General features: G+C 45.8%; 5 non-coding genes across 5 annotated transcripts; 3 read left to right on the forward strand and 2 right to left on the reverse strand.

Annotated features, from left to right (window-relative positions):
- Window positions 1-26,442: 26,442 nt before the first annotated feature.
- On the forward strand, window positions 26,443-26,524 carry trnas-uga (transfer RNA serine (anticodon UGA)). Its single transcript has one exon. It is a non-coding gene; the product is annotated as a tRNA-Ser (tRNA).
- Window positions 26,525-30,148: 3,624 nt separating this feature from the next.
- Window positions 30,149-30,230, forward strand: trnas-uga (transfer RNA serine (anticodon UGA)). The gene has a single exon. It is a non-coding gene; the product is annotated as a tRNA-Ser (tRNA).
- A 10,240-nt stretch (window positions 30,231-40,470) lies between these two features.
- Window positions 40,471-40,542, reverse strand: trnae-cuc (transfer RNA glutamic acid (anticodon CUC)). Its single transcript has one exon. It is a non-coding gene; the product is annotated as a tRNA-Glu (tRNA).
- Window positions 40,543-43,148: 2,606 nt separating this feature from the next.
- On the reverse strand, window positions 43,149-43,241 carry trnar-ucg (transfer RNA arginine (anticodon UCG)). Its single transcript has 2 exons — window positions 43,205-43,241; window positions 43,149-43,184 (listed from the first exon to the last, which is right to left on the reverse strand). It is a non-coding gene; the product is annotated as a tRNA-Arg (tRNA).
- Window positions 43,242-44,115: 874 nt separating this feature from the next.
- Window positions 44,116-44,197, forward strand: trnas-gcu (transfer RNA serine (anticodon GCU)). Its single transcript has one exon. It is a non-coding gene; the product is annotated as a tRNA-Ser (tRNA).
- The last annotated feature ends 27,892 nt before the right edge of the window (window positions 44,198-72,089 follow it).

The following is a 72,089-nucleotide window of genomic DNA, read 5'->3' on the forward strand; positions in this document are numbered from 1 at the left end:
GGTAAGTCCCTGTGGATACCGCTTCGCACGAAACGAAGGTCTGAACAGGCAGGGAAGGAGAATTAAAAATCCCCGTGAAGACCGCCTTAAGAAGTGTAAGGGTCTGCATAGGCGAGGTGCAAATTAAAAATCCTCGTGAATACCGCCTCAAGAAGTGTAAGGGTCTGCATAGGCGAGGTGTACAAGGTTCTGTGGATACCGCCCTAAGTAGGGGTCTGCACGGGCAGGACGTTGTAAGAGACAAAGATAGTTTGATAGAGAATTCAGACGCTGGTGAGATAAACCATAAGGCTAGGCATAGAAATAGAGTTAGAAAAATAGTACTATTAAGTAGGCAAGTAGTGAGATGCTAAAAATAGAATAGAACCATAATAGAAAAAGGAAAAAGAGAGCAACATGACAGAGAAAGGAACAGCAGTAGAAATATTGAGCAGAAAATTCCCGGTGTGTCAAGGTAAGATCGTGGAAATTTCAGAAAAATGGGAAAAACTAACTAAAAATCTAGTCACGAAATGGCCAAGAGAAGGAACGTTTGATGTAAGCTTATGCGAGGAAATGGAAGCGCTAATTAAAAATCACAAACCCAAAGATAAATCTAAGAAAAGAGAAGGAAAAAAGGGAACAAGAAATGGAAGTGTTAAAACGCTTTAGGATGGAGAGAGAAAGGTTGAGAAAGACGGGAAGTATATTAATAGTAAGTAAAAAAGACACTGAGAAACGAAACGAGCAGTCTGATAAGGAGAAGGAGAAACATAACAGGGAGCCGGCTTCGGCTCTATACCCAGACCTGAAAGAAGTAGAGAAACCTCCTCCCTATTATGAGAAAGAAACACTTAAGCAGTGTCCGGTGATAACAGGAAGAGTGGATCTAAATGGAGAAATTAAAGTCTGGGATACCGAGGAGGAAAGAATCACGAAAAGGAGCGGGAAGAACTACGGAAGGTAATAGAGGAAGACAGGGCAAAGATAGAGCAGGAGAGACGGGAAATAGTAGAAGAGATCAAAGGGTTACAGGAATCAAAAGCGAAAAGGGATGAAGAGAAATCTTTGTTATATGGGCACGGAACTGAACAGGCCAGAGCAGAAGGTAACTTGTCGGGAGAGCAAGAGTTAAGTAGCGAAAGAGAGGGTGCCGGAGAATGTAGGCAGAGGATAGGAGACAGGAGCCTTGAAGGGGAAAAAGAGAGAGTGAAAAGGCAGATATTAGGAACAGAGGGAGAGATTAGGGAATTACAGCGCAGACTGAATTTCCAACGAGAGTTTGAGGATTTTGCATGGGCCAAAGCAAATGTTAGCTCAAGGAGAAAGAAAGAACTCCACGAGGAGGCCAAGGGAGAAAGGAAACCCCGGAAAGAATCATGTGGCAGCCAGTAAAAACGTGCTCAGAAACAGATGGGGAGTCAGGCGAGGAGGAAAGTCAGGAGATGTGGGAAAGGAAAGGGAGAATGATGCCGTTGTTAATAAAAGGGTTGGGACAAGTACAGTATATTCCTTGGGGATCCCAGGACCTGGAAGGGCTGAAAAACACCCTGCCCAGCCTACATGAGGGTGCAGGGAAGTGGATTAGGACCTTTGAGGAAGAAACCACGGGACGAATGTTGGCTATGGGAGATTTGAAGGCGCTGCTGATAAGGCTGATGGGAACCTCCAAACTACAAGAGCTGATGGAAGCGGCTGGCATACAGAATGCGGATAGCACACTGATTGACGGGGCCAGATAACACACAGTGAGGCAGAGGGTATGGCGGGGGGGGGGGGGGGGGGGGCTCAGGGAGCTCTATCCAGCCAAAATGGACCCCAAAGCCATGAAAGGGGATCCACTGGTAGACACTGAAAATCCAGCAGCCTATATAGAAAATCAGTTGAAAAGGTGGAGACTGGAAACTGAACAAGAGGTGGAAGGCAACCCGTTTATGACTTGGATGTTCCGAAATGCTGTTTTGGATGTGATGCCTTCCCAAGTTAAGTCTAAACTTGAGGAAGTGGCCGGACTGATGTCAATGACCCCACAGGAATTCAGGGACCACACAGTCCATGCGGTCGAAAAATATCGGAAAGACAAACGAAAGTTGACTGAGCAGCAAGACGAAGTGCAAAGAAAGCTGATACAAATGCAGCTTGAAGAACTTAAAAAGAAGGAAAAAGAAAAAAGGCAAGAAGATGCTGCCAGCAATGACCGATCTAAGCACAGCCGTTGAAATGAATGAAATGCCATTATATGGAGGGACCGGTCGTGCCGTAAGACAGAGCCCAGAAAACCCCATGTCAATAATGAACGTCTTTGGGGGTGCTTTTCCACAAATGCCTTATCAGGGACAGGATCAATTTAAACAGCAGCCCAGATAGGACTGGAAATCCCAAGGAGCGGGGCAGAGAGGTTATGGGCAGGAAGCACCGGTAAGGAAACAGCGGGGAAGAGAGATACAGAGACTGTGTTCGGGATGTAACCAGCCAGGACACATAAGAAGGGACTGCCCACTTAGGCCATGGGCCGTCACGTACCAGCGGGAGCCAATGAGATGGGAACCACAGTCTAGCCAAGGGCCAGACCCCACAGGGCCGAATGGACCCGTGAACCCCTATGCAAGACATTAGGGGTGCCCAGAGAACCCAGGTGGGAAGGGACACTACCCGGTGATAACAAGGGAGGCAGAGGAAGAACCCATTGTTCAGGTTGTGTTAGAAGGGCAGCTGACACCAATGATGATAGATACTGGGGCCACGTATACTTGTGTACAACCGCAGTATGCCCCTTACCTTCCCATGTCAGGAAAATTTATTAAGACTGTAGGGTTCTCGGGAAAAACACAGTTGACACAGTGTACAGCTCCAGTGAGATTAAGGATGGGCAGCAAAGGAATAGTTTTGCCGATATTAGTGTCCAAAGGAACTCCGGTGAATTTGCTAGGCAGAGATGCCCTATTAAAACTAGAATTAAAATTAGAATGTACCAGAAGTGGGTTGAGTGTGGAAAGAGTAAATGCTGAATTACTAGTGCGGGAAGTCAAGAAAGCTAATGTCTTTTGGATAGGAAACATAGAAGATCAGATCTGGGAAACCTGGGAATAATGGAAAAAGGGACTGTAGGCTATATTGCCCCAGGCTGTAGCGCCCAAATCCGAGTTACATTGCACAGTGATTTTTGACGAAACTCAGAACAGAGAGTTAGAGGAGAGATGGTACAGGGAGGCAGGTAACCGGCAGCACCTAAGAGGAGAAGCTGTAATAATTGGGAGACAAGAGGCAGCCCTGCAAGTCAGGTGGAATACCTTCTTGGAGAAATGGTACAGGATACTGGAAGCTGAGCCCCACATAACGCTGCTGGTAAATGAGGAACATCAGTCCAAAGACCGAGGACACTTAGTAAAGCACGCTGGAACCGCAGCAGTGTGGAGGAAAATTATGCCACAGGTGTGGGTATCGGGAGACAACAACTTCTTTAAAATAGAGGTAGATATAGATATAGTAGGAACAGCAAAGGAGGTCGAAGTAACTCCCCAACTCGACCTGACGTTATTGGGAAAGGAGGAAGGCCAGCAGAGAGATAACAAGCTGTATAGGTTACCATCCATCCTGTGAGCACAACATGACACGGATGTAGGGAGAATAAGAACAACCAGACCGGTAGAAATAAAGCTGAAAAAGGGAGCAGTTCCGCCCAGGAGACCACAATATCCCCTGAAACCAGAGGCAGAAGAGGGAATAGCGCCAACGATACAGGGGCTACTGGAGGCAGGAGTACTCAAAAGGACAGACAGCCCATGTAATACCTCACTGTTACCTGTCCTTAAAGCGGATAAATCTAAATGGAGACTGGTGCATGACTTGCGAGCGGTGAATGAGGTAATGGAAGACTGGTCAGCGGTAGTTCCCAACCCACACACGCTCTTGACTAATGTTCCACCAGAGGCAGACTATTTTTCAGTGATTGACTTGTGTTCGGCTTTTTTCAGCGTTTCCCTGGCAGATCAGTGTCAGTACCTATTTGCATTTACATACAGAAACAACCAGTATACCTACACTAGAATGCCTCAAGGATTTAAACATTCAGCACACGTATTTAATCAAGTGTTAAAGGCGGACCTAGAGGGCATATCGTTGGAAAGTGCATTGATACAGTATGTGGATGATTTGTTGATTTGCTCCGAAAGTGAGGGACAGTGTGAATAGGATACCATAACCCTTTTAGAGAGACTGGCGCATGGAGGGCATAAGGTATCTAGAAAGAAGCTGCAATTTTGCAAGCAACAGGTAGAATACCTAGGTAGAGTGATATCCAAGGGAGCGAAGGCGATAGCGCCGGATCAAATTGAGGCTATAACTAAAGCTCCCAAGCCCCAGACAGTGAGACAGATGATGACGTATCTGGGACTGACAGGATATAGTTCAGATTGGATTGGGAAATATGCTGAAATTGTAACTCCACTAAGGAAAATAATGAAGGAAGCAGGACATACAAGCTTGAGAAATAATCTACAGTGGAATGAGGAGGCGGAATTGGCTTTCAATACTATAAAGCAGGAATTGCAGTCAGCCCCAGCATTAGCATTGCTGACTACGAGAAAGCCTTTCATCTGTACGTATCCAATCGAGAGGAAGGTTATGCCACGGCAGTTCTAATGCAGGACACTGGCACAGGTAAAGCAAAGCAACCGATAGCATACTACAGTGCGAAACTGGATGAGGTGGCTCAGGGGTACCCACCTTGCTACCAGGGATTGGCGGCACTATACTATGCATATGAAAAGGCATCATCCGTAACCATGGGCTATCCTGTGATTCTGTACACACACCACAAGGTAGCAGAATTACTGGAAAGAGGGAAATTCGTGTTGACACCAGCCAGGATAGCAGCATATCAGACGCTACTGACATTTCCAGATATAACTATACAGAGATGCACCACCAGTAACATAGCTGATTATGTCCCTTTAGGGTATGAAGGAGAACCCCATGATAGTGTAGGGAAAGCAATGACATTTGCTAAATTGAGAGCAGATTTACGATCAGAACCATTAGAGGACGAAGATAAAAAGGTCCTGTTCGTAGATCTCTTGTTACAGGGATCACGATGGGAATCACGCAGGGTTCTCAGTAGTGCAACAGGATCAGGCAGACTTCAAGGTCATCAGAATAGAGGCTTGTCCCCAACCGTGCTCCGCCCAGCTAGCGGAAATCAGAGCTTTGACGGCAGCGTGTGAAATGATGGAAGGAGAGAAAGTAGATATCTATACAAATTCAGCATATGCTCATGGAGTGTGTCATTTGTTTGGGGCAGTGTGGAAACAGAGAGGTTTTAAAAAGAGCAGTGGAGATCCCATACAGCACTGTCAGCAGATTTTAGATCTAATAAAAGCGCTGATGAAACCTAAAGCACTGGCTATAGTAAAATGCCAGGCACATAAAAAAGGAAACGATGCAGTAACAAAGGGAAATCAAGCTGCAGATGAAGCAGCCAGGAAAGCGTCTGGGTGTACATCCGCTGTCATCGCACCCCAGGTAGGTCTAGAGCCGGAACCCATAGTAGAGAACCTGATTGAAATACAACGAAAAGCAACTTTGGCAGAACAAACTCTGTGGAGACGAAGGGGGGCCAAGCAGAACCCAGAAGGCCTATGGACCACGAAAGATGGCCTACTGGTAGCTCCCACCCCTTTACTGACTATCCTGATCTCAGAAGCACATGGGATGGATCATTGTGCAAGGGGGGAAGTAATAAGGAAAATAAAAAAGGATGGATTTTGGTCGCCTTATTTACAGGCTTCAGTAGACCATGTGTTGTCACAGTGCGAGGTATGTGTGCAGAATAATGTTCGGAAAGGAATTACAACCCCAATAGGTCATATACCCGTACCTGAAGGGCCATTTAAATACCTAGTGATTGACTATGTAGACATGATAAAAACAGTAAGAGGGAAAAGATATATGTTGGTAGTAATCGACAGATTCAGCAGATGGGTAGGGGCAGTACCCTCGAAAGATCAAGAGGCAGGAACAGTGGTGAAATTCCTGACAAACGAAGTGATCCGAAGGTTTGGGATACCGACAGAAATTAGCTCAGACAATGGTTCAGCTTTCATCCAAAAAGTGGTGACGTTAATACAGCAAGCACTGAGAATAAAGCAAAGATTCGGATGTGTGTATCACCCTCAGTCTCAGGGTATGGTGGAAAGAATTAACGGGACCTTAAAAACCAAACTAAACAAAATCTGTGCAGATAAGAAACTCAACTGGGTCGATGCACTACCGTTAGCATTAATGAGTTACCGCATGCAGACTAATCGGATGACGTGTCTAACACTGCATGAGATGCTAATCGGAAGGCCCATGCCAGTGCCCCGGTGGAGAGGACCATATAAAGGGCCTAGTTTAGAACAACTGGAATTGGAATTAAAACAATACATGCGGCAATTAAATATGATACATAAGTATATTTATGAACAGGGAAAACAGAAAGAGCCAGAAATCGATCAAGGGGAAGGACCAATCAAGCCAGGCGATCAGGTCTACGTGCGAGCGTTTCGAAGAAAGTGGAACGAACCCAGAAGGGAAGGGCCCTTTATAGTAACCAAAGCATCACCCACCGCAGTTCAAGTGGAAGGACGCTCCACCTGGTATCATCTCAATCACTGCACTAGAGCAGTCCCGCAGGTACAGTCAGGTGTGCCAACCGAGGTAAGTGGTGACGAGGAACAAACAGTAGGGGGCAGGCAAGAGCAACAAGAAGCTGACACTGAACCGCAGGAACTTGACCAAGTAATAAGGGAAATTTTTGGTCCTGAGGACAGGCCCGAAGACCCTAAGGATGGGGTTATGGATGGTAGTACTCTTTCAGATAATGGGGATGACTTGGGGGCGACCAGTCTCGCCCCCCGGGATGATACACTCAGATACTCTTGTGCAGATTTGGAGACCATTAATTTGGCAGATGTACCATGGGACTGTTAGAATTCCACCAAACCTGAGAGAAAGGAGTAAGAGGAGCACAACGGTTACCTCCGTACCATGGTACCAGAACATGTGGTACCAATGGGCAAATTATACAGCAGGGATGATGAAGAGACAGAATTGTTATCTATGCTCAAGGGCAAGTCCAGTGCAATACGTAGCCCCCATGCCTTATAACTCTTCCACCTGCACGCAATGGCGAAAGGAGCGGAGGGGGCAGAGTGCGCAGCCGTGTCCAAGTATAGTCAAGACCTGCAGTATGGGAATTTGTAGCGGGATAGATCCTTGTTATCAGAAGTGTGTGGCCAACTCACCAATGTGCCCTTATTGGTGTATGTTATACCAGGCTTTCTCGCAGTTTGATCAAAACAAGCTTGCCTCTAACTGTAATTATAGCGGACCGTTGGCTATAAATAAAAGAAGCCAGACACCCACATTGGGAAAGCTTAAAATGCAGGAACATTTGAGTTATGAATGTTTGACGCGGACGGGTGACCTCTCGGTTGGGCATTTCAGCGGCAACTGTGTTAAGATTTGGGATGTAACCCCAGGTCGAAGATACCAGACAGGTACCCCTCTGCCCCAGGGTGCACTGAACTCCCTGACCATCCCTTAGCACATCCTGGTGGCTGTGTGGACAGGAGGGGGTCTGAGATCCACACTTCCCCTTAATTGGGCGGGTACATGTATGCGTGTTATGTTGATTCAAGAAGTTGTAGTATCCCCTGAAATACAATTTGACACCTCAAGGCAACAGACACTAAAACGGAGGAAGAGAAAATATGAGCCTGACCTGACGGTTCGGATCGACAGTATAGGACAGCTGAGGGGTATACCTAACGAGTTTAAGGCAAAAAATGAGATTGCTGCGGGCTGGGAAGCACCTATACCTATAATAGGGATTAGCAAAAATGTTGAATGGATAAATTATATATATTATAATCAACAGAGATTTGTTAACTACACCGATGATGCACTAGAGGCTTTGGGGCAGCAGCTAGATGCAACCAGTAGAGTGGCGTGGCAAAATAGACAGGTACTAGACTGGCTATTGGCAGAGAAAGGAGGGGTTTGCGTAATGTTTGGGGAACAGTGCTGTACTTTTATACTGAATAATACTAGTCTGGAGGGATCGTTTACCAGAGCAATGAATAAACTGAAAAATCTAAGAAAGGAAGTTAAACAAAATGCAGGGTTTGGACACCAGTTCTTTGACTGGTTAAATAGTAAACTAGAAGGATGGGGAGCATGGCTGACCAAGATTGCAGTAACAATTGGTATTGTATTGCTAAACTGTGCGGTAATTCTGAGCTGTTTTCTTCCACGCCTCAAGTCGCTTGTAGTGCGTACTGCAATGAAACGGTTTCCGATGCTCCTGGAAATTGTTGGGTCGAGCCCTATGGAGAAGGAGACGCCGATGATGTATTCGTACAGTCTACGAGACACACAAGATGAACAGGAGAGAGATGAGATATGTGGGGATTAGGCTGTGAAGAGAACTAGCTCCTGAGTCTTTTTCCCTGTCTCAGATACGAAGGGATGGGTTTTTGACTCAGCGGCCTAGGGAGGTAGAGAGAGAACACTTTGAGTCCTAAGCGCAGGAAACTATAGTATAACCCAAATTTGGGAGTAAATGCGGGGCTTTATTTGAGCTTTTGTGCATAGACTCTCAGTCCTCTCTCTCTATGAGACCCTGTGGGTCTCAAAGGGTGGATCATATTGGAAAATGCAGTGTATTTTCTATGTATTACAGTATTTACTCAACAGTATTTACTCAAATGTACCCATTATATTTTCTATATTTAGTATGTAACCACTGCTAGCTGAATAGAAGGTATTCACTATGTAGCCATTTTGACCTGTTCACTATTAATTCATGAAGAGAACTAGAATGAAACCAAGTAGAAAGATAACGGTGGCGAGTAAGGTAATGAAATATGTGGCAGCATGTCAACGCAAGACTAATTAAGAAATAACTGTGGTTAGGGATAAGAGGACACCTGGTCTAAAATGTAAACTAGGACATAATTAAATTGGGGAGTAAAACAATAGTGGAAAGTCGACAGTGGATATATTGATGATATGTAATCACAGGCCGACTGGATATGATAATGTAGCTAAGATAGGAAATTGCTATAAAAATGCTGTTTACAAGCCTCGATGGGCAGTCAGCTACTAGCTTTCTGATCGTCTCAGCTTTGATTTGCAAATTAAAGTTTAAAACCTCTTGACCAGTTTTCTGTGTCTCCTTGACATTTGTGAGAAACGAGAAACCACGACATGAGCAGCCGCAAGATCTGCAGAATCTGACAGTAAAAGTTCCTCATGAACCTGCAGCGGCCTTCAGTCACCGTGATGGTTAAACATTTAACACAGAGCTGATTTGAACTTCCTCCCTGGTGTGAAGTTGCTGGTGTTACAGCAGCTGGGATGATTGAGTAAAACTCTTTGCTCACTCCGGACAGAAATGTCTCGTCTACTTGTTGTGAACTCACTGGAGCAGCACAAGGTGGGTTCACTGAATGAGTCTCTTTGCACACACTCAATCACATTCACATTCTGCAATATTAAATTTCTATTCACATTCCTCCGGTCTCACTGGACAGTAACACTGAAACATCAAGTGAGAAACAGTAGGAGGAGGCCATTCAGCCCCTCTAACCATCAACAAGATGGCGGCTGCTCTCCCATCTCAGCCACATCTTTCTGCCTGATCCTCATTTCCTCGACCCCTTCGGTCTCCACACATCTGCCGTCCTCTGTTTTATGTGAGGACAATCACTGAGTCTTCACTGCCCTCTGCTGTGTGGATTTACAGACATTCACCACCCTCGAAGCGGAGATGTGTCTTGCTCACAGGCACAACACGCTGACTGGACTGAGGCTCGAACTCACGACCTTCAGATTGCTAGTTCAACAGCTTAACCACTTGGCCATGTGCATATCACAGAAACCATTCTCCCCCCGCTGTACTTCCCAGTCCCTTGGTAAACCAGGCAGTGAAATCAAAGATCCCCATAACCTGGGACATACTCCTTTCTCACCCACCCCAATCGGGGAGAAGACACAACAGCCAGAAAGCTCAAGGACAAATGTGAGGAGCCTCAGGAAGCAAGGCAAGTTGGGGGAAGTTAACGGGACACAGTGGCCAACATCATATTTCCCAATACAATATGGAGGAAGCATCACCACCCATCCGGGGACTTTGGTTGATAGATAGATATACTTTATTGATCCCGAGGGAAATTAGGTTTCATTACAGCCACACCAACCTAGAGCATAAGTATAGCAATACAAAAACCACAAACAATCAAACAACAAAATGCAAACTATGCCAGATGGAAAATAAGTCCAGGACCAGCCTATTGGCTCAGGGTGCTGAGTACACACCACGTGATCTTCCGTCACAAAGCGGAGGGCGGGGTAGATCTGCGGCATACAGCCTCACGTGACCTGTTGGCGGGACTTCCATTTCAATTCTGCGGAAATAGACAGCTTGGGCTCCTGGTTTGGATCGTTCAATGAAGCTTAAGTGAAGTCTACGCATTTCATGACGAGCCCAGATAACTGGAAAATAAACGAGTAATTGGCCCTCAGTTCGGGGCTCACGGCCAGCATCAGATCTCCCCGTTCGGTATTGGTCTCAATACTCACCGATGAGAAAGTGATATTTTCGTCCCTCAGACAGTGATCCCGACTCAGGAGGCGAGGATACCCTACCCGATCCCGCAGACGATCGGCCTCAGCACTGAGCGGAAAGGAAAACACCGCCCACTCGGACACTGTGAGCATGCGCGAAGTGAGTGTTACATCATCTGGAGGGCGGGGCCTTGGAAACAGACGCGCAGATGCTGCCCATCTGTGGTTAAGCGGTGGGGGGGGGGGGGCAAACGCGATCACGTGATCAATGGGGTCTACCACCCAGGCAGGGACTCCAGCTACCAACTACTCTCCTTAAATGTACTCGATACTTTAACCCGAGGGAAAATATATCATCTGTCAACTCTACTTATTCCTCTCGTAATCTTATAAATATCTTCATGAGGAATTTTGCAGATGCTGGAAATTCAAGCAACACACATCAAAGTTGTTGGTGAACGCAGCAGGCCAGGCAGCATCTCTAGGAAGAGGTACAGTCGACATTTCGGGCCGAGACCCTTCGTCAGGACTAACTGAAGGAAGAGCAAGTTAGAGATCTGAAAGTGGGAGGGGGAGGGGAAATCCAAAATGATAGGAGAAGACAGGAAGGGGAGGGATGGAGTCAAGAGCTGGACAGGTGATTGGCAAAGGGGATATGAGAGGATCATGGGACATGTCACACCAGCCTGCGCCGCTCTGGAGAATACAACCCAAGTTTGTCCAACCTCTCGTTATAGCTATGCCCGCTAATCCAGGCAGTATCCTGGTAAACCTCCTCTGCGCCCTCTCCAAAGCTCCGACATCCTTCCGAGAATGTGGGAAACCAGAACTGTATGAAGCACTCCAGATGTGGTCTAACTAGTTTTATAAAGCTGTGATACGAACCGTAACGTATTAGAAACGAACCAGCAGCAACAGAGTTCACACTGGCATCTGGTTTAGATGTTAAAACCACTATCGTTATTAGTATCTACTTATAATGTAGTAACTTATCGAAATAAAGGAAAGTTTACAGTGTTATGTGTATATATGTGTAAATATAACTCCCAAACTTGCCGCTCACATCTCCTCTCACCTTAACTGTATTAGACATTTCAACCCCCAGTAAAAATATATCGTCTATCCACTCTATCTATACCTCTCGTAATCATATAAACGGCGTTTGTTTCTTTTCACAGAGTGGTGGGTAGCTGGAGTCCACGCCTCGGGTAGGAGACTGAGAGAACAAAGCTTAGAGTCTTGAGACGGTAAAGTAGGAAAGTTCAGTAATCCACGGAATAAATGATGGGGGAGAGATATTTGTAATCCAGGGTTAAACGTAGAGAAAACGCCGTTACATCAAAATAACCGTCGTCGAAGTTCTTATCCGTTGAATCCGTCCACATACGAGTTATCAGCGAAAGTGACCTGTCACAGGAATACCGTCTTCCAGGGGTTACCACACAACACACCCAGGTAAGGGTTAACACAAGCGGCCCCCAAGATATTCCAAAATCCACTCCTGTGGATTATACGAAGTGATAGCCACACACATTCGTTGTGGTTCCGTGTACCGATGATCAACTCACTCTTGTGGGCATAGGAGAGTTCCAAGCCTCAGCTGCGACAAACTGAAGCTATCAGCTTTTCCAGTCCCTCTCTCTCTCTCTCTTTAGACTGGCCGACTGCCTGTCTGCAGATCGCTCTCTCTCTCTTATGGTTAAATCCACAGTCAGCGCCGTCAGCCTGTGACTGACGTCATAGTCCCGCCTCCTCACTCCGGCGCTCTTAAAGACACAGTCACAGTCCGACCGCAGGCTCGCAACAGCCGCAACACAACTTCCCGACTTTTGAACTCAATATTTCAACTAATAAAGACAACCACGCCATTTGCCTTCTTAACCACCCGATCAATCTGTGCAGTCTCTTTCAGGGAGCGATGAACGTGGAGTCTAAGATCCCTCTGCTCATCAACACTGTTCAGGGTTTTACATTTAACAGTGTACTGTCTCAGACATTCGACCTACCGAGCTGCCAAGATGATCATCACTAGTCAAATCTCACAGAGCTTTCTCAGCTCCTGTTGAATTTGTTGCCAAGTGCACAAGTACGGGAAGGTACAGGTACAGAGAAACACTGACTTGGGACAGCATCACAGGCAAGTACATTCAGATAACACACGGAACACAAATTATACGATTCTCTGTCAGTAACAATCTAGAAATATGTTTTATGCCATTAACAATATATAAAATACATTGTGTCCTGATCAATATTAAAATATGCATTTTAGATAGATATATAGATAGACATACTTTATTGATCCCGAGGGAAATTGGGTTTCGTTACAGTTGCACCGACCAAGAATAGAGTAGAAATATAGCCATATGAAAACATAAATAATTAAATAAAAACTATGTAAATTATGCCAGATGGAAATAAATCCAGGACCGGCCTATTGGCTCAGGGTGTCTGACACTCCATGGTAGGAGTTGTAAAGTTTGAGTGCCACAGGCAGGAATGACCTCCTATGACGCTCTGTGTTGCATCTCGGTGGAATGAGTCTCTGGCTGAACGTACTCCTGTGCCCAACCAGTACATTATGTAGTGGATGGGAGACTTTGTCCAAGATAGCATGCAATTTGGACAGCATCCTCTTTTGCATGTGAGATTTCCCTTGGCAAATCATATGGCCGGAGTGCAACAGCAAAAAAAAAACTGTTTTATTCTAAGACTTCTCTGAAATGCAATTGGAGTGGGTTTTATCTACACAGATGGCCATTTAACGTAAACACATACTTCATTCCATTCCTCAGCTCTTGTCTGAATTTCCTCTGTGTCAGTGTATAGATACAAGTATTGGTGCACACACTGAGAGTTTGCAACATGAACCCAAACTGCTGTAGTATATATACCGGTGAACTCAAATATCTGTCCAAGTAATAGTAATTTTCCTTTAACCATTTCAGAGAATTAACTGCATAGGGAATCCAAAATGATATGAAATTAGCTGAAATTGCAAACAAAATGTACCACCTCACCTTTCTCCGGGTTGAACTCCATCTGCCACTTCTCAGCTCACTTCTGCATCCTATCAATGTCTCTCTGCAATCTTCTACAATCCTCTACACTATGTGAAACAACACCAACCTTTGTGTCGTCTGCAAAATTGCCAACCCACCCCTCTATCCCCACATCCAGGTCGTTAATAAAAGTCACGAAAGTTGGAGGTCCCAGAACAGATCCTTGTGGGACACCACTAGTCACAGTCCTCCAGTCTGAATGTACTCCCTCCACCACGATCCTCTGCCTTATGCAGGCAAGCCAATTCTGAATCCATCTGGCCAAACTTCCCTGGACCCCATGACTTCTGACTTTCTGAATAAGCCTACCGTATGGAACCTTGTCAAATACCTTACTAAAATCCACGTGGATCACATCCACTGCACTACCCTCATCTATATGCCTGATCCCCTCCTCAAAGAACTCTATCAGACTTGTTAGACACGAACTGCCCTTCACAAACCTATGCTGACAGTCCCTGATCAGACCATGATTCTTTAAATGCCCATAGGTCCTACCTCTAAGAATCTTTTCCAACAGCTTTCCCACCACAGACGTAAGGCTCACTGGTCTATAATTACCCGGACTATCCCTACAACCCTTTTTCGAACAAGGGGACAACATTCGCCTCCCTCCAGTCCTCTGGTATCATTCCCGTGGGCAACGAGGACATAAAGATCCCAGCCAGAGGCTCAGCAATCTCTTCCCTCGCCTCACGGAGCAGCCTGGGAAATATTCCGTCAGGCGCCGGAGACTTATCGGTCCTAATGTATTTTAACAACACCAACACCTCCTCTCCCTGAATATCAACATGCTCCAGAACATCAACCTCACTCATATTGTCCTCACCATCATCAAGTTCCCTCTCATTGGTGAATACCGAAGAGAAGTATTCATTGAAGACCTCGCTTACATCCACAGCCTCCAGGCACATCTTCCCACCTTTATCACTAATCGGTCCTACCTTCACTCCTGTCATCCTTTTGTTCTTTTCATAATTGAAGAACGGCTTGGGGTTTTCCTTTACCCTACTCACCAAGGCCTTCTCATGCCCCCTTCTTGCTCTCCTCAGCCTTTCTTAAGCTCCTTTCTTGCTACCCTATATTCCTCAATAGACCCATCTGACCCTTGCTTCCAAAACTCATGTATGCTTTCTTCTTCCACCTGACTAGATTTTCCACCTCACTTGTCACCCATGGTTCCTTCACCCTACCAATATTTATCTTCCTCACCGGGATAAATTTATCTCTAACATCCTGCAAGAGATCTCTTAACGTCGACCACTGGGGTCTTGTGGCTTGAACTTGGAGACGGGCTGGGGTCTTGAGTCTTGGGCTTGGAGACAGGCTTAGGTCTTGAGTCTTGAGCTTGGAGACAGGCTGGGATCTTGAGGTTTAAGCTTGGAGACAGGCCTGGGGTCTTGAGGCTTGAGCTTGGAGACAGGCTGGGGTCTTGAGCCTTGAGCTTGGAGACAGGCTGGGGTCGAGGCTTGAGCTTGGAGACAGGCTGGGGTCTTGAGCCTTGAGCTTGGAGACAGGCTGGGGTCGAGGCTTGAGCTTGGAGACAGGCTGGGGTCGAGGCTTGAGCCTGGAGACAGGCTTGTGTCTTGAGGCTTGAGTTTGAGACAGGCTGGGGTCTTGAGGCTTGAGCTTGGAGACAGGCTGGGGTTTGAGGCTTGAGCTTGGAGACAGGCTGCTTCTTGAGGTTTAAGCTTGGAGACAGGCTGGGGTCTTGAGGCTTGAGCTTGGAGATAGGCTGGGGTCATGAGGCTTGAGCTTGGAGACAGGCTTGTGTCTTGAGGCTTGAGTTTGAGACAGGCTGGGGTCTTGAGGCTTCAGTTTCAGACAGGCTGGGGTCATGAGGCTTGAGCTTGGAGACAAGCTGCTTCTTGAGGTTTAAGCTTGGAGACATGCTGGGGTCTTCAGGCTTGAGCTTGGAGACAGGCTGCTTCTTGAGGTTTAAGCTTGGAGACAGGCTGGGGTCTTCAGGCTTGAGCTTGGAGACAGGCTGGGGTCTTGAGGCTTGAGCTTGGAGACAGACTTGTGTCTTGAGGCTTGAGTTTGAGACAGGCTGGGGTCTTGAGGCTTCAGTTTCAGACAGGCTGGGGTCATGAGGCTTGAGCTTGGAGACAAGCTGCTTCTTGAGGTTTAAGCTTGGAGACATGCTGGGGTCTTCAGGCTTGAGCTTGGAGACAGGCTGCTTCTTGAGGTTTAAGCTTGGAGACAGGCTGGGGTCTTGAGGCTTGAGCTTGGAGATAGGCTGCTTCTTTAGGTTTAAGCTTGGAGACAGGCTTGTGTCTTGAGGCTTGAGTTTGAGACAGGCTGGGGTCTTGAGGCTTGAGCTGGTGGACAGGCTGGGTACTAGGCTCCTGAGGCTTGAGGCTAAGGACTTGGCTTTTGAGGCTTGAGGCTGGGATCTTCGCTCTTGAGGCTGGGGTCTTGGCGTCTTGGTTCTTGAGGCTGGGGTCTTGGCTTTTGAGGCTTGAGGCTGGGGTCTTGGCTCTTGAGGCTGGGGTCTTGGCTCTTGAGGCTTGAGGCTGGCGTCTTGGCTCTTGGGATGCTTAGGCTGATAACTGGGAGATAGGTACTCGGAAACAAACTGGGAACTGTACATCAACATAGTGCCGGGACTAACCTTCGAAAAGCCGGGACTCATCTTTAACACGACACCAACATGAGACAGGACAGTACATAGACATAGAGCTGGGACTTAGACAAGCCGGGACTCAACTTCATCTCCACACGAAAACTGCCAGACTTACCCAACAGAGGCAAAGACAAAACAGATACTCCGCAGGGCAACGGCTGAACGGCCTGACTTGCTTCACGGAGGCGAGGACAAGAAGAGACAAACACCAAAGAACGGCAGACAGTTCCATCTCTGCATCGGTGTTGCTCCGAGTAGCAGTTACGGCCAGCAACCTTGTCCAGCTATGGAAACAGCCGGATCCGTACCTAGCTTGGAGTGACTGACGGCCACTCAGCTGGCCCAGGAAACAGCCGAATCCATCCCGCAAAGACAGCTCCGACTACTGACAGCAAGGCTCCATGAGGGGATGATTCCCCAACGCGGCCTAAAGATGGCAAATTGCCGCTTTAGCCTTCCACCGACAGGTTGCTCCCAGGGGATCTTGACAAGACAAACCAGCAACCCACAGTCGTAACCCAAGGCTACTTATATTCAAAGTCCTAAGATGCGAAACTGGTGCCTATGATTAACTCAAATAAAACAGGGGACAGCTGGAAGACCCGGAGTCCTGACTCCACGGACTGTACCGTGACACCCACACTCTCACACTGTAGCAGAGACTGACAGATACAGAATGAAGCCCACACTCTCATACTGTAGCAGAGACTGACAGATACAGAATGAAGCCCACACTCTCATACTGTAGCAGAGACTGACAGATACAGAATGAACCCCACACTCTCATACTGTAGGAGAGACTGACAAATACAGAATGAAACCCACATTTTCACACTGTAACAGAGACTGACAGATACAAATTGAATCCCACACTCCCACACTGTAGCAGAGACTGACAATTATAGAATGAAACCCACACTCTCATACTGTAACAGAGACTGGTATGTATGTACAGTATGAAATGCACACTCTCACAATGAACCAGAGAGTGGGAACTAAAGTACGCCACGCTCTCATTCTGTTCCAGGGACTGATAAATATAACATTATCCCCAAACTGTCACATTCTACCGGAGACAGGTGGGTACAGAATGAACCACCACTCCACACTCTACCGGCGACAGGCAGGTGGAGAATGAAACCCAGACTCTTACATTATCCGACTGAATGTCTCCCGTTTGTCGATTGTCTCTCACTGCTGTCGTTCTCTCTCACTAATTCTGCATTTTATATTAACTGCATATTAACCTTCTCTTCATTTTCACCTTGAAACCGACTGCATGCTCAGTCTTTTCCTCTCTCTGGCAGACTGGCCTGTGACTCTGTTCTCCCAATTTACTGTTCTTCTTCTTTCATTCTGCTGTGAATAATTCTTGTTTCTACAACATGGTCTTGCAGCTGTTTCAATGTCGCTTCTGTTTCTTCAATCGCTTCACCGATATGCTGACTCTTCCTGACGGAGAAGAGAAAGGCATGAACTGGGAGATCGGCAAAGAACTTAATAAATGTACTGACGTTCATTTGCCTCTGTGTGTGTGTGTGTGTGTGTGTGTGTGTGTGTGTGTGTGTGTGTGTTGTGTGCATCTGTGTGTGTGTGCCTGTGTGTGAGGGAAAGAGAGTATGTGTGTATTTGTGCGTACGTGCGTGTGTTGTATGTGTGTGTGTGTGTGCATTTGTCTCTCTGTGTGTGAGGGAGAGAGAGTATGTGTGTATATGTTCGTGTGTGTGTGTGTGTGTGTGTGTGTGTGTGTGTGTGTGTGTTTCTGTGTGTATCTGCTAATAGCGGTTTTTCATATGGCTTTATGTGATGGTGTAGCCCTATTTGTGGGTCCTGCATTCATTTCTGCAGGGCACTGCGAAGGTAATGCCAAGGACACGGACATTTTAATGTTTAACCATGAGAAAAAACGGAATGGAATCTATAGTTGGCAGAAAATATTTTATTAAATTATGCCGGTATTCACACCTGGGAGAAACGTGTTGATGGTTGTGCTGTTAACCCACAGGACAGTGAATGGCAGTCCTATCAGCCCATTGTATTTCTACAGCTAACTGACAATATTTCAGAATCTAACTGTTCCTCAGGTGGATTCAACGTCGGCTTTGTCCGTCACTTTACCGTTTCAAAATCCACAGCACGAGTAGGAAATTTTATACATATTCGTTATAAGATATATAAGGGGTACACACTTACAAACGTAACTGTAACTGCTTAAAAAGCACTCTTTCCATGAATCAATTTCTTTCTGAAATCTAACTTCACAAATCACCTTGTGACTCTGTAATATCCTTACTGGTACTTATTTGCATTAAAACTAGTGTTGATACAATGCTTTCTATTTGTCTCTGACTCTGGTACTGCAGCGGATAATGTGATTGTTTTTCATTTCGCACCGCATACTTGCCAACATCTGTGTTTGCCACTGAGTCGGTAACAGTGCAAACAGTGAGGGTTTGCGCCAAAAAATACCCATTAACGTTAATGTATCATGGCCAGAAAAAAAAATCACCGGAGCAAAGTAAGTGAAACATATTAAAGGTGCGTCATCACAGAGAAATAACAAGGCAGAGACTTCATGTCAGAGTGGAATGAGGTGGACTCAGCAAAAGGATTACAGACTATTGTCGCCACCAGCGATGCTCAGATAATGTCCTATCATTACACAGAGTAGTTTGACAACAATCAGGTGTTGCAGTCCCAGCGTCAGCTGTCTCTTGGGGCGTCAACACTGGTGTTGAGTTCAGTTCAATTAAATCAGGCCTGTTCTTTCCCCATTGGCATTCCGGTTCGCTAAAGCAGGGAAATAATTGCTAATTAGCAGTAATTAGCACCAGTCAATGTACAAGTTGCTTTCATCATTGGTAACCGATTATTCTATAAAAGTTCGTCATTATGTACTTCGGCTGCATTTAGGACAGAAACATTTAGACGCGGAGGACTCTCAACAACGTGTGACCGGTGAAGAATTTTACGTATTAGGCGCAAAATAAGTTTGCTATCTGGGCTTTGTTATAACTGTTTGAGATTATTGACTGGTTATTTACAACTTTTATGACATTTAGAAATTGGGAACATTCCGAACAGAATTGTAAATACTAACAGCCTTGGATTAGCAATGCTTCAAGACAGACCATCAGTTACACAGTGATTATAATTGTCGGTATCCCGGGTAAGTACCTTTCGATTACTTTATACTGAAGCAGAGACCTCACGCTGCTCTCAGCTACTGCTCATGTGGTTTTAATCGTATTTATTAAAAATGCCTATAATGCCGTCTCGTTCCTCTCAGCCTCCTGCCCTGTTAATATTTTAACCTGGGTCATACAGACTTGTCACTGGAACTGCCTGTAATCTTCTCATTTGTGGCGTTGAGACTTCGAACTGTACAGACACAACACACATAATCCGTGTCTATCAAAACCTCCTGTCATTAGCGAACCTCATTCCTTCCAACCCTGTCTCGTGAGCAGTAGATTAACGCTTAAACTCACAGTAAATAGCTTTGATTTCAATTTGAGAAATTATATTCCCTCTTCTTGTTCGGGTTCACGGGAAGTGAGCATCACAAGCAATTTTGATATTATTAGCGCTTCTCTAACTTTCCCGACCAGAGGATTAATGTAACAATCCACAGGATTCTTGTGTCTACAGCCGCATAAAATCCAGATGAAGGCCAATATTCTCCTTCCCTAAAGGACATTAGTGAAACAAATGAGGCTTTACAGCAACTTAGTCGTGTCGAGTGCTTCGTCACCGAGGCCGGCTTGTCATGGAAGGGCGAACGAGACTCGAATAAAGACAGGAAATCCAATAGCGCAGCCGGGTGGTCGGGTTCCATTTCAGCATAAACGATGCGCCGCCACAGCTGTGATCCAGAGACACTTGTCGCTCCACAAACACACACGCAACTTCCAGCGGTTGAGCGCCCAGTTGGAAATTTACCAATTTCCACCAAAAATTTCTCTTCCCTCTTTCTGAAAGGTAAACTCATCTTTTCCCCTTCTATTTTCCCCTTCCAACACTGCTCAATTAAAGGACGATCGATGTTCTATCCTTTTCTTTGACAATTCCCAAGTTTTTTCCAGTCACCGAATTCTTATCTATGTTTCTTGGTGTCAGCACTGTTCCCTCATGCTCGTGTACGCAGCTGCGCCATAACTGAAATAGGTCACTCTGTAAATATATTTTTAAAAATCTTTGTTAGTATAATTATGAAATACTGGGAAATTAACTATTATTGAATATAATCCATAAATGTGCTAAATACTAAACGTACCACATTTACGTTAGAAGATTTTAGAGCTTCAACGTATTTGCATTGTCATTGTTTCAAGTTACAACACTGTCAAAAATGGTCACAATAGAGACAGAAACCACCAACGCCGTTCAGTCAAAACAGTTTACTTTGGCACACTCCCTGTCAGAGGTGACTGTGTAACAGCGTTACTTGTGTGGTGTATTATGTTTTGTCATTGTTCGACATGCATATTGAAGCGCCGTGCACTTTCAAACCGTGCAAAACTGTTCTACTCGGTGCAATGGTTTGCCCATGAATCAGTAAAAGAAAATAGACGGAAGGTTGCTGGGGTGCAAGATCCTGGTTTCAGAATCTGACCTTGCAATCGAATAATAACTAAACCCTTCATAAAGGAAGTGAGATGCGCACTTCAATCACACTACCTCTCTGCTTGGAGATGCCGCGCTTGGAGTTCTGTGAACAGTTTTGGTCGCCCTGTTATCGGAAAGGCAGAAGTGCGCTGAAAGGAGAGCAGACAGTATTTACAAAGAAGCTGCAGGAACTCCAGGGCCTGAGTTACAGGGAGAGGTTCGGCCGAGTGGCATTTTATTCTTTAAGGCAGGTGATTGGTGGAGGTGCATAAAACCGTGATAATATACGGATACAGTCATTCATCTCCGTGGGGTTGGGTAATCGTGAGTAAAAGGGAATATATTTAAAATCAGAGGGCAGAAGTAGAGTTGGATTCGGAGCGACGTTTTCCCACTCAGGGGTTGCTCAGTGTATTGAAGAGCCTGACAAAGGAAATGAGCGATACAGGGTCATTAACAATATTTAAAATACACCTGGATAGTTTGACAAATGTGAACGCCTTAGAGAGATGTGATCTAAACGCGAACAAACGGTACCAGCTCAGATGGCCATGTCGGTCGGTGTGGAGATATTGAGCCGAACGACGCGTTTCTGTGCGTTAACATTCCTGGACTCTACTCATCGCTGCTGCATCCGAGATCGTGAGGAGATAATGTAGCATGTGCTACGGTAAAGTGCTTTATTCTGCGGTCAGGTTTTCAAACACACCGCATCAACACAGGCATTCTTCACTTCCACTGATAATGTCCGGCAGAGATGGTATTACTTTAAGCGAACAAATTATGGCTGTATTTCTATGCAAAATGCGTTTGATTTTCTTTATTCTTATTTTTGGTCCTTTTCTTTTTGTTTCACTGTAGTTAACCTTGTTGCAATCATCATTCTCTGCCGAGGAAACTGCGGTCTCTCCAAATGCGTCACGCGCTACCTGGTGGCGATGGCAGCGGCGGATCTAACGGTGGTGGTTATTGAAGTCCTGTTCTCCCAGATGGCTGAAGCATACGGATTTTACAGTGTCCTGGACAGCGCTCCGTACTGCCTTGTCCACTACGTCATGTGTCACGTGGTCGTTGATTGTTCCGTCTGGTTTACCGTCGCGTTCACGTTCGACCGCTTTGTGGCCATTTGTTCGGTTAATTTCAAAACAAAATACTGCATCCCCAAAATTGCGGGTGTGGTGATTGGTGCGGTATCTACCGGTTTATTTTTAAAAAACATACCATTTTATTTCATCTATATGGAAAGAATATCGTTGTTGGTGAGGGGTAACTGGGTCTGTTTCAGTAAACCCCTATTTCCTTTCTCGCCATCGTTTGAGGGGTTTTATTGGGTGGACCGTCTGTTGAATCCGCTACTTCCTTTCTTCCTCATTTTGACCCTCAATGCTCTGACCGTCAGACAGATACTGGCGGCGAGCAGAGTCCGTAGGGAGCTGAAGGGACGGGGAAATTGTGGGAAACAGCGAGATCCGGAGATGGAGAGTCGGAGACAATCCATCATTCTGCTCTTCAGCCTGTCGGCGAGTTTCCTTCTGTGTTGGGCGACAAGCACTCTGGTGTTCATTCTCATGCGATGCCTCTACACAGATCTGGAAATGTCCATTCGGCTTCGTCAGGCACAGTTTTGGGGTTCTGTTATTCAGAATTTCAGCAGTTGCACAAATACATTTATTAACGGAGTGACCCAGGCAAAATTCAGAGAGCAGTTGAAAGTTCTTCTGCTCTCCCCCGCTAATTTAGTTTTGAAATGTTTTAGAAAACTATTCCTCTCAGATGAAAGCGTCGAATAAATTTCCAATCATGGAAATAAACTCACAACTGCTTTGCGAGCAATTTAATAAATTAAACTCCGCGAAAACGTTTCCGTTTTTAAGCAATACCTTTGTTTCTAACAGATCTGCTTTCCCTTTCTTCCGGTAAAATAGTCTCATTCCCTGTTAAATTGTTTGGTAATTTTCATTCTGTAAAATGTATTTTACCTCGTACTTTAAATTACGCAGGTGTCCAATATTTTACTTTACTTTATACTTTATACCTCATTGTCGCCAAACAATTGATACTAGAACATACAATCATCATAGCGATATTTGTTTCTGCCCTTCCCGCTCCCTGGATTACAAATCGATAGTAAATATTAAAAATTTAAATTATAAATCTTAAATAGAAAATAGAAAAATTGAAAGTAAGGTAGTGCAAAAAAAATAAATAAATAAACCGAGATGCAGGTCCGGATATTTGAAGGGTACGGCCCAGATTCGGTATCAGATCCCAGATCCCAGATCCAATACTGAGAACACATCGATCCATTCTCTAATTGTCCATTACCTCCACCTTTGGAACGACAATGCAATGGCAGCCGATCCCGACACCCATTCCCTTTCCCCCTTGTTCGGTGTTTTCCCTGTAATTAATGTTCCAGTTTGCCTGCTGTACCAGCGTGTCACTGGGAAATTTGCTATCCTTGTTCTGTCTGGCGGAAGCTTTCTGGTTTCAGCACGAATGGAAGCCCACAATGTAAATAAGTTTTAATTTTGTTTCAGCCCAGCTTCGCTCTGCTTTGACATCACATCGGTACACCTTTCCAATTGCATATAGTAAACACAAATTGCCCTTGAAATATCACGATTCCAGCACGCCCCCTTCACGGTAATGATGTCGAACATGAGGAACATCAGAAGCAATTTAGAAGATTTAACATTTTATACATTCAACTAATATCAAAGTATATATCTTCTCAATTCCTACATTGAGTGCAAGCCATTACTTCTCCGGGGATTGTCACCTTGTCGCGGTGGAGAAGCTTGTGTGGTCTTGTGATCCCGAGAGTAATGCCGTCTGGAGCTATGCTCCTGGTAGGGTCACCCATGGCGGTAAGGTCGAGGCTGAGGTCCCTGACAAGAACTCAACGGTGGAACGAGGGAAGAAGTTACTTCGAACTCAACGGCTGTGAAGGCGGAGGAAGGCTGCAACACATCTATCAGCTCCAGTCGCTGTGGTTTCCATGCCACTGAAATCAGTTGGTTGATTTGTGAAGTATCGTGTGCTTCTTGGAATGCAACATCAAGTACACGTTGTACAAATACACGCACAGGCGTCTCGCTCTGTACGGAACGAAAACCATCATCCTGATCTCGAGGGATAGACACGATGACGACGGCGAGTCATTACCACGCCGGTGACGTAAGCGATATTCCCGCTTTACACGTTCGCGGTTTTCATTCTATTTCCTTCAGGATGTTGCGCGTGATGGAGCCGGTAGGCGTACAAGCATCAGATAGATATGCTGGTTGGGTGAAATCGCAGCAGCAATTTTGCAATCAATGTCAGTAAGACAAAGGAATTGGTTGTGCACTCCAGGACAATACGTCAGATGAACAAACACCAATTCTTATTGAGGGTTCAGAAGTGTGAACATCTTCAGGTTCCTGTGCCTCAACATCCCAAAGGATCCATACTGGTTCCAAGATGTTGACGTAGTCACGGAACAGTCGCGATAAGTGCTCATTGGCTAGATTTAGAGCCGGCAAGTTATTCAATTTATTTCTATGGACCTATGTGGAGAGCTTTATGAGTGGTTGCTTCACAGGCTGGTGTGGGGCGGGTATCCAATGCAGAGCATCGAAAGAGGCTGCTGAGTGATGTAGCCGTCGTCACTTCAATCACGGGCACACGCCTCGCCACCATCGCGGATATGATGCTCAGAGTACGATGTCAAGAGCAGGCTGCGTGCATCATTCAGGACCTACACCCGACCAAACTGCTCACACATGTCTCAACACATTAACACTAAAGATTCCGTTTTAAATATCTATTTAATTTATTGTATTTTAACTTATAGTGTTATATAGAAAATAAATCAAATCCTTAGAGAGCGGTATTATAGGATCAGAGAAAGGGAGTTATATACAGGCCTCCAGCAGTGGACTGTGAGTACAAATAACAACGGGAGATACACAGGCATGTGAAAACGACAGTATTGCGATGGTCATTGTAGCATTTCAATATGAAGATAGTTTGGGAAAGTCTAGTTGTCGCTGGATCCCCAGAGAGGGAATTTGGGCAAAGCCAAACTAGATGACTTCTTCGAACACGCTTTGGTTGAGTCCATTAGGAAAAACAAAACAATTGTGAATTTCGTGTTGTGTTGTGTTGTGATTTGTCTAGGAAGTTTAAGATACAGGAATGCTCATGATATGATCGAATTCACTCTGTAGTTTGAGAGCGAGAAGCTAAAATCACACATATGAGAATTACGTGCAGTAAGTAGAACTGCAGAGGCACGAGAGAGGAAAATAAAAAGGTTCAGAAGGTTAATTTTATTGTCAAAATCTGCATGTACAATACAACTCTGCGATTTCTCTACTCCAGATAGCTATTAAATACAGAGAGACCATGGGTGTAGATGTAAGGGCAGACATCAACCCTGGCCCGAAAAAAATAAAATAAAAAAAACCTCGCAGACCCTCCTCTTCTGCAGCAAAATAAATAGCGAAAGTAACAGTCCCCTATCACGTCACTGGCAAAAATAAAATCACTGACCATAACTGTCCTCGACGCTTTCACTCGCAGAAGCGAACAGCGACCAAAGTCTGGAGATGGCCAAGTGGATTGGAGCAGGGAGAACGGCAGATCCACAATGACTGTTGTTCCTGGGGACAATTGGTACGCGCAGGATAGATACATCCCAAATAAGAATAAATGTTCGAAGGGGAGGATGAGGCAACCGTGGCCGAAAATGGAAAGTAAAGTTAGCATAAAGGCAAAAGTGGGGGCTTGTAATACAGCAAGCATTAGTGGGAAGCTGGAGGTTTCAGACACTTTCAAAAACCAATGGAAAGCAATTATAAGTTGATGACAGGAAAGATGAAATGGAAAAAAATAGAGATGAAAATACCAATTTTTTTTTTTCTTGGAGTAGAAGTACGGAGGGTGTTTACTGTAGTGAGGCAGTCTAGTATTAGAGAGCGAGGCCTCAGAATAGAAAGATGATAGTTTAGAACAGGGATGAAGCAGAATACATTTATCCAAAGGGTGCTGCATTTGAGGAATTAGATGTCACAGACGGCTATGGAAGCCAAGTCATTGGGTGTGTTTGAAGCAGAGGTTGATAATTTCTTGTTTGTTCAGGACGTCAATGTCCATGCCCAGTAGAATGGGGTTGAGGGGATCATAAATCAGCGCTGCTACAATGGCGGAACAGACTGGATGGGACGAATTCCTGTTCCTGTTCCTTTGTTTTATGGACCTATGGATCTTATATTATTATTCTATATGTGTTACACAGTGCAGCTGCCAGAAAACAAAAAAAAATACATATATCCGTCATTATAACCCTGATTCTAATCCTGACCTTTATCCCCAGCAGTGGAAATCTCCTTCATTGACGATACTGACGCCAATGTTATATATCTACACTCACGTTCTGACCTAGCTATCTTGAAACAAATTTCGAAATTGTCCAATCATACTATTTGTATTGGAATGATGATTTATAATTTCCGTCACTGACAATAAATCACTTCAGATGCAATGCTACGGTGGGTGATTAACATAGATGGAGCTGCGATGGCCGAGTGGTTAAGGCGTTGGACTTGAAATCCAATGGGGACTCCCCGCAAATGTTCGAGCCCTGCTCGCAGCGCTCACTCTACAGCCATCAGGGACCAGAACTTCAACTGCCTGGTGTTACATGCTCAAAATGAGGGGTTTTATTGGGTGGACCGTCTGTTGAATCCTCTACTTCCTTTCTTCCTCATTTTGACCCTCAATGCTCTGACCGTCAGACAGATACTGGCGGCGAGCAGAGTCCGCAGGGAGCTGAAGGGAAGGGGAAATTGTGGGAAACAGCGAGATCCGGAGATGGAGAGTCGGATACAATCCATCATTCTGCTCTTTAGCCTGTCGGCGAGTTTCCTTCTGTGTGGGCGACAAGCCGAAAGAGGCTGCTGAGTGGTGTAGCCGTCGTCACTTCAATCACGGGCACACGCCTCGCCACCATCGCGGATATGATGCTCAGAGTACGATGCCAAGAGCAGGCTGCGTGCATCATTCAGGACCTACACCAGACCAAACTGCTCAGACACGTCTCAACACATTAACACTAAAGATTCAGTTTTAAATATCTATTTAATTTATTGTATTGTAACTTATAGTCATATATAGAAAATAAATCAAGTTCTTAGAGAGAGGTATCATAGGTTCAGAGAAAGGGAGTTATATACAGGCCTCCAGCAGTGGACTGTGAGTACAAATAACAACGGGAGATTCACAGGCATATTAAAACGACAGTATTGCGATGGTCATTGTAGCATTTCAATATGAAGATAGTTTGGGAAAGTCTAGTTGGCGCTGGATCCCCAGAGAGGGAATTTGGGCGAAGCCTACGAGATGGCTTCTTCGAACACGCTTTGGTTGAGTCCATTAGGAAAAAAAAACAATTGTGAATTGCGTGTTGTGTTGTGATTTGTCTAGGAAGTTTAAGATACAGGAATGCTCATGATATGATCGAATTCACTCTGTAGTTTGAGAGCGAGAAGCTAAAATCACACATATGAGAATTACGTGCATTAAGTAGAACTGCAGAGCCACGACAGAGGAAAATAACAAGGTTCAGAAAGTTAATTTTATTGTCAAAATCTGCATGTACAATACAACTCTGCGATTTCTCTACTGCAGATAGCTATTAAATACAGAGAGACCATGGGTGTAGATGTAAGGGCAGACATCAACCCCGGCCCGAAAAAAATAAAATAAAAAAAACCTCGCAGACCCTCCTCTTCTGCAGCAAAAAAAAAGTAGCGAAAATTACAGTTCCCGATTACGTCACTCGCAAAAATAAAATCACTGACGATACCTGCCCTCGCCGCTTTCACTCGCAGAAAAGAACAGCGCCCAAAGTCTGGAGATGGCCAAGTGGATTGGAGCAGGGATAACGGCAGATCCACAATGACTGGTGTTCCTGGGGGCAATTGGGAAAGTGCAGGATAGATACATCCCAAATAAGAATAAATATTCGAAGGGGAGGATGAGGCAACCGTGGCCGAAAATGGAAAGTAAAGTTAGCATAAAGGCAAAAGTCGGTGCTCATAATACAGCAAGCAATAGTGGGAAGCTGGAGGTTTCAGACACTTTCAAAAACCAATGAAAAGGAATTAAAAATTGATAACAGGAAAGATTAAGTGGAAAATAATAGAGATGAAAATACCATTTTTTCAGACATATGAATAAACGGGAGGCGAGAGTGGATATCAGAAAGTTGGAAAATGAGGTGGGAGAAGTCGTAATGGGCGAAAATTAAAAGCTGGGCTGACGGAATGAATATATTGCGTTAGTCTGCGCTGTGGAAGATAGCAGCATGATGGCACCAATAAACGTGTAGGAGAGGACATAAGTGAGAGTAGATGTTAAGACAACGGAGAAGGTGCTCGTGAAGCTAATAGTACTGAAGATAGATGTCACCTGGACCTGACGACTGTACCCCAGGGTTCTGAAAGAGGTAGATGAAGAGATTCTGGAGGCATTAGTAGTACTCCTTCAAGTATCACTGCATTCCGGAATGGTTCCTGATGACTGAAAAATTGCAATTGTCACTCCACTCTGAAAGAAGCGAGGGGAGCTAAGGAAAGGAAATAATATACTGGGTAGCCTGACTTCAACCTGTTCCAAGATTCAAGGAACAGTTGAGGAGAACGGGCGAAGATTTGTCAAATAGATCATCGTGTAGTACGGTGATGCTCCTTGGAAAAAAAAGATAACAAACGTCTCTAAAAGAGGATAGATTTCAGAAACCAGAGATGCAAAGAGACCTTGTGCAGTATTCTCTAATTGCCTACTTCCAGGCTTAGTCATAGGTAAAGGAATTTTAACATGCAATTTTAACATCCAGTTCAAGAGTAGAATATAAAAGCAACAATGCAATGTTGACAGATATAAGACGTTGGTCAGAAGACACTCGGAGAGTCCAGAGGAGGTTCACGGGAATGACACCGGGAACGCATGGGTTATCGGGTTCAAACGAGGGGAGATTGATAGTTCCGTGCCTGTGCTCACTGCAGGGGCATCTCATTGAAATCTATCGAATATTGAAACGCCTACTTAGAGTAGACGTACAGAGGGTGTTTCCAATAGTGGGGTAGTCTAGGATAGAACATAGAACATAGAACAGTACAACATAGTACAGGCCATTCGGTCCACAGTGTTTTGCCGACCGTCAAACTCTGCCTCCCATATAAGCCCCCACCTTTGATTCCTCCATATACCTGTCTAGTAGTCTCTTAAACTTCACTAGTGTATCTGTCTCCACCACTGACTCAGGCAGTGCATTCCACGCACCAACCACTCTCTCAGTAAAAAACCTTACTCTAATATCCCCCTTGAACTTCCCACCCCTTACCTTAAAGCCATGTCCTCTTGTATTGAGCAGTGGTGCCCTGGGGAAGAGGCACTGGCTATGCACTCTATCTATTCCTCTTATTATCTTGTACACCTCTATCATGTCTCCTCTCACCCTCCTTCTCTCCAAAGAGTAAAGCCCTAGCTCCCTTAATCTCGAATCATAATGCATACTCTCTAAACCGGGCAGCATCCTGATAAATCTCCCCTGTACCCTTTCCAATGCTTCCACATCCTCCCTATAGTGAGGTGACCATAACTGGACACAGTACTCCAACTGTGGCCTAACCGGAATAGAAAGATGATAGTTTAGAAGAGGGATGAAGCAGAATACATTTATCCAAAGGGTGCTGCATTTGAGGAATTAGATGTCACAGACGGCTATGGAAGCCAAGTCATTGGGTGTGTTTGATGCAGTGGTTGATAATTTCTTGTTTGTTAAGGACGTCAATGTCCATGTCCAGTCGAATGGGGTTGAGGGGATCATAAATCAGCTCTGCTACCAAGGCAGAACAGACTCGATGTGACGAATTCCTGTTCCTGTCCCTTTGTTTTATGGACCTATGGATCTTATATTATTATTCTATATGTGTTATACGATACAGCTGAAATAAAACAACAAAAATACATATATCCGTCATTATAACTCTGATTCTAATCCTGACCTTTATCCCCAGCAGTGGAAATCTCCTTCATTTACGATACTGACGCCAATGTTATATATCTACACTCACGTTCTGACCTACCTGTCTTGAAACAAATTCCCACATCATCCAATGATACTATTTGTATTGGAATGATGATTTATCATTTCCATCACTGAAAATAAATCACTTCTGATGCAGTGCTGCGGTGGGTAATTAACATAGATGGAGCTGCGATGGCCGAGTGGTTAAGGCGTTGGATTTGAAATCCAATGGGGATTCCCCGCGCAGGTTCGAGCCCTGCTCGCAGCGCTAACACTACAGCCATCAGGGACCAGAACTCCACCTGCCTGTCAGTAACTCCCTGGCTGCTGTCTGAACGCTACATTCTCTGCCAAGTCCAGGCGGCAGATTTTAACACTCTTCAATACTCTTGCATTTCTACTCAGTGTCCAGAGTTCATTTCTACTCCGACTCTGATCAATCTCCGTGAGGCAGCTTAAACAACCCTTTCTCGTGTAGTTTACTTAGCGACGACATTGTTACTTTGCAAACGAGTATCTAACAATAGATTTCGAGTAGAAACAGAGCGATTGATGTCGGCGAGTTCTACAGCTGTTTGGATACAGAGCGCCTCACTTCGTTCACCAACCTTCTTCCTTCAGCTGGACTGGGGACGATTTATCGCACTGAGCAGAATTCCTGCATCCAAATCAACAGTAACTCTGGAAATTTTAGAATTAATGGCACCAATTTAATGTTAGTTATCTTCATAATTGAAGAAACTGGGAGAAGTAGCATCAATGAGTATAACGCAGCGCCCTCTCTTGCTCCCTCTGTTGGAAGATCACGTGTAAACGCATGAACAATTTTCCTTCCTCCGTCCGAACGGTGACAATTCCTACGAGCCCTCCAGCTTCCGAGTTTAAATGAAGGGATGGAAAGTAACATTTCGTTTTCTCGCTAGGGTGAAATATTCTGATGGTCAAGAAAACACTATGAGGAAAACGATGGCCCAAAGTGAACACTAAATTGATAAACTGCCGTGTAACTCTTCCACTGCCTTTCAAACTCCCCCGCTTATCTTTCTTGCCCTGTCTACGATGTGACTCTCTCCCCGCTTCACTTCCACGACTCGCTCTTTCTCTATCTCTCTCTGTAACATACACAAACCCCCACACACAAAAACACACATTCTCTCCTCTCTCTCTCTCTCCCTCTCTCTCTCTCTCTCTCTCCCCCCCCCTCTCTCTCTCTCTCTCTCTCTCTCTCTCTCTCTCTCTCTCCCCCCATCTCTCCACATTCTCCTTTCCTTCTAACTCACACTTTCCTCTCAATCCTCTCAAGGCTGAAGCAAGCGTTCAGCAATCAGTAATCAATGTCTGTGTTCAGAGAAAGGACTGCCTGTTTGGGGTGGGAAGTTTATAGATATTCCTTCACAACACAGCTGGGGTGGAGTATAGGGTAGGAGACGTGAACTGGTGCGGCAGCGTAGGAGCGAACAGGTAACAAGGCATGAAGGAGTAGCGATTTTCCAATAATTCTGTTCCCGGAACTTTAGTTCAATCCTCCGTTAAGATACGACCACCATATGAATTTGAGCTGAAAAAGAATTGAAGGTTGAACCAATAAAATATTTGCTTATTTCAATAAGAAACATTGTTCAGCCGAGGGTGGGATGGGGATTGAGATTATGACCCAGTCGCTGAACAGGGCAGACGAGTCCGTGAAAGGGAAAAGCTTTCGCAGTTTCATGTCTGTCGCTCTGCAGACTCCCCATTACACTCTTGACCAGCAAGCGACCGTACATTGTCGTACATAAGCTGGTTCGCTGATCTTCCGTCAATATCGCCCTCGCCGGTTGTGACTGGTGTGGTGTAGCGACTGTGCACACTCCCGCCATCAGCCAACGACCCACAAACCAACCCTCGTCAAAGACATGCAACGTACCTAGCTCCCATTGGTGTGTGCAGATGTCAATCTATATGTTGACCAATGGCGGAAAAGGGTTTCACCCGGTGTTTGTTCTCTCCCATCGATCCTGACTGGCTCTGCGTCCCCAAAGTCGTCTCAATCCTGAGCAAAATCTCAGAACAATGTCCCGTTTTTTAAAAGATTTATATCCATATGCTTTTATCGGAAGCTGGGGGCGTTATCAGGGCATAGAAATAAAGGCAGCCGACAGAAGATTATCTCCTCTCACCTAGGGAGACGGAAGGAGATCTGGTGGAGAACTTTTGACCGGCAAGTGTGGTATGGGGAGTAGGACTGAAAGCAAGTTTGGTCCAGCCTGATCTTTTTGAATGTCAGGGCTGGCTGAAGAGGATTAGAGTCTTGCTCTTCCTACTGTTGTCTATGTGTTTAAAGAAAAGGAATAAACAGGCATTTCTTGGGCCGCTATGCTAACTCAGTGGATATAATAGGGACCGATGCTTGGAGATCAGTTGTTCGCAATCTATATCATCAGTTTGCCCGAGGGATCATTTCCAAGTCTAAAAATGACACAAGATTTATATCTAGCTTTTGTTAATAATGCAGAGCTGTATGATTTATGCTTTGCGGGCTCTCTGTCTCTTCGAGCCTGCAATGATGCTGCAAGTTTTTTATTGTACCTGTATCTCACCGTCCCTGGGCACACGGCAATAAACTCGACTGAACCAGGCAATACTCACTGAGATTTGAGCAGTGATGAACCGGTCCAGATGAGTCAAGGTGATGTAGTCAAACTGAGTGATTACGACTGGAGTCCAATATGGGAAACATATGGTCACCCTCTTCTACAGAGAGACAGCATCACTGAGTGTGTTTAATAGGCAAGGGATTGAGGTGCAGTGAGTCGTGATGAAGATCAAATTATACATTGTATTTATTGTAAGTTATTGTCTGTAAGACCTCACACAGTTATTTCGGGCTTTATTGAGACTGCATCTGCGATATTTTTTTTTCAAAGTCATGTTCTCCTTGTCTAACAAATGTCATACAGAACAAATAACGAATCGCTGCATAAATAGTGGGCAGTGGGTCAGGTAACATCTCTGGACGATAGGAGATAGTACACAATTCCGATTCACACACTGCCGCTGAACTGAACGTAGAGAGTAGATGACTAGAGTGGGGAGCTAAGAATGGGGAAAGAGTTGGGAAGGAACTGAAGGGTACAATTGAGGATGTGTGGTTGTCAGCTCGATATGGTCACTGTTGTTCGTTAATCGTTATTTATGTCGGTAATTTTGATGCAAAATCGCGTCTTGATCAGGAAGTTTCTGCATGACACAAAATTAGGCGGTGCTGTTGATACTGAGGGAGATTACTCTTGATTACAAGCGTACCTGGTTCAATTAAAGAAGTGGCGAATGTGTTGTAAATGGATTGCCACGCAGATATGTATAATGTCGTACATTTTAGAAATACAACTTGCAAAGCACTTGTGCTGTAAATGGCCGGGCATTACCGAGTGCAATTGACACGAGGGACCCAGAGGCACAAGCTCACTGTTCGCTGATTTCGGAAGTATAGTGAAAAGCCTTTTATCATTCCGGCCTTCCTCATTCAAGGCAACAGGAAGGAACGAAAAGTAATACATTATGATAGGTCGTTGTTGAGTTTGTGGACAGAGTGCTCTGTGGAGTTTCGGACGCTCTATTATAGAAAATAGGCCATTAAACTGGAAACAGTGCAAGTGAGTTATACAATGACGTTTTCAGGACAAGAACTGGGTTATATAAAGAGCTTGTCCCAGCCTGTCGTTTGCTCATTCCAAGACGAGGAGAATGAGATTTAAAACAGAGATAAAATTAATATTAACAGCCTTTTATTTTTCTCTGCAAAGGAGACCAAATTATTTGACATTAGAATATTTGAAAGGAACATGGGCAGCAACGATTCCATGAAGAGTTCAGTGAATATGTTGAATGTCCTGCCAGAAGAAGTAGGTCAGTCAGGCAGAACAGTTTCACGGAAGTGCGGGCCCTAGAGGAATATGGTCCGCACGCAGGAAACTGGGACTTACTCTGGTGGGAAGGTGGTCGGAATGGATCTTTGAGTCGAAGAGCCTGTATCAATTCATAATTCCTTCACGACTCGTATCTGTGGGTTATGTCAGATATCACTGGACAGACATAATGTGGAAGGCAATGGCAAAGAAGAATGCTTGGTTACTAAGCCGACTACCACTATGATCAGGCGATGGAGATACAGACACATTGCTGAACAATCATGTTGTCTCTGACTCACTTTTCACTTCTTACGAACAATGCGGAACAATGGGATCCCGTGATGCGTTCACCGCCGGGACGAATGTGTAAACAAGAAGACTCCGATCAACCACCAATAGTCCGAATCAGAGTTGACGCTGGTACGTTGACTGTCCTCTTTCTTATGTTACGTACCACGTAACTGGGTTGCCAAACCAGCAGAAATGGATCACTCAGTTGGAGTCTGGAGTACTAGAACTAAGAAAGTTTTATTAAAGAAACAAGCAACACAGTAATCGAAAGGATAATAAATGCAACAGTTCAGCGATGATAAACACACATGTGCACAGAATTAAGATAACAGCATCAATCAAGCTCTATCGTTGTCTAGGGGTAAATGACCAAATTTCAAAGTGACTCAAAGTTCAGTCCAGTTTAGTAGTTCAGTTCGCAGTAATCGTTGCCATGGCGATGGACAACGTGGGGGAAGAGAGAGAGAGAACAGGAACAACTGATCATTCAGACACGGCTTCACTCACAGACCGGCGAGATGGCTCAGAAGCAGCTTTTGGGCGGGTCCTTGGTGATGACACCTGAGGTCACCGACTGTGACCCCTCCTCCAGATTCGGTCGATCCTCTGCAGTGAACCCGGCAGCCAGGCAAGGGCGGACACACACCGGGTTCCCGCTGATCGTACCTTTCCACCCTGGCCGTTGTCTGATACTGCCCACCGACTCGTGAGAGGCGTACCGCTTCCAGGGTCTCGTTACCTCGGGTGGCGTGTGTGTCTGCCTTAGCGAACCGGTCCCATTTTATCCCCCTGCTGGGGTATCGCCTGTCCATCACTTCAAACAGTTCAAGGTTCAAAGAGGGGAGCCGCTCCAGACAGCTCTCTCTCCCACGTCCCTTCATTACACATCTCCAGACGCTGCTCCATTGTTCCTTATCTCTCCTTCCCCTGAGGGCAGGTGGCAGACCAACTGCTGATGTCACTGATGCTAACCCAGGCCAGCAAACATCTTAATTTTATGTGTATTCTCGTAACACTTCCCCCCTTTAAGGATTTTTACCGGGAGGTAAAAATTACAAACATGAATACATTATTTGATACATACACAAATATACATCTTTATCAGCCATTTGGCTAACAGAGCGAGTTTGAAGCTGTCAACACCTGACATACAGTCATCACATTTTCTATTCCATTTATATGTGTTATTAATAATCCCTTAGACCAAGCTCCAACTCAGCAAACTTCATAGTGGCGAAAAACACTGATGAATTGCGACCAATGTAACCTCTCATTTGGTTTTGTCCCGGACCACAATAACAAGGGTCGTCCCATTCCGACTCAGTTTTCTCTCGCAAGGGCTTAGTAGGAGGGGGACGGGTATTGACCGCAGAGTTATTGCAAAACTTCCTGCAGTACCCCACCATCTCCAAGAGCCTTCTGAGGGCCCTCTAGTCTGTCGGGGTTGGGAGGTCAGCGATAGCCTGCACTGTAGCTTGCATCGCTGCCAGCTGCCCCTGTGTCACCACAATTCCCAGGTAAGTGACCTTCGTGTCGCCGAATTCATTTTTTTCAAGGTTCACTATCAAGCTGGCTTCAGACAGTCGTATTAAATTGCCAATACACACCTCTGTGTTCATCAGCCCTTTAGTCACTGAATTACTCATTATATATGGGTGTTGTTTACTGGGCTGAACTATTGTAACAACAATCACCCAACGTCCCAGTTCTTTGCATTGCCTCGGGACAATCAAACACACGGGTGCGAGTCGTTTAATTACTTCTTCTAAAGATTCGCTTTGTTCGGGGATTAAGGGAGAGACCTTATCAGTAGACCTGGCCAAAACAATAGCCTTCTCCCATCTGATCGATCCCATCCTAATCTTTTCAAAATGGTTTTTTTCTCTTATCAGGGGGCCCCTAGCTTCATTGATTTCCACGCTAACACCGACAAGGTTTGTTAGGATATCAAAAGCCGGTGACCGTCTCAGTTCGCGTCGGTCATGATCAATAACATTTTTCCCCCTGGGCAGCCGGTAAATCTCTCTCATGATTCCACCAACTGTTTCCTCCAGCACCGCAAAATGTCCACCGGGGGGTACCTCGTGTGCCATGTTAAAAACCTCATCTCCATAACACTTTTGCACCACCCCCCATTCCTCATCTGCGGGTATTGTCCTTGATTTCCCTTTTTTCCTTAGCACATCCTCCTCCACACAATAGTCTACTAGTTACCTTGTTAAAGCTGTGTCAGAGAGAGCTGTCTCTGCCAAAACCATCAGCCCCTCGTCTCGCTCCTGCGTCTGCACAAATTCTTTCCTGGCTACTGCTACGTCTGTCCCAGCTCCCTCACTGCCTTTTGTCTCACTACCCTCTTTCTTTCCATTTTCTACCCCCTTCTCGTACAAGGTTGGCAGAAACGTTTCAGCTAAATTTACCACCACAGCTAAATTCACTACCGCAGCCCCATGATGAACCTGTGAGCCCATGGGCGGGGCCTCAATGCTGGCAGGCTGACCTGTCAATCTCACGACTGGGAACACGATTCCTCCGGCGATGTCATTACCGAGCAAGACTTCCACGTCTTTCATCGGTAATTCGGACCTCACCCCGATCGTGACTAGTCCAGAGCCCAGGTTGCTTTGTAAGTGTATCTGGTGCAAAGGGACTGACTCTGTCCCTTCCCCAACACCTTTGACCTCTACCTCCCCAGTCTGGGTCTCTGAGCTAAACTCTAATACACTCTTCAGTATTAGTGACTGACACGCTCCCGTGTCTCTCCAGATCCGCACTGGAACTGGTTTTAACCTCTCCTTCACAGACACCAATCCGGCCGAGATAAACCTCTCGCGCCCTTCCTGGACTTTTTCAGACCTGTCCTTCCCTAGCGGTTCGCTTAACAGCTCGATACAGCCATTCAACATTGCCGTTTTTCCTTTTCCCGTCTCCTTCTTTGGGGCAAAGCACCTGGACGCAAAGTGTCCGGCTTTCCCACAATTATAACAGACGACCCCAGGAGACTTCCTACGAGACTGCTCCCGGTCTACCTTATCCTTCTCACTAGTCCCCGGCTTACTTTCTGACTTTTCCGGCGGACTCTCCCCGCCGTCCTGACTACCCTTCTGGTAGCCTTTACTCGGGGCAAACTTCATTTTATGCGTCAACGCATACTCATCCGCTAACTTAGCAGTTGCGGCTAATGTGGCTGCCTCTTTCTCATCGAGGTAGGGTCTCATATCCTCAGGGACACAACCTTTAAACTGCTCAATCAGGATCAGTTGTAGCAGTCTGTCATAATCTCCCTCTACCCCCTTCGAGGCGCACCAACGCTCACAATATGTCTGCATCTCATGGGCAAACTCCAAATACGGCGGTTCCCACCGCTTCCTCGCATTCGGGAACCTCTGCCGGTATGCCTCCGAGACAAACTCATAAATCCTGAGGATGGCCTCTTTCACCACCTCATACCTCTGGGCATCTTCCGCGGACAAAGCTGAGTAAGCTTGTTGGGCTTTCCCTTTCAGTACACTCTGAAGTAAGACAACCCACTTATCCCTCGGCCAGTCCTGACTTATAGCCACTTTTTCGAAGTGGAGAAAGTACCGAGCCACGTCGGTATCGTCAAATGGGGGAACCAGCCTAACTTCCTGGGTCGCCCGGAAACCTCCACCTTGGTTCGGCACGAGCCCCTGCTCGGCCCTTATCTTTAACTTCTCCAGCTCAAATTCCCTTTCCCTCTGTTTCTCCTCTCTCTCCAACTGTCTGTCCCTCTCTTTCTCCTCTCTCTCCAACTGTCTGTCCCTCTCTTTCTCTTCTCTCTCCATCTGTCTGTCCCTCTCTTTCTCTTCGTGTTCTAACTGCCGTACCCGGAACTCGTGCTCGAGTCTCAGTTTTTCAAGCTGTACCTGTACCGCATCTCCAGCAGGTTTTTCAATAGACACCACCCCCAGCTCACCTTGGGGAAACACACCTTTAGATACATAGTGCTCTACAATAGCTCTGTGTATCTCCTCTCTCCTCATTGTCGACTTCACCTTAGCAAGATTCAACCGTTTGGCCACAGCTAACAATTCCGATTTCCTGGCATCCTCTAATGCCTCCAAGGTCGGCGCCTTTATAAATTCCTCAGCCTCCATTGCTGCTGTTTGTCTTTTCTTTCTTTCGGGAATTTTAACCCAATCAATTTACTCCGTCCCAAATTTAGCGTTCAAAATCCCGGACGAGAACCCCACTTATGTTACGTACCCCGTAACTGGGTTGCCAAACCAGTAGAAATGGATCACTCAGTTGGAGTCTGGAGTACTAGAACTAAGAAAGGTTTATTAAAGAAACAAGCAACACAGTAATCGAAAGGATAATAAATGCAACAGTTCAGCGATGCTAAACACACATGTGCACAGAATTAAGATAACAGCATCAATCAAGCTCTATCGTTGTCTAGGGGTAAATGACCAAATTTCAAAGTGACTCAAAGTTCAATCCAGTTTAGTAGTTCAGTTCGCAGTAATCGTTGCCATGGCGATGGACAACGTGGGGGAAGAGAGAGAGAGAACAGGAACAACTTATCATTCAGACACGGCTTCACCCACAGACCGGCGAGATGGCTCACAAGCAGCTTTTGGGCGGGTCCTTGGTGATGTCACCTGAGGTCACCGACTGTGACCCCTCCTCCAGATGCGGTCGATCCTCTGCAGTGAACCCGGCAGCCAGGCAAGGGCGGACACACACCGGGTTCCCGCTGATCGTACCTTTCCACCCTGGCCGTTGTCCGGTACTGCCCACCGACTCGTGAGAGGCGTACCGCTTCCGGGGTCTCGTTACCTCGGGTGGCGTGTGTCCTGCCTTAGCGAACCGGTCCCTTTTTATCCCCCTGCTGGGGTATCGCCTGTCCATCACTTCAAACAGTTCAAGGTTCAAAGAGGGGAGCCGCTCCAGACAGCTCTCTCTCCCACGTCCCTTCATTACACATCTCCAGACGCTGCTCCATTGTTCCTTATCTCTCCTTCCCCTGGGGACAGGTGGCAGACCACTTGCTGATGTCACTGATGCTAACCCAGGCCAGCAAACATCTTAATTTTATGTGTATTCTCGTCACACTAATTAAACGTGTCTTGCTGGTGCACAGGCAGACAGATAGCAAATAGATTAGATGAAGAAGCTTACATGAGCGCTAAACGGGCACAGTATATTGTCATGAAACGGTTTTTGATCTCACCGGTAAAGCAGATGAAATTAATGAAACATTCCAACAGTTCCACTGCAGGGACCTGGAACCTGGAATAGTCGAATCACTCCACTCACCATGTACAGATTCTTCAGAGCGAAACGAGCAGGAGGTCCTTCTCGGAGGTAGAGAGGGTACAGACGAACTTAGGCTGGGAGAATGGACAAAGAAGTGGCAGATGGGATGCAGTGCAGGGAGATACATGGTCGAACACTTTGCTATCAAAAATGAAGGAGCACACTTTCTAAAAGGAGAGAAAATGCAAGCAATAAAACTGAGGCGCTAAGAGCCTTGGGAGTCCTTGTACAGGCCTCCCATTGCGACGTACACAACTACACCATAATGTCCCAAAGGCTAATTTGTAGGTTGAATCTGTGGTGATAAAGGCACATGCGATGTTCGCTTTCATTTCAAGAGGACTAGAATATAAAGCAAGGATGTGATTCAGAGACTTTACAAAGCACTGGTGAGGCCTCGCTTGGAGTATTGTAAGCATTTTTAGTTCCTTTACCTGAGGAAGTATTGCTGAACCTGGAGAGGGTTCCAAGGAGATTCAGAGAAATGATGCTAGGATGGATTGGCTAGTGATATGAAGAGCGTTTGCCGGCGCCGGGCCCGCATTCACTGGAATTCAGTAGGTTGCGCGGTGACCTCATTGAAAACTATCGAATGGTGAAAGGCCTTGATAGGGCGGATGTTGAGAGGATGTTTCCTATGGTGGGAGAAAATAAGACCAAAGGACGCAGCCTCGCGATAGGGGACCGTCCTTTTAGAACAGAGATGAGGAGTGAGTTCTTTAGCCATAGAGCGGTGAATCTGTTGAATTCGTTGCCACGAGCCCCTGTGGAGTCCAAGTTTTTTTGTATAATTGTCAGAGATCGATAGATTGTTGATTGATCAGGGCATGAAATGATACAAAAGCAGGAGAATGGGGCTCAGAGGAAATGTCGAAGCAAACCCGATGTGTCCGAGGGCCTAATTCTGCTCCTATATTTTGTGGTTTTATGGTGCTGAATCAGGCCAATGCAGGTTAAGCATAGACAGGAATGGGGTTATAGTGGAAGCAGGCTAATCCACACCATAATTTAAAATTAACACATTAAATTACAGCGGCAATATGTTAATTCCCTGACCGGGAATCGAACCCGGGCCGCGGCGGTGAGAGCGCCGAATCCTAACCACTAGACCACCAGGGAAGCTGATAAAGCGCTGCACACAGCAATAGACAACTATCAAATGAGCAAAATACTTTATACTTCATACTTTATTGTCGCCAAACAATTGATACTAGAACGTACAATCATCTCAGCGATATTTGATTCTGCACTTCCTGCTCCCTGGATTACAAATCAATAGTAAATATTAAAAAAATAAATTATAAATCATAAATAGAAAATAGAAAAATGGAAAGTAAGGTAGTGCAAAAAAACCGAGAGGCAGGTCCGGATATTTGGAGGGTACGGCCCAGATGCCGGTCAATATAAAACAAATCCTATAGGTAAATAATAATAATGAATAAATGTGATAAGTATTGCCAATAATCCACCGCTCAGCATTTTGCAGATCCCTTGTTCATCCAGTGCTTCTGGTTAAGGAACACTCTGGACTCTGAATGAATCTAAGGTAAACACTCGTTCTCCGTGTCTTTATAAAGATTGTGACATTCAGATTCTCTTATGAGACCTGGGTCATTTTCATTTCTGTCTATCGCCTCGAAGCAATTCAGTGGTCGGCCCTACGATCCAGCGACCACATCACTGTTGCCGATACATCTGGTGTCTTCTTCCTAAAGGCTAATTTATACTTCTGCGGCACTTCGACGCCGTAACCTACGCAAATGACCAACGCGCTTTGTGAGCATCCCTCCGCCTGGATGGAGGTAGGAGAAAGAAAAGCAGACGGTCAGAATGCCCGAAATATGGTCTGGCGATGGAATGGTAGGCTTTCCTGGAATGGCGGCGACTCCTGGGCTGGGCGAGGAGCTCCAGCGCAGGACGAGGAAATCCAGCACAGGACGAGAAGCTCCAGCACAGGACGTGGCTCTTAGAGTAGATTTGGCTCTGTTCTTGGACTCGGCTTGATTAGGCTCTTACGTACGGAGCCGGGACCCTCCTTGGAGCGCAGGGCCGGGATCCTTCTGGGACGCAGGGCAGGGACCTTTTCAGGGCGCAGGGCCGGGACTCTTTTAAGGTGCAGGGCCGGAACACTTCTAGGACACAATGCACGGACCCTTCCAGGACGCAGGGCCGGGACACTTCTTGAACGCAGGGGCGGAACCCTTCTAAGACGCAGGGCCGGGACCCTTCCAGGACGCAGGGCCGGAACACTTCTGGGACACACAGGCGGGTCCCTTCTAGGACGCAGTGCCGGGATAACTGTCGAGGATACTTGCCGAGGTGACTGCACAGAAAACCGCCGAGGTAACTGTGAGGGTTTCAGATGGGGAGGGGAAGGGAACAATCCAGCAGCCAATCCTTGATTTCCAGAGGTATTTATGTGCCAGCCCAAAACGAGAATCAAGCGCCTCAATTAAGGCACTCAATGGAACAAGGGAAAACTGGAAAACCCGGAATAAGGATCGATGAACCGGACTGTGAACGGGAATGCGGATTTCACGGACCGGACCATGACAGGTACATGGACTGTTTTACTTAGCCAACGAAATGGGAGACATATCTGGACTCAGGCGAGTGTCCATGGCTACCCATTGAATTTGGAGTTAGTAGGAGGAACCGACGCAGAAACTGTTGAGGTGAGGACCAGTTCTGCCAGACGGAGGATGGTGATGATAGAGGGGAACTGGTTGGTTCTTTCCTTGAGAAATGTGGAGATTTTTAAGGCCTTTTAATACGGGGACTGGACGTCCATAGAGAAAATGAGACGGTCATAGCCAGGGAACTGGAATTTAGTGAGTCGATCAAGAGCTCGGGAAGGTTCGCGAATGCAGGTGGGAAGGGACTGAGTATGGGGCATAGGATGGACTGGAGCTATGAGAACACAGGATCAGTTGGGCAGGAGTAGGCCGAGACAATGAGCCTACCTGGACAATCAGATTTGTGAATCCAGTCGGAGGTAGAGCGAGCAGTTCAGGGCAATGGATCCATGAGTTTTCTACAGTGAATGCAGGTTCTCCAGAGTTGATGACGTCAGTGATACTGTCGGAGACAGTACTGTGATCGTCCGCAGCCGGAGCCGGGATTATTCAAGGTGTAGGGATGAAGATGTGTCTGAGAGTTCCCGCCTTGTCTCAGCAAGGTAGAGGTCAGTCCGCCACTCTACAACAGCAGCAGTTTGTCTGCGGGATTGAAGGTAAATTTGGGGATGGGGGTTGAGATTTGGGAGGGCAGCGTATTCAGAGGGGTACTGTCTGCGGAGAAGTGAGGATTCCCGATACTGAGGCGGTTGATGTCTAGTTGGCAATTAGTGATGAAGATATTCCAGAGCAGGCAGAGGACCAGCGCGCTGAGTCCAAGAAGAGGAGGAGGGTTGGAGACAAGAGAATGTACCTTCACTGCTGGGTGGTGAATCCTCGCCGATAAGGTGTGCTCGGAGACGGAGCTCAATGGGAAATAAACTTCACCTTCCCAGCAGCACCTCCTGAGCGTCTGAGAAGCTCCAACCAATTGTTTATGAAAGTGTCTGCAAAAATACCACATAATATTATATGTTGTGAAGTCGAGGCATTACGTTTTCACCGAGGGTGTAGTACTCCGGTTAATCCCCACGCGGAATTGAGACAACCAGTTGGCTGCAGGCAGGGAGTGAGAGACAGAATGGAACCGAATCCGCCAGGTTTTCAAAACGACCGTGGCAGGACTCGAACCTGCAATCTTCTGATAACTTCCACCATGTCAAGCACCGAAGTCAGACGCCTTATCCATTAGGCCACACGGCCGTATTTTGTGAGAAAGGGAACATGCTGAATGCTGCAAGGAGTTTCCACCTGTTAAGTGGCTTCCTGACCGAGCTAAAAGTACACGCAAGCAGTGATTTCATCCCAGGTGAACATTCGACCTGTTGTCAATATCTCTCCATGCATTCCTGCTTTGGGCTGTACAATATTTAGTTTCTGTCACACAGAAAGGAATTCTCAAAGGCACATGCCACGGTCTTTTACAGCGGCGTTATATTCTGGGATTGGAATCAGTGAAATGGTCCACCACATTCAATACATTATTGATAGAGTGAACTCGATTTCTTTTCAGGTTTTCAGCCGTTGGTTTGGTATTCCCGAACCGAGCAGCCATGTGTATGTGTCGGGTAAGCGTTCGGGTGTTCGGATCTGCGGCTGCGCACAGCCGGGCGTGCCGTCAGCGCGTCATAATGTGGTAACTATCGGGTTATTGCATTTGCCCAAAACAGGGAAAATCGTCATTCTGAACCAGATGGCAAATTCCTATAATATCTGTTTACTTGAAATCAAGCAATATGATAACAAAGCTATTCAAATTTTATTTAATTCGACATAAATTTATCTCATTTTACAACTCAAAACATTCACAGTTTCTCCGAGTTACAGAGCACGGATTCGATAGATGTGTCACAGCACGTCCATGGGGTCCAAAGTGCATAAAATACCTATTTCCATGTTTCCTGTGGTTGGCACACATCTCTCTAAACTGTCCTTATCCAAACTCCATGAATTCTGGTAAGCACGGCGAGCAAAGTAATTCGGCCTAGAATCTGAACACACATGGGTGGGCCTAAAGCAGAAGTTTTAAATGCTGTGAAGAAAATCAGAACTTCGGAGCACAAGAGAGAGAAGAGCAGACGAGGTGGCCGAGAGGTTAAGGCGATGGACTGCTAATCCGTTGTGCTCTGCACGCGTGGGTTCGAATCGCATCCTCGTCGCGACATGTTAATCGGGGGGACCACTTTTGAAACTGTCACTTTAAAACATCCAAGCCTCCAAATTTTGTCACAGGGACGCCAGGCGGTTTGTTATCTGAGTCATGAAAAGCGATATTCATCATTAATTTATCACCAAATTTGGCCTCAATACCACAAGATATAGGAGCAAAATTAGGCTATTCGGCTCACCGATCTCCGCCATTCCATCACTGCTGACGTCTCACCTTGAATATTGTGAACAGTTTTGGGTCCCTCACCTTAGAAAATACGGGCTGGCACTGGAGAGAGTCTAGAGGACGTTCACAAGGATGATTCATGACTCCGGGACTGTACTCGCTGGAATTCAGAAGGATGGGAGGGGGATCTAATTGAAACTATTCGAATATTGAAAGGACTAGACAGAGTAGATGTGGAAAGGGTGATTCCCATGGTAGGGGAGTCTAGGACAAGGGGGCACAGCGTCAGGATGGAGGGGCGCCCTTTCAAAACAGAGATGCGTAGAGATTTATTTGGCCAAATGGTGGTGAATTTGTGGAATTTATTGCCACATCCAGTTGTGGAGGCCAGGTCGCTGGGCGTATTTAAGGCAGAGTTTGGTAGGTTTTTGACTAGACATGGCACCAAATGTTCTGAGGAGAGGGCTGGGAAGTGGAGTTCATGAGGAGAGAAAAAGAAAGATCAGCCATGATTGAATGGCGGAGCAGACTCGATGGGCCAGATGGACGAATTCTGCGCCTATTTCTTATGTTCTTATGGTCATACATATCATTCCTCTCAACTCAATTCACCTGCCTTCTCCTCGTCACATTTGACACCCTTACTACCTGTCCACCTCCTCAACTACCGCTTTAAATATACCCAGTTACTTGCTTTTCACGGCTATCCGTGGCAATAAATTGCACAAATCCATAACTCTCTGGCTACAGAAATTGCTTTAGAAAAGGGACGTCTTTCTCTGAGGTTGTGCCCGCTGGTCCTTGACTCCAGTACTACAACTCTAGTACTGTATGTCCAGTCTATCTTGGTCTGTCAATATTCGATAGATTTCACTGAGATCCCCGACTCGTTCTTCCAAATTCCAGCGACCAAGGCCCAGGGTCCTAAAATATTCCTCATAGGTAACTCTTTTATTCCGGGCATCAGTCTCTTGACGGTCCTCTGGACTCTCTCCAATGCCGGCACATCTGTTTTAGATAAGGGACCCAGACTTTCACCATATTCCATCTGCAGTCACATAAAAGTCTTATAAAGGCTCCGCATTACACATTTGTTTTTATTTTCTAGTTCTCTAGAAGTAAATGTTGACAGCCCATTTGTCTCCCTTTCTACCGTATAGTCCATCTGGCACTTCATTGCCATTTCATCTGACCAAGGTCTTCTGCAAATTTTCTGCTCCCTCAAGACCACCTACCCTTCATCCTACGTTGGATTGTCCGCAATTTTGGCGGCAAAGTCACCAAGTTCTGGCATATAAATTGAAAAGATGTGGCCCTAATACCGACTAGTCACCGGTATCCTGACCAGAAAAGGAAGGGGAGGGAGGGAGGAGAGGGAACGCCGACTCAGACCATGAGAGGCCTGTGTCGGGCATTTTCATGCCTTACAAGCCGCAGAGTGGAAGTGTGTGTGGGGCGCCACGCCTCGTATCTACTAGAGCAATGTGTGATTAACAGCCTTGCTCAAGGGCACAAACACGCTGACACAGCTGAGTCTCGAACTAGCGACCTTGAGGTAACTAGACGAACGCCTTAACCACTTGGCCACGACCAGAAAAAGTCCATTTTATTCTAACTGTTTCCACCCAAACAGTGATCCATCTATCTACGGCGGTATCTTTGCAGTATTATGAGAGGCCTTTCGCGTTTTTTAGCAGAATCGTGTGCTGCACTTTGTCAATGACCTCCTGAAAATCCAAGTAAACAACATTCAGTGACTCACCTTTGCATATGCTGCCTGTTATTTCCTCAAAGAATTTCAAGCGATTTGTCAGGCTAGATTACTCCTTGAGGAAACCGTGCTGAATTCGGCCTATGTTATTATGTGCCTCGAAGTGCCGCGGAAACTTCATCGTTAATAATAGCCTGCAACATCGTCTCAAACACTGAGGTCGGGCTAACAGGCTGATATTCTCTCTTTTCCTTCCCTCCCTTCTTAAAGAGTGAATGACGTTTCCAATTTTCAAAACTATTCGAGAATATTGTGCTTCTCGACGGATCACTACAAGTGCCTCCACAATATCTTGGGAGAAGTAGATTGGCGTGAATGTGGACACAATATGCCATGGCGATTAGTTTCGCTTTATCGCTCTCCCTGCGCCTGTCCCGTCATTTATCGTCAAGGTGTGGAGACTTCATACAGCCTTCGGATTCGTCTCCATAAAGGCAGCCACGAATAAAAGAAACCTAATAAAACTAATTAAAACGAAAGAGGACTGTCAAACACCCGGTGAGCAGAGAGAGCAAGAGATACATATCGTACAAAAATAAAAGCATGAAAACAGTATTCAGGTCACAAAGCCAGGCATCACTGCAGCGGACAAGCAATCCACCAGTTGCAGGTCACAGCCTCAGGCCAGCACAGAGACGAGCAAAATCCCGCGGAGCAATAAGCAGAGCCGAGCAGTCACTTACCTGTAACAACGGGCCATTTCTATCTGGTCTGTTTCTTAAATTGTCAAAACTTTGTGACATTCCTCGCTCTCTGTTACTTCGATCGCCCTCGGGATCGGATTTCGTAGCTTCGATTCGGCCAGTACCCGAAACCGGCGTCGTCTGTATTTCCATTTGACTTAGAGTGTGTTTCCAAGTTTTCTGATAACTGGAAAGGAGGTGAGAGGGCCGGTTTTAACGCGCAACTTTGGACTTACGTACTGGTAGATAGAAAGAGTAAGTGAAAAGTCGGTATGTGGAGGTTAATGGTGGAAAATGTGAGGGAAGAAGAATCCAGTAGAGAACATTACACGTAAGTGATGTTCAAAAGAGATTGAAATGTTCTTGTGTGTGAGAATAGTATGACGCTGCATGAAGCTGTCAAGGCAGCAAACGCCACAATGGTATTTATTACAACAGGGCTGGGGATTGGGAATACAACTGTACAGAGTATTAGCACAGCCACACCTCGACCACTATGTACGTTTCTGAATCAATTATTTAATAGAGAGTACGTTCACGTTGACAGTCCAGAAGATATTACCTCAGCAAGTTCCTGGATCAAAGGTGTTTTCCTATCACGAATGGCTGAAGATGATAGAATGAGGGGTGATCTATTTGGACCAGACAGAAGCTGAGAGGACACAGCAGGGTGGATGTTGAGAGGGAGGCAGTGAGATAAATAGCATGGAAATGGGCTCCTCAACCTGTAAACTTCATGATAGCCATCAAGGACTATTATAAAACTAAATATGCCCCAGCCCTTTATATTCCCCTCACATGACCACTTGCTCTCGTCTGCATGCTGCCGCTCACCTACATTTAAAGAGACACATAAAGTAAATCAAAATCACACATATATTTGGGATGTTGGAGGAAACTGGGACATCGAGTCTAAATCACCTGTCATTACGCGGATTTGTGTAATCTCCACTTACCCCCACCCAAGGGATAGGTTTCGTTTTGCAATAGAGCTTTCAAAAAGGGACATAATGAGTGCTGATGTACAACTGAGGTAGCTCGTAATTTCTTCCTGCAGAAAGAGCGAGTGGCTGGAATTGTCTACCTTAGAGGTTTGCTGAGATTAGATCACATAATGAGGTAGAGGATACATTTTCAAAGACTGGGGATTTTGACATGAACGAGGAGAAAACTTATGAGAGGAGAAAGATTCATAGATAGTATCGACTGGCAGGGCATTTTTGATGGGCCGAATAGTCTGCAGTTGCATCTATTTGTTTATGTTCCTGTCTAAAGAGAAAGAGCGATCTCGGGTGGTAACCTCAGAACACAGGGACTTGGCGGGCAGGTTTGGAGGATTACCTTCAGGATGATAAAGTGAATAGGGCTGGGCAGCAACGATATCCAGAGGGAATTCACACCTCTCCCCGCCCCTCGTCCCTCTTTCACCTCAGTCTCATTTGTATTGGTTGTTCAAAGTCTTTGGGAAGAGTCTGGCCACAAAATATTCATTGTGCATTCCCCCCCGCACAGATTAGTTGCCTGACCTTCTGAGTTCCTGCAGCAATTTCTTATTTTATATATACGAATCTGGAGTCTCTCGTGTCTCCATGGTGTTCAATGCTTCTGTGAATTTTCACCAGATGTTATCTCTGTCTCTGTGTTTCCCATGGTGACTGCATCTTTCTCTGTCTGACAACTTCCTGTAACAAACACCACATCAGTCAATACTGCTGCCGCAAAACAAATAATTTTACGACTTACAGGTCAGTGATGATATATCTGATTCTGATTGGAAATGACCTATGGAAAGTATAACAGGCAGCAAGAAATTCAAAGTACTCCAAGCAAAATCATAGGTTGATCAACTGTGGCAATTGACTGCGTCGTGGGATAGGAATTTATAATCAATTTTAATAAATGTACTCACGCAGTAAAAGCCCATTCAAACCAAGCAGACCTAGCCTACGTTTGTCATCTGTACCAGCTACATTAACCACGCCCCTTTTAAGTGACCGTCACATTACCTATCCCCATCTCTCATCATGCAATTAGACAGAGTCCCTTTGAATAAATATTAAGCTGAATTTATAGGAATTATCTCCATGTGTAAAGAATTCCCAATGACAGCTGCAGATATCAGCTGAGTTCCCAGGAATATAATGGCAACAATTCCCTGTGGAAAATGGCAGTGCACAGAATAAATCCCCCCACATTAGCACAATGTCCGTGTTGGACAATGGGATGTGCATACAGGAATATAATAGATATAGAGTGAGCGGGGCATACATCCCCACGATCAAACCCCATACAATAATGTTGAACCCACTGTGTGGTGCGCTCCCACGCATGAACATTTCCACCCGTAGAATGGCCTTTCATCATCAGTCCTCTCTTTTTCTCACAATCTTCCTCAGTACCTGGATCATCAGAGTTTTGGTCACTCTGTTGTTGGAATAAAATTAATAAACTGGAAGTAGTGTAGGAAGGTTTGAAGAGGATGTTACTTGTCTACAGAGTCAGATTTATGGGGTGAATTTGTCCAGGCTGGGTATATATTCCTTTGAACGTAGAGGAATGGGGACAAAAGTTACTGGAATGTTTAAAAACAGAAGAGTCATATATAAGGCTGTCGCTGACAGTTTTGCTCCTGAGTAGGAGTGTCGAAAATGACTGGCACAGTTTTAAGTTGAGAGGGAAAAGATTCAGAAGGTGCTGAGAATCAGGAATGAGGCCAGAAAAAGTGGCTGACGCAGCTTCACTGGGATAATTTAAGGAGCGCTTGACATGGTCCGGTCCGTGAAGTCCGTATTCCGGTTCACAGTCCGGTCCATCGACCCTTGCTCCAGGTTTTCCTGTCTACCCTGTTTCTGTTCTTGTTGAGCTCTAATTGAGGCAGCCGATGCTCGTTGGGGCTGGCTGCATAAATACCTCCAGAGACCAGGGCGTGGTTGATGGATTGTTCTTGTCCTTACTCCTTGTATCCCTTGCTCTGCCTTTTGTTTCCTCGCCTGAAGCCCTGCCTTGTCTTGCCGCTAACTCTCGCCTCACCTGAAGTTCTCGTCTCGCATTGCATTGCCTGAAGCCTTGCCTTGTCTTGCTGGTAACTATCGCCTCGTCTCGCCTGCAGTATTGCCCTGGAGCCACCCTGTACCTAGTTCCCTTCCTGTCTCTTGCCTCCGCCCCGGTAAGTCAGGCCGTCTTGCCGTTACCTGCCGTTGGTTCTGTCCCTTCCAGTCCCTTGCCTCCGTCGGGTAAGCCAGGCCGTCTCGCCGTTGCCTGCCGTTGGTTCTGTCCCTTCCTGTCCGTTGCCTCCATCGCGTAAGCCAGGCCGTCTCGCCGTTGCCTGCGGTTGGTTCTGTCCCTTCCTGTCCCTTGCCTCCGTCGGGTGGTGATCCGCGACCTGCCCAGGTGAACCACGCCTTACCCAGGAGGATCCTGCCTAGCCTCAAGCCTGAAGACTCCAGCCTCCTGCTTCCTGCCAGGCCTCACCTCTAGCTTCAAGCCTGAAGACTCCAGCCTCGTCCTGCCTGCCTGCCAAATCTCGTCCTTGCCTAGTTCTGGGGTCCGAGCCAGAGGCAAGACCCAGGTACAGGGTCCTTGTCCAGTCTCTGGCCCGGAGTCCAAGCCCGGGCTCCTAGCTCTCTCGTCCAGTCCTATTCCGGGTTTCCGGTTTTCGTGACAATGTCCTTGCCCTCTGCCTGTATCCTAGTCCTGACCCTAGTACTTCAGTGTCTGTGTCTTGCACTTGGGTCGGTTCCCAGCCACCTCCGTATGAGAGCGCTTCGATCGGTACACGGGCGATGTTTAAGTAAGTTGATAATAGTTGGTCTGATTATTTATCTAAGGCATCCGTTAGTCTTGCGAGACCATGGATCTGCGCCTGGAAAGTCTTCACTTTCCAGGGCGCAGGCCTGGGCAAGGTTGTATGGAATACCAGCAGTTGCCCATGCTGCAGGTCTCCCCTCTCCAAGACACCAATTTTATCCAAGAGAAGGGCATTAGGACCCATACAGCTTGGCACCAGTGCCGTCGCAGAGCACTGTGTGATTAAGTGCCTTGCTCAAGGACACAACACATTTCCTCGGCTGGGGCTCGAACTCACGACTTCTGGGTCATTAGTCCAATGCCTTAACCTCTTGGCCAGTATCAATATTGAAATGTAAGGGTCAAAGCTAAAGTCGAATTTACAATTATAATTAGCACAAGAGCATGGATGCACAGTTACAATGTGCGAAGTTTCTGTACATCCAAACTCACCTGGAAGGACTGTTTAGAGCCCTGAATGGTAGTGAGGGAGGAGGTGTAGGGGAAGGTGTAGCACTTGCTCCGCTTGCAAGCGTACGCGCCAGGAGGGTGATCAATGGGGGGGGGGGGGATGGCCAAGGAGTCGGGTGGGGAGCGATCCCCGCGGAAAGCAGAAGGTGGCGGGGTGGGGAGTGAAGCGAAGATACGCTTGGCAGTGGGATTCCGTTGGAGATGGCCATAAGAGGAGAGAGATGGAGAGATTAAATATGAAGGGCATCATGCCAATAACATCAGCAATCATACATTTGTTTTCAGATATATAAATAGTAAAAGACGTGGGAAGGCAAACATTCCATTGCTGGAAAATAACCCTGAAGAGACAGTAACGGAGTTCAGGGAAATTGCGGACGAACTGAACAGTATTTCCGCAGTATTTACTGTGGAAAACACGAACAGTATGCTGAGAGTTCGAGGGTGTCAGCGGGCTGAAGTGAGTGCATTTTCTTTGACTAAGGAAAAGCTGCTTGAGGAACTAATCAGTCTGAAGGTCGATCGGCCACCTTGAAATGACGGGAAGAGTTCTAAAAGTGGCGGCTAACGAGATTGTGGGTGCTATAGTAATCACCTTTCAAGCATTAATATATTCTGGCATGGCTGCAGACGACTGAGAGTACCAAATGACATTTCACTCTTTAGAAAGGGAGGGAAGCATCAGAAAGGAAATTATAGGTCAGTGACCCTGCCTTCAGTGTTTGGGAAGATGTTGGAGTGCATTGTTAAAGATGCGGTTTCCGGATACTCGAAGGCACATGACAAAGTAGGACAAAGTCAGCATGGTTTCCTTAGGGGAATCTGACAAACCCGGTAGAATTATTTGAGGAAATAACAAGCAGGGTGGACAAATGAAAATCAGTGGATGTTGTGCAATTCGATTTTCAGAAGGCCAGGTCAAGATTCCGCACATGAATCTGCCCAGTGTATTACATGAAAGATCCTAGCATAGGTAGAGTATTGGCTGATTGACAATCTGAAAAGTGGGGGAACAAAGCTATAACTTTCCGATTGGCTGCCGGTGACTAGTGGTGTCCACAGGGATTTTTGATACTTTTATGTCCAAGTTGTGACGATTCCCTCCTAATCTATCTTCTCCACATCTGTAGGATCAGTATATGTATGTGTGTGTGTGTGTGTGTGTGTGTGTGTGTGTGTTTCTGTGTGTGTGTATCTTTATGTGTGTATATGTGTCTATATATGTGACTGTGTGTGTAGAAGAACCTCTTACATGTCCTGTAATATATATGCATGGCACTTCCTACTTGTTCTGTGGATTTTGAAAAGGGTAAAGTGACGGACAAAGCCGTTGTTGAATCTACCAGAGGAACAGTTAGATGCTGAAATACTGTGGCGTTCAATTGTCTATAGGAATATAATGGGCTGATAAGGCCGCCATTCACTGCCCTGTGGGTTACCAGCACTGCCATCAACACGTTTCACTCTGGTTTAAACAGTGTCATGACATTTGCTTTCATTTATAGATTCAACTCCCTAATCAGATGTCTTCATCTCCTGCTTAACATAAAGTACCTCTGTACTTGGGATTACTTCCACAGTGCCCTTGTAGAAATCAATGCAGGACCGCCAGATAAGGTCACACATCCAATAAACTCAAATTAGAATGCATTGTCACCACAGACGGTCAGACAGACAGAAAGACAGACACACAGACACAGACACACACACACACACACACACACACACACACACAGACACAGACACACAGACAGACACACACACACACACACACATACATACACACACACACATGAACAATCACAAGCACTTTCTCCATTCTGACACACACGCACTTCTTCCATTTGTCTCTATCATTCGCTGTCTCCCTCCGCTCCCTCTCTCTCCCTCTCCTTCTCCCTCTCTCACACCCTCTCTCTCTCCCTCTGCTCCTCTCACTCTCACTCACTCCCCCAATGTCTCTCTCTGTCTCTCTCTCCCTCTCTCTCTCTCTCTCTCTCTCTCTCTCTCTCTCTCTCTCTCTCTCTCTCTCTCTCTCTCTCTCTCTCCACCCCCCCACCTCTCTCGATATCACGCCATTGTCCCTGTTCATTCATTTCCCTTCTGTCACTGAAGGAAATAAACAATATTTTAGGTTGTGGTCTGCATATCGATTAACTGACAGAAAAAAAAACAAAACGAAACAAAACAAAACTGAAGTGACATTGAAACAGCCGCAGGACCATGTTGCAGAAACGAGAGCGGAATCAGGGAACAAAAACTGGGAGTCTTTTCTCTCATTTCTCTCATAATATGCTGTACTATTCTGTGCTCTATGTTCTATATTTCTCCCAAAGGCATCGAGTAACAGCTCAGTCTACTGGAAAGGAGAGGATTCAGAATGCAAGCAACACACATCAAAGTTGCTGGTGAACACAGCAGGCCAGGCAGCATCTCTAGGAAGAGGAACAGTCGATGTTTCGGGCCGAGACCCTTCGTCAGGACTAATTGCCCGAAACGTCGACTGTACCTCTTCCTAGAGATGCTGCCTGGCCTGCTGTGTTCACCAGCAACTTTGATGTGTGTTGCTTGAATTTCCAGCATCTGCAGAATTCCTCATGTTTGCGGATTCAGGATGCAGTAGGTTTGAAGACGAAATTGAAGAGAGGGTTGATAGGAAATTCACATAAATTATGGATTAGTGATAGAGCAACAACAGTGCAGAGACAATCTACAAACGGGAGATATTCAGTCGGATAATATGAGAGTGTGCTCTTCAGTCTGTACCTGCTTGTCGCGGGTATAGTGTGCAGAGAGGTGCTTGGTTTTGTACTCACCGGTCTCAGTGGGCTGTGAGAGTGTGTGGTCCCTTCTGTAAATATCAGTCCCTGGAGCAGCCTGAGAGTGTGGGTTTCGTTAGGTGTCACTCTCTGGTTCAGTGGTAGTGTATGCATTTCATTCTGTAAATACTAGTCTATGCTATATTATGACAGTGTGGGCTTCATTCTGTATCTGTCAGTATCTGTTACAGTGTGAGAGTGTGGGTTTCATTCCGTATCTGTCAGTCTCTGTTACAGTGAGAGAGTGTGGGTTTCATTCCGTATCTGTCAGTCTCTGTTACAGTGAGAGAGTGTGGGTTTCATTCCGTATCTGTCAGTCTCTGTTACAGTGAGAGAGTGTGGGTTTCATTCTGTATCTGTCAGTCTCTGCTACAGTGTGAGAGTGTGGGTTTCATTCTGTATCTGTCAGTCTCTGTTACAGTGAGAGAGTGTGGGTTTCATTCTGTATCTGTCAGTCTCTGTTACAGTGAGAGAGTGTGGGTTTCATTCCGTATCTGTCAGTCTCTGCCACAGTGTGAGAGTGTGGGTTTCCTTCTGTATCTGTCAGTCTCTATTACAGTGTTAGAGTGTGGGTTTCATTCTGTATCTGTCAGTCTCTGTTACAGTGTGAGAGTGTGGGTTTCATTCTGTATCTGTCAGTCTCTGTTACAGTGAGAGAGTGTGGGTTTCATTCTGTATCTGTCAGTCTCTGTTACAGTGAGAGAGTGTGGGTTTCATTCTGTATCTGTCAGTCTCTGCTACAGTGTGAGAGTGTGGGTTTCATTCTGTATCTGTCAGTCTCTGTTACAGTGTGAGAGTGTGGGTTTCATTCTGTATCTGTCAGTCTCTGCTACAGTATGAGACTGTGGGTTTCATTCTGTATCTGTCAGTCTCTGTTACAGTGTGAGAGTGTGGGTTTCATTCTGTATCTGTCAGTCTCTGTTACAGTGTGAGAGTGTGGGTTTCATTCTGTGTCTGTCAGTCTCTGTTACAGTGTGAGAGTGTGGGTTTCATTCTGTATCTGTCAGCCTCTGCCACAGTGTGAGAGTGTGGGTTTCATTCTGTATCTGTCAGTCACTGTTACAGTCTGAGAGTGCGGGCTTCATTCTGTATCTGTCAGTCTCTGCTACAGTGAGAGAGTGTGGATTTCATTCCGTATCTGTCAGTTTCTGTTACGGTGAGAGAGTGTGAGTTTCATTCTGTATCTGTCAGTCTCTGCTACAGTGTGAGCGTGGCGGTTTCATTCTGTATCTGTCAGTTCCTGCTACAGTGTGAGAGTGTGGCTTTCATTCTGTATCTGTCAGTCCCTGCTACAGTGTGAGAGTGTGGGTGTCATTCTGTATCTGTCAGTCTCTGCTACAGTGTGAGAGTGTGGGTTTCATTCTGTATCTGTCAGTCTCTGCTACAGTGTGAGAGTGTGGGTGTCATTCTGTATCTGTCAGTCTCTGCTACAGTCTGAGAGTGTGGGTGTCATTCTGTATCTGTCAGTCTCTGCTACAGTATGAGAGTATGCGTTTCATTCTGTATCTGTCAGTCTCTGCTACAGTGAGAGAGTGTGGGTGTCATTCTGTATCTGTCAGTCTCCGCCACAGTGTGAGAGTGTGGGTTTCATTCTGTATCTGTCAGTCTCTGCCACAGTGTGTGAGTGTGGGTTTCATTCTGTATCTGTCAGTCTCTGCCACAGTTTGAGAGTGTGGGTTTCATTCTGTGTCTGTCAGTCTCTGCTATAGTGTGAGATTGTGGGTTTCACTCTGCATCTGTCAGTTTCTCTCGAGCGTTTAGTGAGTCGTCTCAGTCCTATCGCTGTGAACCTCTGATTCAGTGTGAGCGGGTGTATCTTTATCTCCATTTCCTGCTGCTCCTCAAATGTAGTAAATATCCTTAAAATAGATTCTGAATTCCCTGAGCTATTTTTAGAACAAGAGTCTTCTGCGTGGGTTTATAAGACCATGAGACTATAAAATATAAGAGCAGACGTAGACCATTCAGCTCATCGAGTCTACTCTGCCATTCAATCACGGGCTGATCCAATTCTTCCAGTCATCCCCAGGCCCCTGCTTTCACTCCATACACTCTGCTGCCCTGGCTAATCAAGAACCTATCTACATCTGTCAAAATAACCATATGACCATATAATAATTACAGCACGGAAACAGGCCATTTCGACCATCCTAGTCCGCGCAGAACTCTTCCTTCACCCAGTCGCACCGACCTGCACTCAGCCCATAACCCTCCATTCATTCCCTGTCCACATAGCTATCTAATTTAACTTTAAGTGACAACATCGAGCTTGCCTCAACTTCTTCTGCTGGAAGCTCGTTCCAGACAGTTACCGCTCTCTGAGTACAGATGTTCTCCCTCATGTTTCCCCGAAACATTTTCTCTTTAATTCTCAACTCATGTCCTCTTGTTTGAAACTTTCCCACTCTCAATGGGAAAAGCCTGTCCACGTCAACTCTGTCTATCCCCCTCGTAATTTTAAATACCTCTATCAAGCCCCGCTGAACCTTCTACGCTCCAAAGTATAGAGACCCATCTTGTTCAACTTTCTCTGTAACTTAGGAGATGAAACCCAGGTAACACTCTGGTAAATATTATCAGTACCCTCTCAATTTTGTTGACATCTTTCCTATAATTCGGTGACCAGAATACTCCATAATATCAATACTCCAAATTTGGCCTTACCAATGCGTTGTACAATTTCGACATTACATCCCAACTCCTATACGCAATGCTCTGAGCATGCCAAAAGCTTTCATCACCACCCTATCCACATGATATTCCACTATCAGAGAACTATGCACCATTATATTCCCAGATCCCTCTGTGTTCTATTCCATTATTCAATGCCCTACCATTTACCATGTATGTCCTATTTTGAATAGTCCTACCAAAATGTAGCACCCCACATTTATCAGCGTTAAACTCCATCTGCCATCTTTCAGCCCACTCTTCTAACTGGCCTAAATCTCCCTGCAAGTTCTGAAAACCTACATCATTATCCACAACTCCACCTTTCTTACTATTGTCTGCATACTTAATAATCCAATTTACAACCCCATTATGCAGATCATTAATATATATGACAAACAACACTGGACGCATTACAGATCCCTGAGGCACACCACTAGTCACCGGCTTCCACTCTGACAAACAGTTATTCACCACTACACTCTGGCGTCTCCCATCCAGCCACTGCTAAATCCATTTTGCTACTGTAATATTAACAGTGTCACACTGGGAGGCGCTGGGAACGGACCCAAATGCGAGACACAGACACTGAAGTACAAGGAAGAGGACTCGACTAGAGTAGGGACGTGACAGGATACAAACAAGGAGCAGGGACAGGAACGCAAACTTGGGCTAGGACATGGACTAGACAGGAAACCGGGACAAGGAACTAAGAACTAGGAGCCTGGGCTAGGGAGAGCGGGACCAGGACTAGAAACCATGGACTAGGAGACAAGGCTTGGAATCCGAGCCAGGGACTGGACAAGGACCTAGAACTCCGGTCGTCCCTCGGGCTCCGACCCCAGAACCAGGCAAGGACATGTCATGACTTCAGTACAGGACGTGGCTGGGGTCTAGAGGCCTGAGCTTGGACACAGGCTGGGGTCTTGGGTTCTTGGCTCTTGAGGCTTGAGGTCTGGGTTTTGGCTCTTGCGGCTTGAGGCTGGAGGCTGCAGGCTGGGGGCTTAAGTCTTGGAATGCAGAGGCTGATAACTCGGCGGCTGGAGCTCGGAAACAGGCTGGGGACTGTACATTAACATAGAGCCGGGACTTATCCTTCGAAAAGCCGGGACTCAACTTCATCTCCACACCAATGTGGGTCAGATCCCTCCGTCAGGTAACGGTAGAACGACTGGACTTACCCAACAGAGGCGAGGACAAGACAGGACAGATCCCCCCGCAGAGCAACGGCAAAACAGCCTGACTTACCCCACGGAGGCGAGGACAAGAAGAGACAAACACCAAAAAACGACAGACAGATCCATCTCTGCATTGGGGTCGCTCCGAGTCGCAGTTACAGCCAGCAACCTAGGTTGGCTATGAAAACAGATTGATCCCTCCCTAGCTCAGACTGGCTGACGGCCACTCAGCTGGCTCGGGAAACAGCCGAATCGATACCGCAAAGACGGCTGCGACTATCGAAAGCAAGGCTCCATGAAGCGATGGTTTTATAACGCGGCCTAAAGATGGCGAGTGGCCGCTCTGGCCTTCCATCGGCAGGTTGCTCCCAGGGAATTTTGATAAGACATCCAGCCGCCCAAACTTAACCACAAAGCTACTTATATTCTAACCCACAAGATGGGAATCAGGTGACTATGATTAACTCAACCAAAACAAGGGACAGCTGGAAGACCCGGAGTCCCGAGTCCAAGGACCGGACCTTGAACTGGAGTGCGGACTTCACGGACCGGACCATGACAAATACCTAACGATTGAACCTTCCTAACTAACCTTCGGTGTGGAACATTGTCAAAGGCCTTACTGAAGTCCGTATATCAACATCCACCGCTTCACCCTCGTCCACTTTCCTAGTAACCTCCTCAAAAGATTCAATAAGATTTGTCAAACACGACCTTCCATGCACAAATCCATGTCCACTGTCTATCCAGATAATCATATATACCATTTATAAGAATACTTTCCATCAATTTACCCACCACTGACGTCAAAAGCACAGGCCGATAATTGCTAGGTTTACTCTTAGAATCCTTTTTAAGCAATGGAATAAGATAAGTAACACGCCAGTCCTGCAGAACCATCGCCGTTTCTAATGACATTTGAAATATTTCTGTCAGATCCCTGCTATTTCCACACTAACTTCCCTCAAGGTCCTAGGGAATATCCTGTCAGGAAATACACCCAATGACTTCGCTCCACAGCATATCTACAGATTTACCACCCTCTGACTAAAGTAGTTTCTCTGCATCTCAGTTCTTACTCCCTAAAGGGAGTAAAGGGAGGCCGTGGCTGACAAAGGAAGTAATGGACAGTATAAAAATAAAAGAGAAAAAGTATAACATAGCAAAGACGAGTGGGAAGCCGAAGGATTGGGAAACTTTTAAAGAGCAACAGAAGGTAACTAAAAAGGCAATACGCGGAGAAAAAAATGAGGTACAAAGGTATATTAGCCAACAATGTAAACGAGGATAATAAAAGCTTCTTTAGGTATGTGAAAAGGAAAACAAAATTCTTAAGAACAAAATTGGTCACTTGAAGACAGAAACAGGTGAATTGATATGGGGAACAAGGAAATGGCAGACGAGTTGAACAGGTACTTTGGATCTGTCTTCACTAGGGAAAACACAAACAATCTCCCAGATATAATAGTGGCCAAAGGACCTAGGGTAATGGATGATCTGAATGAAATTTATATTAGGCAGGAAGCGGTGTTGGATAGACCGTTGGGTCTGAAGGCTGATAAGTCCCCGAGACCTGATGGTCTGCATCCCAGGGTACATAAGGAGGTGGCTTTAGAAATCGTGGACGTATTGGTAATCATTTTCCAATGTTCTCTAGATTCAGGATCAGTTCCTGTGGATTGGAGAGTGGCTAATGTTGTCGCTCTCTTCAAGAAGGGTGGAAGAGAGAAAACAAGGAATTATAGTCCGGTTATCCTGAAGTCGGTGGTGGGAAAGATGCTGGAGTCAATTATAAAAGATGAAATTACGACACATCTGGATAGTAGTAACAGGATTGGTCCGAGTCAGCATGGATTTACGAAGGGGAAATCGTGCTTGACTAATCTTCTGGAATTTTTTGAGGATGTAACTATAAAAATGGACAATGGAGAGCCAGTGGATGTAGTGTACCTGGACTTTCAGAAAGCCTTTGAGAAAGTCCCACATAGGAGATTAGTAGGCAAAATTAGGGCACGTTGTACTAGGGGCAGAGCACTGACACGGATTGAAAATTGGCTGGCTGATAGAAAACACAGAATAGCGATTAACAGGTTCCTTCCGGAATGGCAGGTGGTGACCAGTGGAGTACCTCAGGGTTCGGTGCTGAGACCGCAGCTGTTTACAATATATATTAATGATTTAGATGAGGGAATTAAAAGTAACATTAGCAAATTTGCCCATGACAAAAGGCTGGGTGGCAGTGTGAAATATGAGGAGGATGTTAGGAGATTGCAGGGTGACTCGGACAGATTGGGAGAGTGGGCAGATGCAGGGCAGATGCAGTTTAATGTCCATAAATGTGAGGTTATCCACTTTGGTGTTAAGAACAGGAAGGCAGATTATTTTCTAAATGGAGTCAAGTTATGAAAAGGGGAAGTACAACGAGATCTTGGTGTTCTTGTACAACAGTCACTGAAAGAAAGCATACAAGTACAGCAGGAAGTGAAGGAAGGTAATGGCATGCTGGCCTTCATAAGAAGGGGAAATGAGTATAAAAGCAAAGAGGTCCATCTGTAGCTATACAGGGCACTGGTGAGACCACACCTGGAGTACTGTGTGCATTTGTGGTCTCCCAATTTGAGGAAGGACATTCTTGCTATTGAGGGAGTGCAGCGCAAGTTCACAAGGTTAATTCCCGGGATGGCAAGACAATGATATGTTGAAATATTGGAGCGACTGGGCTTGTATACTCTGGAATTTAGAAGGCCTAGAGGGGATTTTGTTGAAGCATATAAGATTATTAAGGGATTGGACACGCTGAAGGCAGGAAGCATGTTCCCGCTGATGGGTGAGTCCAGAACCAGAGGCCATAGTTTAAGAATAAGGGGTAGGCCATTTAGAACGGAGATGAGGAAAAACATTTTCACCCAGAGAGTGGTGGATATATGGAATGCTCTACCCCAGAAGGTTGTGGACGCCAAGTCTCTGTATGCTTTCAAGAAAGAGATGGATAGAGCTCTTAAAGATAGCAGAATCAAAGGTTATGGGGATAAGTCAGGAACTGGATACTGATTGTGGATGATCAGCCATGATCACAGTGAATGGCGATGCTTGCTCGATGGGCCGAATGGGGTACTCCTGCACTTATTGTCTATTGTCTATTGTAAAAGGATGTCCTTCAATTCTGAAGGCGTGCCCTCTTGTCCTAGAATCCCCTACAATGGGAAATAACTTCGCCGTATTTAATCTGTTCGGGCCTTTAACATTCTGGAAGCTAATATAAGAATCCACCCTACCCTCCGCGCCCCCCCCCCCGCCCCCCGCCACTCATTCTCCTGAACTTCAGGGAATACAGCCCAAGAGCTACCAGACGCTTCTCATATGGTAACCCTTTCATTCCTGGAATCATTGTCGCGAATCTTCTCTGAACCTTCTCCAATGTAAGTATATCCTTTCAAAAATAAGGAGTCCAATACTGCACACAATACTCCCAGTGTCGTCTCAACCGTGCTTTATAGAGCCTCAAAATCTCATCTCAACATCACACCTGCGCTGATCTTCTATCCCTCTAGAAATGAATGCCAGCACTGCATTCGCCTTCTTCACAACCATCTCAAACTGGAGGTTAACCTTTAGAGTATATTGCACAAGGGCTCTCAAGTCCCTTTGCATCTCTGCATTTTGAATTTCCTCCCCATCTAAATAATAGTCTGCCCCGTTATTTCCTCCACCAAAGTGCATCACCATACAGTTTCCAACATTGTATTACACTTGTCACTTCTTTGCCCATTCCCCTAAACTATCTAAGTCTCTCTACAGGCTGTATGTTTCCACAACACTATCCGCTCCTCCACCTATCTTTGCATCGGCAGCAAATTTAGCCACAAATACATTAATGCCGTCGTCCAAGTTATTGACATACATCGTGAAAAGCAGCGGTCCCAACACCAACCCCTGTGGAGCATCACTGGTAACCGGCAGCCAGCCAGAATAAGATCATTTTATTACCACTCGCTCTTTTCTGCCGGCCAGCCAATGCTGCACCCACGCTAATAGTTTTCCCTGTAATTCCATGGGCTCTTAACTTGCTAAGCAGCCTCATGTGCGGCATCTTGTCAAAGGCCTTCTGAAAATCCAAGTTCTCCTCGTCTACTGCATCTTCTTTGTCTACCGTGCTTGCAATTTCCTCAAAGAATTGCAGTAGGTTTGGCAGGCAGGAATTTCCTATCAGGAAACCATGCTGCCTTTGGCCTCTCTTGACATGTGCCTCCAGGTACTCCGTAATCTCATCCCCAACAATCGTTTCCAACAACTTCCCAATCACTGATGTCAGGCTGACAGGTCTATAGTTTCTATATGTCAAAATTGTGAGATGGACAGTGCACTTATGAATGATGACATTTTACGGAGTAATACAGAAGGCTGAATGACGTGGCCGTATCGGGCGATTAATTTCCACTTAGAAGCTGTTTTTGACATTGTATGGTTCTTATATTCTCTACCATTCGGATATATTTCAGATATGGACTATCTGCATTCGTCACTGTGTTACTGCAGAGTGTTTTCTCAAACACGAGTGTCAATATTAAATTCACTTTCGATAGTTTAGCCATTTAAGGTTTCCTCTTATAATCCCGATTTGTAAAGCTGTGATTTTGAATTTCAGATAGTTTGCTGACATATTTCTTTAAATTACTTTCTACTGTTTGATGAGTTACCGGGCTGCGTCTCGTGCTGAAAAGAATTGCTGTTCAATGTTGCGATATTATCAACAGCGTGTCAGCATTGTGAAAAATATCATCACTTTTTAGGAGTTTAAAATTACACCTGATCTGCTATTTATTTGAGGCATGCCCCTGTGCGGTTTGTTCTTGCGAAGGGATTTTCTTTTTGTGTACTTAGTATATTTGCTGGTTTTAAGATTTTATCGGACATTGTATATTCACAGAAAATAAGGACTGTCATTACACTGTTGAACTAGACTCTGCATCCAGTATGTTAATGCGGCTTTATGTGTGGTGTTGCATGTACAATTGGGCAAGGCCCTGAGATATTGTATTTATTTGGAGAATGGCCTTCCCGATGTGTGGGAATGTTTATATTGAATGTCGTATATTCACCCACTGAAGTCTCGTAAGTCTCGTGTTGAGCACGTGACCAAGTGGTTAAGGCGTTCGTCTAGTTATCTCAAGGTCGCTAGTTCGAGCCTCAGCTGTGTCAGCGTGTTTGTGCCCTTGAGCAAGGCACTTAATCACACATTGCTCCAGTCTGTGCGAGGATTGGTGTCCCACACAGACTTCCAATCTGCGCCTTGTTAGGCACGAAAATGCCTGACGCGGGCCTCTCATGGTCTGAGTCGACGTTCCACTCCCCCGCTTCCCCACGTATATTGTTGACTTCAATTCAGAGTGAAGTATATTCTGTATATTACGGTACCAGGGTCACGGTTTATTAGGGGAAGATCACTAATAATGCTGTGTTGTGTGACTTTCATGTCCTCTTTGGCCGGACACATTGTACAATTTCACCTAACGTGCTCCATCTGAGCCTTGTGGAGCTTGTTGACAGAACATTTGTTCCATGTTCCGTCAACTGTTATTATTGTCAATGCGACACTGCAATGTAGACGCTTTATCGGCCCACGGTGCTGGAGGCATGATTTGAGCTGAAGATGCTAAAAGCGGTTTCCGCATTGCTCTGCACGGTCGCAATTTCTTTGCCGGGTACAATTTTGATTCGCATTTGATCTTGTCTCCATCTGTATGCAATCGGATCTGATGTTCCTGACCTGTGGCAGAGTAATTCTGAATTTCACTGTTTTTCTCATATCCACAACTTTTTATATGTATCTAATTACGACTTTTGACGGTGGATTCTCTGAATACGGTGCATTGGCCTTCATCAATCGTGGGATTGAATTTCAGAGCCAAGAGGTAATGTTGCAGCTATATAGGACCCTGGTCAAACCCCACTTGGAGTACAGTGCTCAGTTCTGGACCCTCACTACAGGAAGGATGTGAAAACCATAGAAAGGGTGCGGAGGAGATTTACAAGGCTGTTGCCTGGATTGGGGAGCATGCCTTATGAGAATAGGTTGAGTGAACTCGTCCTTTTTCTCCTTGGAGCGACGGTGGATGAGAGGTGACCTAATAGAGGTGTACAAGATAATGAGAGGGGTTGATCCTATGGTTCGTCAGAGGCTTTTCTCCAATGCTGCAATGGCTAGCACGAGAGGTCATAGTTTGAAGGTCCTTGGAAGTAGGTGCAGCGGAGAGGTCAGGATTAAGTTTTTTACGCCGAGTGTGGTGAGTGCATGGAATGGTCTGCCGCCGGCGGTGGTTGAAGCGGAAACGATAGGGTCTTTTAAGAGACTCCTGGATGGCTACATGGAGCTTCGACAGATAGAGGTCTATGGGTAAAGCCCGGGTAGTTCTAAGGTAGGGACATGCTCAGCACAGCTTTGTGGGCCGAAATGTCTGTATTGTGCTGTATGTTTTCTATGTTCCTTTTTTTCCTAAAAGATAAAGTATGATCGGTTCTGTATTATCATGAGGTATCACTGGTGTGAGGTCTTGTATTACTACAGGGTGATTTGTCGTTCCATCACTGTTGACAGCAGAAAATCTGAAGGGATATATTTTGTTTATTTTTGTGCTGAAATTCATTCCTGCCACAATTTCTTGCTTTCACAATTCCCCCGACAAGTTAATATCCGAAATCACGTGCGGTAGGAAGTATTTGTGAATGATTCTCTCATCCGTGCGTCTCCAACCATTTCAATTTTGCAAAATACATATATTTTAATATTTTAAACATGTGAAATTCTACACATGATGGAATCCAAAGCAACACACACAATGCTGCAGGAACTCAGCATGTCAGGCGGCATCTATGAACATGCTTAAGCAGAGAAATTTGCTGAGTATGGATGGTGTGTGTGTGTGTGTGTGTGTGTGTGTGTGTGTGTGTGTGTGTGTGTGTGTGTGTGTGTGTGTGTGTGTGTGTGTGTGTGTGTGTGTGTGTGTGTGTGTGTGTGTGTGTGTGTGTGTGTGTGTGTGTGTGTGTGTGTGTGTGTGTGTGTGTGTGTGTGTGTGTGTGTGTGTGTGTGTGTGTGTGTATGTGCGCGTGATTTGTGTTCTGTTTCTCTGGAACATTATGGGCGCGCTGGAATGGGTAGCGATATTTATGGACTGTCCCCAGCTTGTATTGGTTGTTAACTCAAATGAGACATTTCACTCCACTGGATACTAATAGAGTACTTTAATGAAATGAATATTATATACACTCTTTTAGATCAGAAATTCAAAATATAAGGTTGCTTGTCATAATAAAGTAGGCATGGATGGAAAAAAATGTTTTTTTGGCAACTTTGGACTCATTAAAATAATTAGCAGTTGAATACAATCAATTAGATTACATTACTTTATTATCAACCTTGATATTTGTATACCAGAGACCATTTTTCACCTCTGGCAAGTAAGGGGGGAGACGCCAGAATAAAATGACGTGGGGAGGGAAAAAGTGAAATGTGTTATAGGTGGGTGAGAATAAACACGAGGCCGGAGCGGTGAATAGAAGTAGAGGGGAGGAGGAGGGATTTTTTAAACCGACATTCAGACATCAGGTTGTTGCGCCTACGACTTGAATGTATCCTCACCGTGGCAGAAGAACAAGCCATGGACCGAAAATATCAGGTCGGGATTGGGAACCAGAATTCAAATGTTTGCACACCGGATATCTGCACTTTTCATGGCTGGAGAGCTGGTTCTCGACGAAATGAAGCCCAGTTCATCACGGGCCTCGCCAATGTGGAGAAGGCCACAATAGATCAGGTGAAGTGTTGTAGAATTTTCCGGGGGATCTGAATAGTGCTAACGGAGGAGGTGAATGGCAGGTGTAGGAGGCTGCCCGCTTGCTGGGCAAAGTACCGTGACGGAGATCAGTCGTGAGGGACAGTTGACAAAGGGAATCACGGGTCCCTGCCGAAAGTGGAGTGATGGGGTAGGAGGTAGTGATACCTTTCTTTGAGGTATCCCTTTAAAAATGTGGTAGGCCTATCCGTGCTCACCTAATCTTCCCGCCGCCTTAGCAGCGACAGTTTTCCTCTTGTCCTTACCTACCACACAATGTCACCCCGCATTCTACATATCCTACACTGCAATTTCCACTATCCTACCAAGAAACTTACGTTTACCTCTCGCCCAACCCCAACTCTCCGTTTTCCGCACGGTTCAGGCGCAACGTTTTTTAATTCTGTCTGGGAAGCCTCCAACTTAATGGCGTGAATATCGAGTCGCCTACTGGCAACAATACTCTCTCTCCGCTCTTATTCTATTCTCCAGGCTGGCCTCTTCTTACTCGCCTATCACCCCCTTCTGGTCCCCTCCTCCTTCCCTTTCTTCTGTCCCATCCGACTCCTTCCTCTCCAGCCCTTCAGCTTCCCTGTCCTGTTGGCTTCACCTATCACCTTCTTTCTATTTTCCTTCTCCCCCACCAGATTTTCTATTCTGCCGTCTTCACGCTTCTTTTCCAATTCTCAAGAAGGACTTCGAACAGAAACGCCAACTGTGATGTTTTTTTTTCACTTCTGAGTTCCTCCAGCATTTTGCGTGTGCAGCTTTTAATATTTGATTGTGAAATATCGTGCCGGAACATGCAATTCAAATATGCTATCGCAATGTTCTCTTTCAGCCTGTGATGCCTCGCTGTATTTCAATGTTGAACTTGCTTTAAAAATCGGTTCCCTATAATGTTCAGTTTGGTAACGACTATGAAACTTACACTATATAAGGTGTTTGACAGGCCAGTAACTTTCCATCCGAACAGCTACAACAATTTGCAACTAGTTACTCTCATGAACACTAGGTTTTCACTGTTCTCACTATGTGATTTGAGATGGTCATTTGTCTGATATTACATTGCAGGAAGACAGTGTTGTATTTTTTGGTCAGTTTTAAGGCTCCGAGTTGTGACTCGGAAAGGAAAGGCTGCACCTGCCTGAGACAATTGGGCTGCTTAAGGTATTGAAACAAATTAACAGAGTTGCAGATGACAACAGATGAGACCGTATCAGGGCAGCGTCAGTGTCAGGGAGTGTTGAATCAGAGAGTTGTGTCCGTCCATCCAGGGAGAATCTGGAGCGACACGGAGCATCAATGGACAGCATTCCGACCTCTTTCTTGAAAGTAGAAGAGAAGAATGCCGGTCACATGGGCCCTCAGTTTCGAATCCGTTTCCAAATGAGAGTGAGAGGAGAATTCAGCACCTGCTTCAGCTGCTGCCTGAACTTAGTCTGGCTGACGGCGTAAAGAGCGGTGTTTGTGCAGCAGCTCAGAAGTTGCAGCATGTAGCACAGTTCAGTGAAAAAATAAGGCATCGTCACCCAATACTGGGGGCCAACGACATGAGCCATTCTGTTCCAGATAGCCGTCACCACATACAAGGCCCATAACAGGATGAAATTTCCCGAGACGACCAGCAGTAAAACGACGGACTTTCTGCGGCTTTGCATCTCCGGGTCTCTGGAACTCTGACCACGGCTGGAAGCCCGGAGTCTCCCGCGGGCTCTACTGGCCAGTAAAACGTGTGTGATGGTGAAAACATTGAGCAGGATAACAACGAGGAATGGGATCACAGTTGAAAAGACAGAACGAGCGACATCGATTACTGTCCAGATTAGTGACCCTAGTAATTCCCATTTCCGCATGCAAGGCCACGCTATGTTAGAGGAAGTATATATATCTTGGACCATGAAGAACCAGAAAATATTCTTTAAAGAACTCAGTGTAGTCACTGTGCTCAGAACCACAGCCGCCGTTCTCCCAGTGCAATACTTAACTTTTAGATCCTGGAAACAGATGGCCACAAATCGATCAAAAGTGAAGGCGACGGTGAACCAAACAGAGCAATCTGTGGCGGCCTGCAATAGGAAGACGTGGGTTCTACACACGCGGACGTAAAACAGGAAGGAAAAGTCATCCGGAAAAGCCTTCGGAATTTTCATCAATATAACGTCCAGGAAAACGACCGCCAGGTCTGCCGCTGACATGGCCAACAGATAGCGGGTGACTGTTTTAGAGAGTCCGCACTTTCCCCGTGATAGTATGACAACCGTCAGCACGTTCACTGTGAAAAGCAGAAGTACGGAAGTTATACATGAAATTCAGAGCATCGTTGTAAAATTTACGATGAACAAAATCATAGTACGCTTCAGAGGTAGGATAATTTATCGGTGATTGGCAACGATTCTTTGGTCAGTCAGGGATTAATATTCAATGAGCTAATTACTGGGAGTGACGTCATCCACTGGCCAGAAGAACCCTTGGATTTCGCGACCAGAGTGAAGACAGAAGTCAGCAGATAGCGTTTGTATCATTTCTCTCCACAGGTAAATACGCAATCTGAGGGAAGCAGCAAATATTCTGTTCAACTTGAGCCAAATTTCAGTCGAACAAATCGAGTTGGTATTCGCCCCAGTTCAGTGCAGTGTCATCCATCTCCGTACATCACTGTAACACACGGCCAAAGTCAATAAGACAGTGGTCGTCCTTGTTGATCGAATACCGTGGCTGCATCCAAAACGGAACCGGGGTCAATAAAATCCATAACATTTCAGCTGGACACGGTTCGGGGAAATGCCGCAACCTTTATATCTTCCACTGTTTTTGCTCCTGCGTTATAAAAGCAAACATTTCACCAGAAGGCCACGGATATGATGAGCAGTTATAATTGACCGACTCCTCGGTCCCTTTGAAAGGTCAATGTTTCGGATGCACAGAAAAGCTGAAAACAGAAGGTACTGCAGTCTGACATTTCAGCTGGGAGTGATGCAGACAAACACCCAGATAGAGTCGCTGCTGAAACTGTCGGACGGTTATTCAACGCCTTGGCGTCGCTATTAGATCACAGGTGGAGTATATTTGTAAGTAATGGAGATTGCTAGAAAGTATTAATACCCAGTAAACACACGGGTACACAATGAGAGTGTGAGAAGGCTGCGGGAGATCGAAACTGGCGGCATGAACAAATGCAAGAATATTTAGGCCAATCCAAGGTGTAAAGTAAAATATTCAAGTAGGGGTCCGGTGGAGAGAGTAAAGCAATGTGAACAATAGTAAGTTAGGTACGGGTAGAATCAACGTGCATTGAACGCATTATCAATGGCTGCGGTGGTGTATTTTAATTTCCTCAAAGCCGCCGGCTCAAGGCAAAAAGCAGATTGACATCATTACTGAGCCAACAAGCACTAACTTTAATAACATGGGATATAGATTACGTAGAAATTTCACACATTGAATAGATGGTCTTGAAGTTTTCAATAAATCTAAGCCTAGTGATTTTCCATCTCACCAATTGTCGTCTTGTATTCTGTTGCAGATCCGACCGGAATCTCGCAAACTCTCTCACTGACCACCGCCGCCCCCTGCACTGACAGAGCGGTAATTTCTCCGCCATTTTACTTCTGCCGCTATGGTCATGAATCTATATACTGTATACTGATCTTACTGATTTGTTCCACAGATACTCTTTCTGCCGATAGAAAATGTTCACCTGTCCGGCAAAGGTGCAGATACTATGTACTGTGTGTGTTGGTTTAACCCTATCAGAGTTTGGAACCCGTGTTTTAGACTAACAAACGGTAGAAAGGCAGAAGGGACTATATCTCTATTCATGACTCACTATTTGGTCCACGCTGAATGCATTGCGTGCTGAACAATAAACCGGACTTTAGCGAGAAACTCAAACATGTTCCGAGTGTGCGTGAGGAGCAGAGTCTGGAGTGTTGGACAAAAATTGGTTAGAGCTCAGAAAGGGCGACAGATAATAGGTGAAACGTCTGTCTCTGAAGCCAGGAATTGACTAGGGAATTATGGGTTCATCATGCCCGGTGAAAGAGAGAATCGAAATCATCGATTCTCCACAGGAGGAGCTGATCTGTGGGGTTTACTTTAAATATTGAGTAATGGAGAGGACAGAGGCTTTCTCTCTGTTCAGAGTCGAAAACAAACAGGCGGTTGAAGACATCCATTGCAGCTGCGTGTGATATTTATAGAAGGTTAGTCCAGCGGGCAGGGACAGATTTTAGAATCGGCGCCAGGGTAAGATTACAATCTCGATAAGTAAAAATCAACACAAGAAAAGTGATCGTGTGTATTTTTTTTTCAAATCTGCGGTAACTGGTGCCGTCTACACTATACACTGGAGCATCTCAGCAAGGCTCGTTGACAAATTCCTAACCTACGACTGCGACCATCTGGAAGTTCAGGAGCAGCACAGCATGGGGATTCCGCTGCCTGGACATTTCCTTCTAAAGTACACCATTCTAACGCAGAAAAGAATATCGCAATTCCCTTACAGTATCTGAGACAGGACCCTGGTACTGTCTCCCCAACAGCCATGTGGGATACGCAGTCCTCAAGTACATCAGCTGCTCCACAAAACAACTGACACGCCCGTTCTCTAAGAGAGGTAGGGATGGACAATACAATGCCGGGTCAGCTTGAGAAATTCACGGCTCTTGAGCAAATAAAACAGAAATTGAATGTAAAGATTTGACAGCATCCCTAACTGTCGGAACAGAGAATAAGTCGTCAGTCTGACACGGGCGTTTTCAACATTTACCGAATATACACGTGGAGTTACTAATATATATCAAGCAAACAAAAAGGACAGTGTGTATTTGTGGGGAACATGGGGAGGAGTGGATGTGACATGCGTGTTGTGTGTGATAATAAGACCATGGTACAGCTACCACTCGAACTAGTTTCAACATGAGACTTTGACTTACCAGGGATGGCAACAACAGCAAGAATTGGATAGTAAATCGGTGCAAAGTCCAAGAGCGCAATTTGGATCCGCTGTGTTAATGTTAGTTCATTTAAATGAGTTTTGAAATCAGCATCCAAATTGAAGCTTTCTGATCCATTGGTGTAACTTTCCACTGAACTGATCCCAGATTCCGACCCATTCTTGAACTGTCCCGCTCTACTCTCCAGGATCGGTGCGTCGGAACTCCGATTCCCAGGTCTGTTGAACAATGTCATTCCCGGAGGCGTTGCTCGTACTGACAATCATTGTAGGAAACCCCTATTTGTACTAAAGAAGCAGACTCCGATGACGCAATCAGACCACGTGGATGTTCACTTAATTAATCCAATGCATGAGCAGGTGCAGTTAACCCCTGCAGAGACCGTGAAATAAAGCAGCAGGGATAGAGTGGAGGGAACAGTATGTAAGGCGCGGGGTTTAAAACTAGATGTCATTGGCATCGGTAGAGAAAATTATCACTGAGACTGATACGCCGAATATTTTCTCCAGGCGGATGGAGCATTAGATAGTTGTTTGTTTGGTTGTTTTTCTTTGGCAGACACAATATGTGGTCGGCTTAGAAACACACCAACATAGAAAACCTACAGCACAATACAGGACATTCGGCTCACAAAGTTGTGCCGAACATGTCCTTACCTTAGAAATTACTAGATTTCCCCATAACTCTCTGTTTTTCTAAGCTCTATGGACCTAACCAAAAGTCTCTTAAAATACCCTATTGTATCCGCCTCCACCACCATTACCGGCAGCCCATTCCACGCACACACTAATCTCTGAGTAAAAAACTTACTCCTGACATCTTCGCTGTACCTACTCCCCAGCACCTTAACCCTGTGTCCTCTTGTGGCAACCATTTCAGCCCCGGGAAAAAGCCTCTGACCATCCATGGGATCAAAGCCTCTTGTATAAGCACATGGTGATAAACTTTCTAAGGCTCGAAACGGGATCAGACCCTCGAATTTACAAACGTACACACCGATACAAATCCAAGCCTCGTCATGTCCTCGCCTCGAGGAACCCTAGCCATGAAGAACCCATGCCATGTCCAGTTCAGTAGCCACGTCATGTCCTCGCCTAGTTCCGGGGTCCGAGCACCAGTGAAGACCCAGGTTCGGGGTCCTTGTCCAGTCTCCCGCTCTGAGTCCAAGCTCAGGCTCCTAGTTCCCAGTTTCTAGTCCTGGTCTTGCTTGCCAAGTCCAAGTCTGAGTTCTTGACCCTGTTCCTAGTCTGCATCTAGTCACGTACCTAACTCTGGTTTCTAATTCCTGTCCTGTTCCAAGTACTTCAGTGTCTCTGTCTTGTATTAGAGTCCCCTCCCAGCGCCCCCGTTATGACAATCATCTAGCAACACACATAAACGCAGCAGGCCAGGCGGCATCTCTAGGAAGATGTACGGTCGATGTTTCGGGCTGAAGCCCTTCGTCAGGACTAACTGAAGGAAGAGCTAGTAAGAGTTTTGAAAGTGGGAGGGGGAGGAGGAGATCTGAAATGATAGGAGGAGACAGGAGGGGGACGTATGGAGCCAAGAACT

The sequence above is a fragment of the Mobula hypostoma genome, unplaced genomic scaffold (assembly GCF_963921235.1).
Source record: "Mobula hypostoma unplaced genomic scaffold, sMobHyp1.1 scaffold_96, whole genome shotgun sequence".
Taxonomy (NCBI): domain Eukaryota; kingdom Metazoa; phylum Chordata; class Chondrichthyes; order Myliobatiformes; family Myliobatidae; genus Mobula; species Mobula hypostoma.